At 34.9% G+C, this 71,061-nt stretch overlaps 9 protein-coding genes across 9 annotated transcripts; 4 read left to right on the forward strand and 5 right to left on the reverse strand.

The window, feature by feature from the left end:
• Window positions 1-401: 401 nt before the first annotated feature.
• Window positions 402-1,909, forward strand: LOC133329158 (histone-lysine N-trimethyltransferase SMYD5). The gene is made up of 6 exons (XM_061537652.1): window positions 402-455; window positions 514-890; window positions 952-1,189; window positions 1,248-1,425; window positions 1,494-1,708; window positions 1,770-1,909. Exons 1-6 carry the CDS (start codon window positions 420-422, stop codon window positions 1,905-1,907), a joined length of 1,182 nt encoding a protein of 393 aa, XP_061393636.1. The 5' UTR covers window positions 402-419; the 3' UTR covers window positions 1,908-1,909.
• Window positions 1,910-2,148: 239 nt separating this feature from the next.
• LOC133329160 (DDRGK domain-containing protein 1) lies at window positions 2,149-3,125 on the reverse strand. The gene is made up of 2 exons (XM_061537654.1): window positions 3,035-3,125; window positions 2,149-2,948 (listed from the first exon to the last, which is right to left on the reverse strand). Exons 1-2 carry the CDS (start codon window positions 3,123-3,125, stop codon window positions 2,149-2,151), a joined length of 891 nt encoding a protein of 296 aa, XP_061393638.1.
• Window positions 3,126-3,760: 635 nt separating this feature from the next.
• On the forward strand, window positions 3,761-4,504 carry LOC133329163 (transmembrane emp24 domain-containing protein eca). The gene is made up of 2 exons (XM_061537656.1): window positions 3,761-3,905; window positions 3,977-4,504. The coding sequence occupies exons 1-2, from the start codon at window positions 3,773-3,775 to the stop codon at window positions 4,492-4,494; spliced, it is 651 nt and encodes a 216-aa protein (XP_061393640.1). The 5' UTR covers window positions 3,761-3,772; the 3' UTR covers window positions 4,495-4,504.
• Window positions 4,505-8,708: 4,204 nt separating this feature from the next.
• LOC133329154 (peptide transporter family 1) lies at window positions 8,709-14,729 on the forward strand. Its single transcript, XM_061537648.1, has 8 exons — window positions 8,709-8,754; window positions 8,947-9,156; window positions 10,682-10,910; window positions 12,615-12,889; window positions 12,947-13,152; window positions 13,323-13,631; window positions 13,701-13,811; window positions 14,388-14,729. The coding sequence occupies exons 1-8, from the start codon at window positions 8,721-8,723 to the stop codon at window positions 14,727-14,729; spliced, it is 1,716 nt and encodes a 571-aa protein (XP_061393632.1). The 5' UTR covers window positions 8,709-8,720.
• Window positions 14,730-14,903: 174 nt separating this feature from the next.
• On the reverse strand, window positions 14,904-16,761 carry LOC133329155 (nucleoside diphosphate kinase 7). Its single transcript, XM_061537649.1, has 7 exons — window positions 16,654-16,761; window positions 16,426-16,592; window positions 16,199-16,357; window positions 15,925-16,129; window positions 15,633-15,866; window positions 15,108-15,221; window positions 14,904-15,043 (listed from the first exon to the last, which is right to left on the reverse strand). The coding sequence occupies exons 1-7, from the start codon at window positions 16,759-16,761 to the stop codon at window positions 14,906-14,908; spliced, it is 1,125 nt and encodes a 374-aa protein (XP_061393633.1). The 3' UTR covers window positions 14,904-14,905.
• A 3,545-nt stretch (window positions 16,762-20,306) lies between these two features.
• Window positions 20,307-23,370, reverse strand: LOC133329159 (uncharacterized protein CG16817). The gene is made up of 4 exons (XM_061537653.1): window positions 23,206-23,370; window positions 21,010-21,096; window positions 20,681-20,937; window positions 20,307-20,605 (listed from the first exon to the last, which is right to left on the reverse strand). The coding sequence occupies exons 1-4, from the start codon at window positions 23,220-23,222 to the stop codon at window positions 20,424-20,426; spliced, it is 543 nt and encodes a 180-aa protein (XP_061393637.1). The 5' UTR covers window positions 23,223-23,370; the 3' UTR covers window positions 20,307-20,423.
• A 1,913-nt stretch (window positions 23,371-25,283) lies between these two features.
• LOC133329162 (cytochrome c oxidase subunit 5A, mitochondrial) lies at window positions 25,284-25,900 on the forward strand. Its single transcript, XM_061537655.1, has 2 exons — window positions 25,284-25,360; window positions 25,453-25,900. Exon 2 carries the CDS (start codon window positions 25,454-25,456, stop codon window positions 25,895-25,897), a length of 444 nt encoding a protein of 147 aa, XP_061393639.1. The 5' UTR covers window positions 25,284-25,360; window position 25,453; the 3' UTR covers window positions 25,898-25,900.
• Window positions 25,901-28,369: 2,469 nt separating this feature from the next.
• On the reverse strand, window positions 28,370-31,763 carry LOC133329156 (kynurenine aminotransferase). The gene is made up of 6 exons (XM_061537650.1): window positions 31,576-31,763; window positions 31,370-31,520; window positions 29,384-29,620; window positions 28,727-29,324; window positions 28,577-28,662; window positions 28,370-28,510 (listed from the first exon to the last, which is right to left on the reverse strand). Exons 1-6 carry the CDS (start codon window positions 31,761-31,763, stop codon window positions 28,376-28,378), a joined length of 1,395 nt encoding a protein of 464 aa, XP_061393634.1. The 3' UTR covers window positions 28,370-28,375.
• Window positions 31,764-42,735: 10,972 nt separating this feature from the next.
• Window positions 42,736-44,036, reverse strand: LOC133329157 (toll-like receptor 5). The gene has a single exon (XM_061537651.1). The coding sequence runs from the start codon at window positions 44,034-44,036 to the stop codon at window positions 42,738-42,740; it is 1,299 nt and encodes a 432-aa protein (XP_061393635.1). The 3' UTR covers window positions 42,736-42,737.
• Window positions 44,037-71,061: the final 27,025 nt, after the last annotated feature.

Below are 71,061 nucleotides of genomic sequence, written 5' to 3' on the forward strand. Positions count from 1 at the left end.
TTGATGCCATACGTTATCAGTCCAAAGTGAATAAAAAATTAAAGTCTTTATCAGTCAGACAAATAACAGCTTTTTGGAAAAAAATAAAGGCTAAATTGTAAAAAATTATTTATTAGAAGACAATAACAAATAAATATGTTGAAAAACTGAATTTTAAAGGAAAGCTATATCATCATGACACTGCCTTTGACAATCCATATTAAACTGTCAAATACAATCAATGCAATGATTCCCAAGAATTGCAAATAATTTAAATATGTAACAACACTTATGTCACACACTGTACTAAAAATTCTAACATCACAGTGTTGCATAAAAAAGTTCTAAAATACAAAATCACCCTTGGGAAAGTTGAGCACATGCAAGACCGCACCAACAAAATCAAAACAATTGTGGTGGTCCAGGAACAATAATCGAATATGAATTCCTTTGAGATAAAAGATATACCAGGGAAGGTAAAACTACCCATTATAACAATGAAAATACATTTTGCTAATAACATTCCATTTACAGGGTCGTGCTATGGTTGCGGCAAAACTTATCAATGCTGGTGATACCATATTCGAAGAAGAACCATTTGTTTCCTGTCAATTTTCATGGAATGCTGCATATGGTTATGCTGCCTGTGATCATTGTATGCGACCACTGGAGACGGTGACAGAAAATGTACGTCGCTTGGCCAGCAACCAAACACTTGTGGTACCTCTGACAGAGCATGATCCCACCAAGCAATGGCTGGAACAATTTACCGTCTGCCCTAACTGTAAGATACGTTATTGTTCGGAAGATTGCCGTGTTGAAGCGTTGAAGAAATATCATCGTGTCGGCTGTATGGGTAATTTCCGACAAGATGATTCGCATCCCATAAATCGTTTGAATGAAATATGGAAGTAGGTTACATATTTAATATTTTATAAGGAAATCTATTTAAACATTTTATTTATTTTTCAGAAAAATGCATTATCCCCCAGAGACTGGTACCATAATGTTGTTGGTACGCCTTATGGCAATGTATCAACAGTCTTCAAACAAACCTGAGTTCTTGGAATCACTGCAATCATTCCAGGCTTTGATTGTTAACAAAGAACAACAAATTTACCACAAAATGTTGGGTGAAAATTTCGAACAACAAATGGAGCAATTATATGCGGCCTTTTGTGTGGCTTTTCAGGGTGATGACTTTCAAATGGTAAGAATCATAGATAATTTGAATTTTGCCTTAGAATATTAATTTATTTTATTTACAGTTCACAACCCCCGAAGCTTTCAAAACTCTAATGGGTTTGGTAGGTACAAACAGTCAAGGTGTAGCCACAAGTGTCTTAGCAGAATGGGTAAAAAAGGTATCCGATTTACCTATGCCCGAAGAGGATAAAGCCAAATTGGATGAATATATTGATGATCTTTACAATAAAGTATCAGAATGTAAGTGCGACAAGTATTCCCCATTAAATGGCTTTTAATATAACATTAACTTTTTATCGTTCATCTAGTCGCTGGCGAATTCTTAAACAATGAAGGCTCTGGACTTTATCTATTACAAAGTAAAATAAATCATAGTTGTGTACCCAATGCTCAATCAACATTTCCCTATTCCAATGATATTGTGGTAATGAAGGCCACCCGGGATATACAGCCCGGCGAGGAAATATGTATTTCATATTTAGATGAATGTCAGCTGGAGAGAAGTAGACATTCCCGGCAAAAGGTGGGTAGCAAAGGCACGATTACAAATATCTAAATAATTGCCAATATTCATTTTCATTTAGATTCTCAAAGAAAATTACATTTTTGTGTGCAACTGTCCCAAATGTCAATTGCAAAGCAATGATCCCGACGAGACCAGTGAAGATGAAGACGAAGATGATATGGACATGGAAGATGATTACGATGATATGGATGACTAAATAATTTTGTTAGCCAAATTGTGGGTACTTTTGATTTCGATTTCCTAAAGTGTATTTTATTTTTGTTCATATATATACACTAACAAAAATACATTTGTTTTAATATATGATATATAGATATATATATTTTTATATAACAACTGTAATAAAAACCAAAACATTAACTATCCATACAAACTATTACACATTTTTATTTCTTTTTTACAATATTACCCTTAATTGCAAGTCGAGTGCAGCGAGCTTAACTGGTAGCAACAGGTGTCAAATTTATCAATTTATTACTACTCTCGGCCAATTCTTGTATCGAAACTCTACCTCTTTGCCTAATGAATTTGGCCACCGATTCAAGTTCTTCCTCGGAGATATAAATGAACTTACCACGATCGTCAATGACACCAGTTATGGTGCCATTTGCCTGTAATTCTTGTATGCGTTCAATAGTCTGTTGGGTCTTCAGTTTGAATTCTGTAGCTAGATCTTCTAAAACCACAACTTTGTTGTCTTTAATGTATTTAATGAAATCGGCCAGTAGATTTTCCTTTTCCTCATCGTCTTCTTCGAAACCTTCCTCTTCCACACTAAAGGCTGCCTTCATTTTCAGATATTCTTCATGTTCACGACGTTCCTGCTCTTCGCGGGCCAAACGTTCAGCTTCTTCTTTTTTACGTTCCAATTCGGCTTCTTGTTCCTCCAGCTTTTTACGTTCCTCTTCCAATTTGGCATCCTTGGCCTTCTTCTCTTCACGCATTTTCATTTCTTGTTCACGCATCTGACGCTTAGCCTCCTTGGCTTCCATTTTTGCACGTTTCTTTGCGCCCATCTTTTCATCCAAAACAGCACCTTGGGGAATTTCTCCTTGGTCATTGTCATCATCGCTGTCATTGTTTTGAGCTCCAGCATTGTCTTGGGCAGCAGCAGGTGCGGCTGCATTTTGTCGCAAACGATTACGTTGATTGCGTACAATTTGTGCCCTCCTGGGTACACCTTCCTGGGCTCGTTGTGGTACACCACGTTGTTGTTGTTGCTGTGGTTTTGCTTCTCCTAGAAAACCATGACAAAATTAAGAAATAGCTAAGTTGGCAATAACATTGTTGTTGTTATTGCTGTATTCACAACAAACCACCTACCTTGAGGTTGCCTTTTCTTTTGCAAATATAGCAGAGTCAGGAGTATAACAAACACTGCCGTAGCACAGCCAATTAAAAATGTCAGTGACATATTGGAAAATTAAACTATTTTAAGTAGTTATTATTAAAATAAATAACTTGTTCAAGTGGTTCACTACTACAGTATCCTATCGACCAATATGTCAAATACGTCAACAAAATATGTTTTGACAGCAGCAGCTGCATATATCACAGGGCAATTCAAAGTGAATTTTAAACACAGGGTAATTCAAAGTAAATTACTCTTTGGTATATGCAGCTGCTGCTACCTAATTACAGTTCTTCTTTATATTTCTCCTATCAAATATTACAACAATACTCACATATGGACAGAACAGGGAAGAAACAATTTTTTATGCTTTATTATTATTACAACTATTGGTATGTTCCTGTTCTGCACGACTAGTTTTTATGCCGTTTTAAGCTCCACAATAAAAAAAAAAATAAAACCACTGGGTGGTTCACCAAATTCAGTTAAATATAAGTGTACTAAAACATTCATATAAAACGATGTATTTAATTTTTGAGTTGAATCCTACGCGTACGCTTGCATTTAGGTACGTGCCTCATACATACAAACGACGTTGTCATATATCTTTGACAATTCTTCTTCTTCTTCTAGAATTGTATTTTTTCATGACGTGTCGAGTAAAATTGTTTTAGAAAAATACCGAAATTTACAAATAATACAACGATAAAATGTTTAAACAATTTATAGCCTTGTTGTTGCTAATTAGCGCTTGTAATAGCGTATTTGGTTTATACTTCCACATTGCCGAAACAGAACGTAAATGCTTCATCGAAGAGGTACCCGATGAGACCACTGTCATAGGTAATTATTCCAGAAATAGCAACGAAGACATAATTCAATAATCTAATACTATCTCGAATTTCTACTTACAGTCAATTACAAAGTGGAGCTGTATGATCCCCGTTCCAATGGTTTTATGCCCTCATCGCCTGGTATTGGCATGCATGTCGAAGTACGCGACAGCGATGACAAAATTATTTTATCTCGTGTCTACAGTTCAGAAGGCCGCATCTCTTTCACATCCCACACACCCGGTGAACATGTCATCTGTATGTACTCGAACAGTACATCATGGTTCAGTGGTGCCCAGCTACGTGTCCATTTGGACATTCAAGTTGGTGAACATGCCATCGATTATGCCAGCGTAGCACAAAAAGAAAAGCTAACCGAATTGCAGTTGCGTATCCGCCAGCTGTTGGATCAAGTTGACCAAATCACAAAGGAACAGAATTATCAACGTTATCGTGAAGAACGTTTCCGTCAGACAAGTGAAAGTACCAACTCGCGTGTGTTGTGGTGGTCTGTTGCCCAAACTGTTGTCCTTGTCTGTATGGGCTTCTGGCAAATGAGACATTTGAAGAGTTTCTTTGAGGCCAAGAAATTGGTGTAAAATTTCTTCTGTAGAGACAGATATGTTTGTAAGGTTATTTCATTTTTGTTTGGGGTTTCGATTAAATTATTTCTAAAGAGACAAACAAACAATACCACCACCCCCTTCCTTGTTCTCATTTGTAACGTCTTCTCAGTTGAATGAACCTTTGTTCAATTATGGATATCCAATCTCCAGGTACTAATGTTTCAATAACATTTTATTTTCTTCATTCCCTCATAAGCGTGCATCACGAAAACGATTTAATTTCATTAAAGTATGTCATCAGTATAATAAATTTATGATTTATGAAATGAGAGAGAATACCCTATTGCAAATATTTTAGTTTAAATAAATGATTTTTTAAAATATACACAAAAGTGATGTTGTTATTTTATTTTTGATGTAAGGGTTTATAGATTTTATTTAAAGATTTTTACCGAAATAATTTAATGGATCTTTGTAGTACTGTTAGTTAAAAAAAATTATTCAATTTTACATATAACCCAACGTGACGACGACCAAGGATAAAATATATACGATATTTAACACTACGTTTACGCTTTTGATCGTAATTAGGTATATACATAGAATATATATAAAAATTCAATGCGAACAGAGCAGAATCCGTCATATACATTGGGTTTACTTTGTGGCTATAACAACATATTACCAGTACAGACGTTATGGCAGTATTTCCTTATTGCAGCACCAGTTACAATTTAGGTTCTCAACAGTCTCCCCCTCTTTTTAGTTTTTCGAACAATGGTCAGTCAATGTATGCATGTTTAAGACGATTTGCTTTGACCAGAGGCTACCACCATTTAATAAATAAATACAGGAAAATTCATTTTCTTTATTATTCATTGGGATGTCAACTGTAATCATGAAGGCATTACCGCATGTCATGTGACTTTGGATCAATGATGTTCATGTCCTTATCAGCAAACACACCAAGAAAACTTTACCAGACGGCACAAAAAGATGATTTATTTATTTACATGTATTTGATTATCTTTCCAGTCACATGTCAATGCAAGGCAAACAAGAAAAAGCCGGGTTCGGAAAGAAATATTAAAAAAAAGAAAAATATTTAATAACAATTGATAGCTAGGAATACCTATAAATGTGATATATTTGTTGTGGGTAATTTTGAGAAAATATGGATATTCCAAAATATCGGTTTTAATATCATTTGGAATATCCACTTCAGTTCGATTATAATTAAGCCAATCGGCAAACTAAATCTGTAAAATAATCTAACCCATATAATGGTACCCCCAATTTTCGGTTTTATAATCTTTTAATATAATCTCTATAATAATATTAAAAAAATCCCTACTTATGGATCCGTTAGGTCCTGAATAATTTTTTTTTTAAAAAATATGTACCTATAGTTCTCTTTGGATACAATCACACCAGGGTGGTGTAGTCTACTTTTGCAGATTTTTCGAAAACTAGCAGAAAATTTTCCCATTCAGTCGAAGGTAAACACAAAAGAAAGGTTATCTCATAATGGAAATATTTTTCGTATCACGTTTGTAATAAAAATAAGAATGAAATAAAGAAGATCTTGGAATATTTTGAGTTGATTACATTTTTACAGCAAATTATTTCAATAACGTACAAATTTCCCATCTGTCAAGGACATGCGTTCACATTTCCTGACACACATATTTTGAAAACTATATTATTTGTGAATGTGAATCTCTCTATAACCCAGATAAGGCCAGCGATTTTTCCTTTAAAATAACCGTGGCGCCAAATTAGATAATACATGTTATTTTTTCTCCAATTTTCAAATCTTAAAAAATATTTTATATTACTCAATAACAAAAACACTTTCGCTATATGCCTCAATATGACCGCCTAATAAACACTTCTAAAATGACAAAATGCTTGACATTTGTGGTAAATTATTAACAACAAAATAGCATTTCTTTATTCCAGAAATAAAATACTACAATCAATGACAATTTTCACCTATACATATTACAAACCCCTTACTTTTATCTACCTTTACAAAAAAAAAAAAAAAAAAAAAACAGAAAACATTTTATCTTAGAATTATTTTTTTTTTTTTTTTGTAATTGGATTACCTGGTCACAGTTGTGGTGCTCAAACATACAAACACATGTGCTTGCTAAAATGTATGTCTGTATGTATGTATGTATATTTGCATAACATATTTTCTTTAACTTTGTTAAATAAATAAATTCTTACAGAGATGCAAGCTCAGACAATAGAGCTACATGCAAATACAAATTCGTATCAACAAAAATGAAAGTAATGCGAATATGAGACATCAAACGAGTAAAGACCACGAGCGAGATAACTTCAAATAACACAGATAACACACCGAACAGTAATCGTGGGAATAATGAGAGTAGCTAAGGGATCGTATAAACGGTTTTGTAAAAGCTATGAATTGAGTATGCATTTCTCATATGAGGGGTGTTGGGAAATTGTGGTAGGACTTCAAGTTGCATCTATAGGCTTTTAATTGTATTTATGTAGGTAGTGTTCAATTTATCATTTTTGGGAAGAAGTTTTTTATTCACCAGGAATCAGGGACGCCAAATTATAGCCATTTCGAAATTGAAAATATGGTTAAGCCTTCAAAATCCTGAAAATGGGACCCTATGTGGTGGATTATATCCAAGATTTTTACAAATAAGATTTTCGTCTTCCAAGAGCCTTAAATGTTGGGTGTTTAAAAAAATATTCTTTAACAATCTACATTTCTGTTGGGTGTTGAAAAAACATTCTTAATTAAATCTACGTCTCTGGTGGAAAAAATATTCTGGTTTTTGAAAAAATATTTTAAAACAAATTCTTAAGAAAATCTACGATTCGATTATGCTTTGAGATTTGAGAAGTTCTAAAAATAATTTCTTTAAAAAATTTACACTTCTGTTGGGTGCTGAAAATACTTTCTTCAAAAAAATCCACTCTTGGTGGGTTAAAAAAGGTATTCTTAAAAAATTCACTTATTTTATTTTATTTATTTTTATTTTATTTAATTATTCAGTAATACAAAAGCCTTCATGGCCAAAAAATATATTACACAGTTAATAAACCTGAAATAAATTTAACATTTTCCTATTGTTGGCTCCCCAGCCTTTATTTACATTCAACAATTTTTCAAACAGATATACAATATAAAAATTAATTAATTGGCAAAAACATTACCCAATGTTACATATAGATGCTTCGGACTAAAAACAGTAATTTAAGCAATTTTTCGTTATTGGCTAATATTAAATAATACTACGAAGACAAGTACATTCTAAGTTTTAAACGGAATGCATTGTTCGAGTGTGAGAATATGCGCAATTCTATAGGTAAATAGTTCCAGCATCGAGCAACCCGAACAACAAAACATCTTTCGAAACACTGATTATGTATATGTGGTATTATTAACTGGGTATTTCTACTCGAGTGAGAGAAAGTACAAAAATATGTGGTCTTTAAAAATTAATATCAACATTTGATCAATTGATAATTTAAAATTTGAAAAAAAAAATATTCAGATTTGTTTCCTTAAAACAAAATTTATTAACTTGCCTTATTTTCCCCCCAACTGTTACATTCTAACATATTTCTCAAAATGAACGACGAATGAAAGTCGCCAACATCCGAGTCAGAACCGAGAAGAGATACTAACAGATTATCTGGTCAGGCAGGCAGGCAGTACGACAAAATCAGTGAAAAGTAAAAAACCATCAAATTAGTAGGGCGCGAGTGCTGGAGCCATACACAAAAAGATGCGGTGCAATAACAGCGGGACAAAAAGAAACGAACGCTTTGATTTGAATTGAAAAACAATAAATACGATTGTTTTATATACAAAGAATATAAAAAACTATTAACATATAAAAGAATCACATCATAAACGGAAAAGAATTTATGAAAAGTGTTTTCCATTCCTTGAAAAAAATTCTAATAAAAATATACTATAGTAAAAATTAAAAACATTTTGAAATTGGATACCAAATAGTAAAATAAAAACAACAACAATTGTGGGGGCAACCAAGCATTAAAAGCAAATCACCATTATTACATTTGTGGTTGACAGCATTTGCTTTATAACATTTAGACAAGTGGTTATATTTCGAATAGAATTGAAAAAACCCATACGGAAGGTCTATCCGTCTAAACATTGTACGTGTATGTGTGTTTGTTTTATTTACTTTACGTCCAAATAAAACATTTTATTTGTTTCGTCGTTTTTGGAGACAACTATAATGTTTCGGGCCTCCCAATTGGCAAGTGAGGAGAGTAAGTAGTAGAGTGTTGACCCAGAAATGATAACAGAACAAAATCTGTTTTATTTTGATAATCATCACAGATAAGACAAAATGAAAATTTAAATATTTATAATTATTTTCCTTATATTGTCTGTATGTTTTCGTTTTATCTTCGTCTATCATCTATTGCTTAAAAAAAAAAAAAAAAAAAAAAAACGTTAAGCTTTGCCTGCTTTGGGTTTGCTAACAATAAAAGATGACAATGAACCTGATATAACATCACAGCTAAATTTGAAAACCGGAAAACTTAAACCCGGCGGTTATGGCCTTGTCACAGTGTTACGCTCACACCGGCGACCCAAATATCCAATTGCCATTGTATTTATCTTGATGACCAAATTGTTTGAGGCCTTTGCTGCAAATGGTATTCGAAGTAAGTAATTAATTATGCAAAAATATATTATAGATTTGGTATTTTAGAAAATAGTATTAAAAAATCTACGCTTTCTTGACCGTTTAACATTTGTCTATAAAAATCTGCCCTCAATTGTTTAAAAAATGTACGCTCTTTTGGTTCTTTAGAAAATATTCTTTCAAAAATCTATGCTTTTTTGGTCCTTTATAACATTTTCTTTAAAAAATCTACGCTCTTGTTGTCCTTTAGAAAATAGTCTTTAAATATACGGCCTCTTGGTCCTTTATAAAATGTTCTTTAAAAAATCTACGCTCTTTTGAACCCTTCAAAAAATATTTCTCAAAAAATCTACGAACTTGGGCCTTTAAAAAATATTCTTCAAAAAATCTACGACCTTTTGGTCCTTTTAAAAATATTTTTAAAAAAATCTTAGAGCTTTTGGTCTTTTAAAAAATGTTCCTCAAAAAATCTACGCTCGTTTGGTGCTTTAAAAAAATCTACGCATACGCTCTTTTGAAAAATATTCTTTTAAAAATCTACTATCTTTTGGTCCTTTAGAAAATTTTTCTTAACAAATCTACGCTCTTTTGGTCCTTTAGAAAATAGTCTTTAAAAATCTACGCGTTTTTTTGGTACTTAAAAAATATTGGTATTTTAAAAAATATTATTAAAAAAATCTACAATCTTTTATATAAAATAACATATTTGTTAAAAAATCTACGCTCGTTTGACCTATTAGACATCGATGTCAATGAAATTGCTATTGGCTCCCCCAATTGTGTCACCAAGATCTTTTGGATCATTTTAAAGCTGAAGCATGGCTAAAATTGTGGTAGGAAATTAAGAACAAAGAAGCTAACAATTACATTGCAATTATTATCATTTCCCTTTATTTTACTATGTACTACATTTTACACTTCCCAGAAAACTATAACAAACAACCTCTTTAAAATCGAAATTCTACAAAATCAAATTAGCAGACATTCTGACGTCACATGTCTATTTGCAATGTTTTTGCATTGATCGATACCATGAACATTATCAGTTGCTCTTGTTGTTGTTTTTTTTTTAAGACAAACATGTATCATGCATTTTGAACTGTAGATCATCTGGGGAAATGAAAAAAATAATAGTTGTAAAAGATGTTCCTTTTTAAAATAAATATTTAAAAATAAAAACATTACCTACTAACTCGTGCATATCCAAGACCTACTTACAATTATCTCACTCAAACCCAAAACAACAATTATTAAAGTATAGGTAATATATTTCCAGATCGCATGAGAAAATTGACTGGGACGCATATTACCTTATCTGTGTAATTTGCAACAATTCATCTTTATAATATTTGCATTATAGGTCAACAAATAAAGGAATAATTTTTCTGGAACAAAATATTATCAGTTTGCTGATGATGAATTATATTTTTGTTTCATAAAATTGTAAAATCCAAAAATCTACTTTATAAGAAGTTCACTGACATTTTTTTACGAAATTTGTTTATAATTTGCATATTTGTTTATTTTTTCTGTTTTGTTTTCAGCAATATTGGCATTGTATTTGCGCGATGATTTATACTTCAGCGAAAGTCTGTCCACCGTACTACTGCATGTCTTTAATTTCTTTGGCCAATTTTGTCCCATCTTTGGAGCTATACTTGCGGATAGTTATATTGGTAATATAAGGACTATAAATGGATTTTATATCATTTATGCCTTTGGTTGGATTCTGTTGGTGTTTACATCACTGCCATATGCTGGAGTTTCATTGATGTAAGTATATATTTATTTTTATTTATTTACTCAATACAAATAATGATATGACATATAGCGTATTTAATAATCTCGTCAGTAAATACTTCCCTAAGTTGGTCTATACACAGCCAAAAATTTTTGCAAGTGCTCAATACCAGATTTTTTTCGGAATTGTCTAAAGTTTTTTTCCCGATATATTCCGAGTAATCTGCAAATACTGTGGAGGGAAATTTAATAGTGTTTATTTAAAAAACACAGAAACATTTCAGAAGAGAGTTGACTATATATTTTCAATATTGTCTACTGTTTCTCCGATCAATTTTCGAGTCATCGGCACATACTCCAAAAGGAAAATTGAAAAAAAAAGAAATTTGATTTTTGGCAGTCTAATACCATAGACAGACGACGGCCTTAATTTGCATTAAAAAGTTCTTAATTTGAATTAATATTTACCCCTGACAGACGAGAGTTTCTGCATTTACGAAACAGTTTTTTGCTTCAAAACAATTGTTTGTCTGTGTGTAGGATGACATTTTTTTACACTTGCTCCGATATTTTTCGGGATTTCATCTTTAGGAAATTGATACATGACATAAAGGAGGAATAGCAACTATGATTTTAGCAAAACAGCTCCCAATTTACAAAATGGTTAAAATTTGCCTTCATTTCTTATTTTTATTTTCAGAAATACAAATAAATTTGACAAGAAACAATTAATTTTCGACAGCATTGCCATATTGAAATTGCCTAATTCAGTATAAATTCAGTTTGATTTTGTGCATTAACAACACCTAAAAATGAGGATAATGTACAAGTTAATTTGAATTAAGGCTGTTAATGCAAATTAAGGCTGTCGTCTGTCTAGGCTATAAGGGACTATAAACACCGATAATATTCCGATTTTTAGAATTTCCGAAAAATTATCCCAAAACGCTCCTATTTTCGAATATTCCTTCAGAGTTTTGTCCAAATTTGTACAGAAAATCGAAATTCCTTTTAAAATGTCCCTTTATTTCACCCGAGTTCCTTTACGAATACTCAAATGTTCATTCCGATTTTTTTTTTCGACAAAACTTTCCGAATTTGTGGGCACATCCACACAATTTTGTTCCTATTTCGGTACAAATTCGGCATTAGAATTGGAATAGTATCATTCCAAATTTGGAACAAATTGTTAGCTGGGTAAAGACTCCTTTAGGTCGTCTATAAGGGTTCTCTTCAGCTCGTCTATAAAGACTCTCTTCAGCTCGTCTATAAAGACACTCTTCAGCTCGTCTATAAAGACTCTCTTCAGCTCGTCTATAAAGACTCTCTTCAGCTCGTCTATAAAGACTCTCTTCAGCTCGTCTATAAAGACTCTCTTCAGCTCGTCTATAAAGACTCTCTTCAGCTCGTCTATAAAGACTCTCTTCAGCTCGTCTATAAATACTCTCTTCAGCTCGTCTAAAAAGACTCTCTTCAGCTCGTCTATAAAGACTCCCTTCAGCTTGTCTATTAAAACTCCCTGCTTCATCTCTTCTGTAAAGGCTCCCTGATTCAGCTCGTCTGTAAAGACTCACTGCTTAAGCTCGTCTGTAAAGACTCCCTGCTTCAGCTCGTATGTAAAGACTCCATTCAGCTCGTCTATAAAGACCCCCTTCAGTTCGTCCCTAAAGACTCACTTCAGGTCGTATAAAAATGCCCAATTTTTTAATCTCTCACACTTTTCTACCCTTTTTCTAGATTTTTAGTATCCGTCTCCTTGCTGCTGATAGCCATAGGAAATGGTTCGACTCGTGCATGTGTTACATCCTTGGGTGCTATACAATTTCAACTGCCCGATCAAGCTAAACAATTAGCCGAATATTTTTCTCTATACTATTTAATCTATTATATTGGAATATTTTTGAGTAAAATAATACCGCCAATGATACGAGCCAATACCTATTGCTATAATAAAAATGAATGTTATCCAGCGGTGTTTGGTACATTGGGTTCGTCGTTTTTTATGGCATGGAGTAAGTACTTAAAAAATATCAATTTTATATTATGAATATTGTTAATTCTCGATTCAGTAACATTTAGCTTGGGCAGATTGTATTATAAAAGCGAAAAGTTGGCCGAAGAGAGTATTTTAATAAAATTCTATGGCTGTATTAAGCATGCATTGCGTAAACGTTGGAATCGCAAAGCCGATGATAAGAAACCTTCATATTGGTTGCATTATGCCGTGGGACGTTACGAGGAATCATTTGTAAGCGACGTGGCTAAAGTATTGAAGGTAAGGAGAAGGAAAAATTAAAATTTGGAAAGGGAATCTAAATTAGTATTATTAAAGCAATATGTCGGCGAACTACTATTTACACTTCGTTACTATTTTCCAAATAATCACACAATTCTATATTATATTTAATTATTTTTAAAACGTACCCGGCTTTCATATCATTCCAGCTAGTCAAACTATTTCTTCCACTGCCAATTTACTTTGCATTATTGGCTCAACAAGATTCCAGTTGGACATTTCAAGCATCGCTGATGAACACCACCATTGTTGATGGTCTAACAATTCAGCCCGACCAAGCCAAAGCAATGGGACCAATATTTCTCTTCATTTTAATACCCCTGTGGCAATATGTTGTACGACCTTTACTGAAATTTCTATTTAAATATGAATTGAAACCATTGCACAGTGTTACGGTAGGTGGAGTATTTTCAGCGCTCTCATTTATATCAGCCGGTATTTTACAACGTTATATATTTGTGAGTATGTTTAAGGTCTACAATTAAATATTTATTAACCGAATGATTTCTTATTTTGTTTTTCTATAGTCAATGCCCTATAAATCGGTAAATGTTATGTGGCAAGTACCCCAGTTTATTTGCATAATGTTGGGAGAGCTGTTGTTATCTATACCGGGATTGCAGTTTGCTTTTACACAGGTTAGTTGATTATTTAATAATAAAAGGTGTTACTGATTACTATAAAGATTTTTTTCTTTCTCCCATATGTAAAGACTCCCTTCAGTTCGCCTATAAAGACTCCCTTCAGCTCGCCTATAAAAACTCCCTTCAGCTCGTCTATAAAGACTCTCTTCAGCTCGTCTATAAGGACTCTCTTCAGCTCGTCTATAAAGACTCTCTTCAGCTCGTCTATAAAGACTCCCTTCAGCTCGTCTATAAAGACTCTCTTCAGCTCGTCTATAAAGACTCTCTTCAGCTCGTCTATAAAGACTCCCTTCAGCTCGTCTATAAAGACTCCCCTCAGCTCGTCTATAAAGACTCCATTCAGCTCGTCTATAAAGACTCCCTTCAGCTCGTCTATAAAGACTCCCTTCAGCTCGTCTATAAAGACTTCCTTCAGCTCGTCTATAAAGACTTCCTTCATCTCGTCTATAAAGACTTCCTTCAGCTCGTCTCCCTTCAGTTATCTCTTCTATAAAGAATCTCTTTAGCTATTCTATAAAGACTCCCTTTAGCTTATCTCAATAATTAAAAATTAACATTTCCTCTTTCTAGGCCCCCGCCTCAATGAAATCCGTTGTGACCGCAGCATGGTTCCTCAACAATGCATTTGGTAATTTAATTGTTGTCATTATTACCGAACTGCATATGTTTCGGACGCAAAGTGATGAATTTTTCTTCTATGCTGTCATGATGGTGGTATCAATTGTCCTCTACACCTATCTCGCCTATGATTATGAACTACGACAATATGAACAAAGTGATTATCAAGTGTCAATGGAAGTTGTTGTTGCTGCAGAGAAAATACCTCTCATAAATGGAAAACAACAAACCCGAGAAATGGTACAAAGTGATGATACACCCAGCACAAGTAAAAGTACACTTATTAAATTATAATTAAAAAAAACAGGTATTATAAGTTAGGTGTTTTATAATAACATAAAAAATATATATTTGTGTTTTTATTTAATTTATTGTAGATAGATATTTCTTTAATAAAATATATATTATATACTAAAATTTGTTTTCTATGGTGGGCGTAGTTCGTTGGATGTGTTGTTTTGGTTTATAATTTAGCTAAGTATTTTAAAAAGATATTGCAGCTCCAAAACTGTATCGTCTGGTAAATCGGTACAGTGCACGGCATTTAAAGTTTTACTGGAACCAAATTTCGCTCGAAGTGTATGAGGTCTGAGTAACTTGGCAATTTCCTAGAAAAATATAGAGTCAATAAAAATAAATTAATAATATAATTGAAATATAAAATGTACTTACCGGATCCATTGGTCCACAAAATTTACGAAATTCTTCATAACTGCATTTGCTGGTATCATTACACATAATCTCTAATGCCACACAAGTTCCACTTGCCAATTGAGATACCATTGGCTATTTTTTTAAAAAAATATAGATTATTTTATGTTTAGAAAGTTATCGATTATTTTTTAAATAAAAGAAACTATTTTCTGAAAACACTCCAGTATAAATGGAAGATCTGAGAAACTTTTTGGTATCAAAAGAAGATTTAAAAAAATTGAGAGAGGTCCTCAACAATCAGGGGTAATCAGTGCGTCTACATGTTCATGAAAGATGACCTTCATACTCGGTTATAAAAAGTCCCTTCAGCTAGTCTATTAAGATTCCCTATCACTACTCTATAAATACTGTTTTTATTTATTTTATAAGGACTACCATCAACTCCGGCTCTCAGTTTGAGAAAATCCTACATTTAGTTAAACAGTTTAAACAAAAAGTCATTCCGAACGTGTAATAAAGTTTAACCTGTTTCATAGTACTTACAATATAATCCGGCAAAACACCTCTATAGACTTCATAAAATTCCGCACAATTTACCCGTTCCAAAAGATGCATTTTCAGTGCAGTTATTTTAAAATTATTCGCAGTCATTTCCGTAATAATTTTACCCAAATTTCCTTCCTTAATGGCATGAGGTTTTATAATACACAATGTGGAATTATTCAATTGTACTGTATTCTGTAGATCGAAATCGTTTTCGAAAAAGAAATGTGTATCCTGAAAGAAAAAAACAATTAATTAAAAACAAAACTGATTTCAAACTGCGTTCTCTTACCCGAACAACTTCTTCATCGGATTGAGAACAATATATTCCATTACGCATATCCTCTCTATCGAATAGCGAGCGTAATGAACGTGGTATATTTTCGTTCATGCATTCCCTAGTCTGTTGTTGGCAATTTTTTATTTTCTCCACAGCATTGTCGGCAATTAATTCCAGGCCTATGGCGGGACCAGACAATAATTGGCTCATGAGGATACTGAAATATATAAAATATACAAATATATTATTTAACATCTAGGATAACAACAAATATAGGAACACTTACGACGACTGCACATCATCCTTGCCCTTCAAGAATGCCTTGATCTGATCCGCTGTAAATTGTACCATCATGGCCTTACTAATATTGAAATCACTTTCAATTAATGAACACAATATTCTGCCCAAATGTTGCACCACACTATTCTTGAGTATGATAAAAGTTCTAAAAAAAAAAATATTTAAAAAATCTAATTTATTATATCCAAATTAAATTCATTTGATATATTTTACCTTTTACGATATTTGGCCAAAATATTTTTCGTAGCCTCATCCGCATAATCCACAATATCAAATTGTCGTCCGAATATATTAATTTTCGAGCCAACAAAGAAGTCTTTCTCTGTTAGTTCAGGCATTTTGGTTCGACGTAAAAACATTTTCTTTGTCTTTGGGTCATACTGTAAAAAAATAAATTATATTTTTAAATCTGCAAAACAGTATTAATAACTGTTGACTTACCACTTCCAATGCATTGCCATCGACATAATACCATAGTGTGAAGGTTTTATTTATGGCAGCCTCTTCCTGATACCATTCGGCGACAAATGCCAAGCGACGAGACTGCATGAAAAAGGTACATATTGGTAAGTTTTAAAATATATAAATGAGAGATTTTAAAAATGAAATAATTAACTCTTTAGGAAAACGTAATAACCATTTATAACCATTCATATATGTACAAAATGTAGGTTTAAGGTGTCATTCCTCTCAACTAATTAAAAATATACAAATTACTATAGGCAGCTAAGGGTTTAAATGCTATTCATGTTTACTTTATTAGTGGGAACATTATCCGGCAATAAAAACAGGGAAATATCCTTCCGTAGTTAAGGTGGTAAATTTAAGGTCTCTATTTTCGATCATTGGACTACCATTTATTCGAACCTTAATTTTTATAGTGTTAGGCTACCTCTTCACTCTCAAAAGAGATTACATTTTTTAAATTATTTTCAATAAAATATATATTAAAAATTCTTACCATTCTCTGTGAAAATTTATTTTACTGTTGACAAGAAACATCGACCGGCAAAATCAAATTTATATGACAGGTTGTTATGGTAACTGTATTGCCAATACTAACAAATGGTTACTACGAAAGTATTTTCAACCGATTAGACAAACGTAAATGCAAGGTAAACAGAACGTAATATTGAATATTACAATAGTGGGGAAAAGAAAAATTACTACAAAGACGACAAATTGACTAGTGTCGTTATTGGCAAGCTGAAGCACGGTGTCTTTATAGACGAGCTGTAGGGAGCCTTTATCGCCAAGCTGTAGGGAGTCTTTATAGACGAGCTGTAGGGAGTCATTATAGACGAGCTGTAGGGAGCCTTTATCGCCAAGCTGTAGGGAGTCTTTATAGACGAGCTGTAGGGAATCTTTATAGACGAGCTGTAGGGAGTCTTTATAGACGAGCTGTAGGGAGTCATTATATACGAGATGTAGGTAACCTTTATCGCCTAGCTGTAGGGAGCCTTTATCGCCGAGCTGTAGGGAGTCTTTATAGACGAGCTGTAGGGAATCTTTATAGACGAGCTGTAGGGAGTCTTTATAACGAGCTGTAGGGAGTCTTTATAAACGAGCTGTAGAGAGTCTTTATAGACGAGCTGTAGGTAGTCTTTATAGATGGTCCGAAGGAGTATTTTTGGACGAGCAGAACCAGGTAATCATTATAGACGAGCCGAATTAGGGAGCCATTATAGACAAGCTGATGCAGGTAATCATTACAGACGAACTGAAACTGTGTGTCTTTATAGACGATCTGAGAGTCTTTATAGACCAGCTGAAGCAAGGGTTATTTTTATGAATTGAAACAGCGACTATATATAGGAAAGACGGCGTTTTTTGAAGACACAATGAAGTCCAAGATGTGTTTCTTGGCTATCTAAAAGTCAATGAGTCTTTATCGGCTGAAGGAATATGGAAGTTGTTGTAGAATAACGGTATAGAGTCTATGTAGACCAGCGGAAGGGAACTGTCTTTATAGATGAGCCGACGACTTTCTATAGACGAGCTAAGGTAGGGTTTCGTTGTCGAGTGTTTAGGCAGGGATTATTTATTTACAAAAGATCTGAAGCAGGTAGTGTGTTTTATAGAAAAGCCGGAGGCTTCAGAAACGTCCACAGGCGTGTATAAACAAGGATACGATCTCAAGCAGGATATCCTTACAGTCGTACGGAATCTGAGTTTGAGTCTTCCAAAAATAAGTTCAATCAGAAGAGCGATATTCATATCAATCGTGCATCGTTTACTCGAAAATCACGTTTTTTGAGTAGCTTCTATAACTCCTATAGACAGAAGATCTTCCATAGGTTTTCTATTGATTGAAGTTGTAAGAGTACTTTTAGATTCTGAGGACTTACCGGATGTCCACTCTAGACAGACGAGTTTTCAGAGTCCTTTATACACAGAAGAGGTTCAAGAATCTTTCGGTAAAATGATAAAGTTCTAAAATTCGAATATATACAGCTTCTGGAATTCCTATAGACCGAAGACCTTTAATGAACGTAAGGCTTCGTAACAGATATCTCATATTTAGAAAACTTCAGGGGACATTGCATTCTATAGTTAGATGTCCTCTCTAGAAAATTTATATTCCTAAGTCCATGAATAAGGGCAAAATATCTATATTTATAGGACTTTCCAATAGACATAAGTACATATAGGGGTATACTATATAGAGGTCTTCTGGAGTTCTTCCACAGATAGGATTATTAGATGTCTTCTATTTATATTGTCCATAGTTGCAAATATCTTCTATAGACAGAATAACATCCACAGAACTTCTACAAAGATAATACCTTCTTCTCTCCACATTTGTCTATAAACTGAAGGCCTTTATGAGTCTGTCTTCTGACAGAAGAGCTTTTATACACATACAAAGAACACCCTAAAGTTTTTAATGGAAGAACACCTTGCCTGTATACAGAAGTTCTTCTTAGGTTAGAATACCTTCCAAAGATCAAATATTTTTCTATACAAAGAAATCCTTGCATATGTACTATATATACTGAAGAAATTTCTAGATAAAAGACCTTTATACACATTTAAGTATACTCTATCGGTTGGCAACCTTGTATAGGTATTCTATGGGCAGTATATGTATTTTCAAAGGTCTTCTATAGTTGGAATCCTTCCAATGGACTTCTCCAGTTAGAATTCCCACCAAAGATCTTCTATATTTAGAACACCTTTTACATGTAGTATTTGAAAGAGTTTTTTTAGAAGGAATTTTTTGAAACGTCTTTTATCAACAGAAGAATTGTCAGTCTTCAATATATCTACGTCAATTAACCAAATTGTTTCTAAACAATTACAACAAATAACCATAATGAATGCATTGTATTATGTTATTTAACATTTCTCATTTTTTATTTTATTGATGAAATTTTCCATTATTAAAACACTTATGTTTTAATCGATTTATTTTCTTTCTTTTTATACTTAACAGTGAAGGCTCATATATTCTCTGTTCTGTTAAATCATCATATCGTTTTTACTACTATTATTCTCCGAACCAAAACGAAATGTTATTTGGCGGCAATTTAAAAAGAAAATGTATTCCTTTATTTACAGGAAATGCACATAAAATTTTAAACGGAATCAAAGTTCTATGAAAAGAAACAAAATGAAAAAAGAGCAACGTTTTTAAAAATATTTGAAATTAAGTAACTAGAAATGAAACTAAGTGGGAAAATGAAAGGAATATACCGAAATCGGTATGAAATGACAATGAAACAAAACTACAATGAATTGTACAAGAATTTTGCAAAAATGATGTAATGATTGTTGTGTTTGGTTTTTTGTTGTTGTTAATTTTATATGTGGTGTTTTGTTTTTGCTGTTGTTCGAACAATGCTTAAGCATTTTATCTTAGTTACGAGATTAATTTTAAATATAAATATCTGGGTTTTTTCTGTTTTGTTTTAATTTATATTAAATATATATATAGAAGAGAGATTGGTATGTTTTTTTTCTTGTTTTTAAGAAATGTATGTGTATTTGTTCTTTTTTTATGTTTTGAGTTTATCTTTCTGTAGTCAACATATGTATGTGTATTTTGTATTTTTCCCGAATTGAAAAATTCCCGAAATAAATCAAAAAATTAATTTAAAAGCAATTAATGTTCATGCTATTAATATTAATAGAAGTTGTTGTTGTGGTTTTTTATGTATATATAAAGTGTTTAGATTATTAGGCGTTTAACATTCATTGTTGCTGTTAAACTATTTCTCTTCATCCTTCTTTTCCGCATCCTTATTGTCTTCGTCATCTTCGTCATTCTGTGATAGACTGGGAATATTATCGTCTGAGTCATCATCATCATCGACATTGAAGTCATCAAATCTGTTGGCCATATCACCGCCTTTAAGCATGTCATTGAACATAAAGTTGTCACCGCCAACATCTGAATTAAAAAAAGAAAAACATATTTATTAATATATTTTTTTAGGCATTGTAAGTAATTTTTGTCAAAACCCACCATCTTCATCATCAGATTCATTTTTCCATTTGGTAAAGTTAGCTTTGAGGAAGTGCAATTTGGTTTTGTCATTGGTTAGTGATTTCCAGTAGGGACCCGATTCTTTTTTGTAAATTGTAAATTCGACGCATCGGCCAATATTTTTACTCGTCACTTTTTCGGGATTAACGGGATGTAAAAAGTTCAATGTGACTTCGTATTTTTTATCGGTTTCCAAAGCATTGGTGCCCTTGAATGTAAAACTATTCTCCGTAACACTAAAAAAGAAAATTAAAAAAGGACACAAATTAGACATTTTGTAAAAAACGGATTTTTTTTAAATAAATTACCTGTGCTCAATGTCTTTGCATTCTACATCGATAATGACATAGAGCAAATCAGCTCTTTGGGCCCAAGAAACTGGTGGGGGTACTGTACTGTAATTGGAAAGAAAATAGAAGAATATTAATAATGTTTGAGAAATAATAAATTTATTTTCAGGGTTCTACATTAGGATTTTTTAAACAATATATAGGAAGAAGAATAGTAAATGTATGTTGCTAGGTTCCCATTCGTTGTAAAAATAAATTGAACTTGAAAATGCCGTATTTATAGGACCATATGCCCTCCTATGGTGAGATCCTAAATTAACGTCCATTAAAATATTCTTTAAAACCCTACGATCCTGATGGACCAAAAAATATCCTTAAAAAACTGACTATCCCGATGGCAATTTTTTTTTAATCTACTCTATGGATGGATCCAAATGTCAAAAATATTTTTAAGAAACATGTTAAAGATGGACCAACAATATGGCCCTTAAAATATTTTTGAAACACCTATGTCCTCCTACTATGGTTAGATCCTAAATAAACGTCCATTAAAATTTTCGTGATGGACCCAAAAATATTCTTTAAAAAATGACTCTCCGGATGACCAAACAATTTTTTTGATAAAAATCTACACTATGGATGGACTCAAAAAGCATTAAGAAACATACGTTTCGGATGGACCCGAAATTCGAATTCAGATGGTGCAAAAAATATTAAGAACATAATATTTGCTCGTCTACTAGGCGCAATCAGCTACAGATTCCCGTTGTACACCATCGCATGAATGATTCGTTTTTAGTTCGTGTAGCGCGGCTGTACAACGCTTTACCCATTGAATTAAAAAAAATCAGTATTACCCCGATCACATTTTATAAAAGGCTTGTTCATCACCTTGTATGATAATTTTTTTCCAAATTGCACATTTGTATGGCGAGTCTGGGCATGTCTGAATTGTCACTTTGTTGGAGTAGTTAATTCATATTGTTAACCCTAATGTATCATCATAAGCTGAAAGCTTTGTATACATGTTTTTGTTGAATAAAAATTAAAGACTCTGGATGACCCAAATAAAATATTTTTCTTTTAAATCTAGGCTCCGGATGACCCATGAAAAAGTAATATTTTAAAAATTTTTTTTAACCAGGATCCGGATGACCCAAGATAAAGTATTCTTTTAAAAATCCAGGCTTCAGACCCATAAAAAATTTTCTTTTAAAAATCCAGGCCTCAGACCTATAAAAAAATATTCTTTTAAAAATGCAGTCTCCGAATGACCCATAAACAATATTTTTTTTTTAAATCCAGTCTCCCGAATGACCCATGAAAGAGTATTCTTTTAAAAATCCAGTCTTCAGTTGTTCCATATATAATATTTTTTAAAAAATCCACGATTCATGTGGGTCATCACGAATATTCTTTAAAAAATTACTTCTTAAAATTCAAAAAGCAAATAAAAATACTTTTTGTTTAAAAATGTGCCCCCTAAAATACGTAAACAAACAAGTACTTTTTTAAATTATTTGATATCATCACCATGGCAACACTGAATAACAACAAAACCAAATAGCGGCACAACACCAAACAACCAAAAAAAGCAAAGAAGACACACTAATGAATAGCACACATCAAAATGGCATTCGAGAATATGCCAAATGACTCAAACATAACCTCAATTTAGTTAATTTATTTTGGATTTAATTTTTTTATTGTTGCTATCAATTGCAAGTGTTAAAAACAACAATAATTTAAGTAACAATTTTCTACTACAACTTAAAATAAATTAACACATTTTACTCCATAACAACAACGTGTATACTACACACAATCATTGTCTTTTGTCAGTAAAGAAGAAAAGTAACGAGAAAAAAAGAGCAAAATCAATAAAAAAGAAGCCGGGGGAAAAACACGCGTTCATTGTAACTACATAAGGAACCAAGAAAATAATGTCATTCCAAAGGTTTCCTTTATTAAAAACTCATGTAAAAAAGCATTATAATTTCATTTTAATTAATTCATCGACATCGACGAAGTGGTGTAGATTAACCGGACAACAAGCACAAAGTTTAGTAACCTACCGCCCTGATTAATTTTGTATGTGCATTTCCCAATCAATTACCCACCAACAGCCAACCAATCATACCTCATGCAGAGCCGAAATTGAAATTCACTTGTAAACTTGTTTTTAATTATTTTTTTTAATGTGGAAATACATACCCTGCAGTAGGAGCCATTTTTTATTATAAAATATTTATTTTTGGTTTTGTTCTTAAAGAATTTTCAACGTCTTGTTTTCCAAAAAACTAACAAAAAACTCCCTTTTTTGTTGAAATGAGTAGAATGAATTTTGCACCCCGACACAGTTAGTGTTACCAGTACTATGAAAATGTGTGGGACAGAGTTGCCAGTTAGTTTGTTTTCGGTAGAAGAAAATGACAATCAAAATGAAATGTGTTAAATGAGAAAATACAGGGTGCTTCATGTTTGCCTTGTAAAATATAAGAGACGAGGAAATGGTATTTATTTTGTGGTTATTATATAAAATAAGATTATTTATAGGTAAAAAAAAATTTATTGTCATGTTTAAAGGATAAAATAGGAGAATTTTCTGTTCACAACAAATGATTTTTTAGTAAAAGGTGTCATTTAAATTCCGGCTCACTAAAAAGGGCTAATAAAAAATTTAGAGTTTACATATGGCATTTTGTCTATGAATACAACTCTGATTTAATAATACACTTTAAATTGTCGTCTACAAAAAAATAGTTTTCAAGAAAAAAGAAGTCTTTTAAGCATAGAAGACCATGCGACGACCTTTCGAAAACAGAACATCTTAAGGAGGCTTCAATTTTTGAAAACATCGAGAGAAGGCATCGAGAAGGTCATTTGTCTACACAGAATAAGTTTTAGAAGGAAGGTTAAGTTTGCTTATAGTAGACATGGAGAACCCCTGTAGTATATAGAATATTTATAGAAGGCTCTAGAATTCTTCATCTTTGAAAGATTTTCAGGTCATAGTACACCGATGCACGGTTGCCTGTCAATAAAATACATTTTAATGTGTGTATTTTTGGAAGGTCTTTGTAGAAGCTTCTCTGTCAGAAGACGAACTCTGAAAGGCCTTCAGTTTATAGACAACTATGGAAGGTATTCTCTGTGTAGAAGATCTGTGGAAGTTATTCTGTCTATAGAAAACATTTGGAACTATGGATATTGTAGATAGAAGACGTAGACAAATTCTGTCTCTGAAGGAACTCTAGATGACCTTCATTCCATTCTTCTTCATTCTTCTTTGAAAGTCTTCTGTCCATAAAACACCTATGCATTTGTTGACCTTCTCCGAATTTCAAACCTGATGGCGGTACCGAGACTGATGAAATCTCTTATTACCTCAAAGCTGAAGTTATAAAGTTCCACAGTTGGTCCGATTCTACTGGACGTATTGCGCGTTGATACCGTCAGCTTGGTCTTCGCGCCATTTACAGTCAGGTCCACTTTGTTCAAAATCGGCTGTTACCGCTCGCAATGTTCTACTCATTATGTCGATGTCATCGGCGTGCCATATCTATTTATCTTTGCCTCTCATATAAATTTTTCCAGCAGGATGTTAAAAAGGTCACGCGAGAGGCTGTCACCTTGTTTGAACCATCGTTCGGTATTGAAGGGCTCCGAGAGGTCCTTTCCTGTAAACATTACAATTTGACAGGTTATGATCAAAATAGAGTAAGGAATACCGTGGCACAATAAATAGGTAGTCCATTAAGCGCAGCTGATGTCTCGACTAACTGTCAAAGTGGGTAATTTCTACTTTCGATGTGCAATGTTGTCAACCATGTGAAATATTATAAGACAAGTTTGACAGATGGTCGAGACAAAAACAAAGGGGGAATACCACGAAAAATGTGTTTTCTTCCAAACGAATGCTGTAAAAATGGTTTTCATTCAATTACATGCCATTATATTTCCATTTGATTTAGTATTCAAAACAATATACACATATACGCAAAATATGGATTTTAATGAATACATAATTTCTAATGTTAAATCAAAATTAAAATATTATTTTCGTTAGTCACCTACCACATATTATTATATTCCTTTTCTTTTATTAAAATTGTTGATATATTTAAATGTAAAATTAAATTTGTTGTGTGTGAACGACATATAACCAATAACTCTTAGCATTTGTAAAAGAATCAACCTGTATAGTGTTTGCTTGTCAATCATACTTCCGTTATAAGTAAAGTAACACCCATCCATTACCATTCTACTACGTTTTGTGCCAACCATTCAACGGGTATTCAGTGTTGCAACTGACAGTGTATTCATTTTGACAGTAGATTTTTCTCAACGCGAACTATCAGACTCTCAGGTGCGAATGATTACTTAACCAAATATTTTTGCAATTTTCCATACATAATTTCAAATAAAATTATAATTTGTTTCCTTATTCCAATTCGACAGAATGTTCCGCCTTGCTGCTAGCCAAATCGCTAACATTGCTCGTAGCTCCATCGGCGTAACCAGCCGTGTTGGTGTTGTCCGTGCTGCCCATCATGAAATTCCTGCCGAGGAATTCGACAAACAGTATGAAGATTACTTCAGCCGTGCCGATATCGATGGCTGGGAGGTGCGCAAGGGCATGAACGATTTGTTGGGTATGGATTTGGTTCCAGCTCCCAAAATTGTCGATGCTGGCTTGAAGGCATGCCGTAAGGTTAACGACATTGCTTTGGCCATCAGATGGTTGGAAGGTGTCAAGGATAAGTGCGGTGACAAGACCGATGAAATCTATCCCTACATCATCAACCACGTTCGTCCCACCCTCACTGAATTGGGCATTCCCACACCCGAAGAAATCAACTACGACAAACCAGAATTGGCCCTTAAGTCTGTGTTCGATATGTAAGGACGGGGTGAAGAATCTTTGTTTCTAATGTATTTAGTTTAATTTAAAAAAAGAACTTGTGATTGGGGACGCCAATAATGGAAATGTATTAACATGAATTCGCTGAAAACCCATTTTTCCTGGATGAAGAACAAAATAAAGCGTCCGATTTGTTAAAAACATATCCGATTTGTGTCGCTTCACTTATGTAATCGTGGTGTTGTGTGTCGGTGGGTATTAGTGTTTGTGTGTTTTTCTTTCGATAAAGGTGGTCGTCTGCTCTGTTAGTAGAATGAAGAAGAAAGAAAAAGTGGGGTTATGTTTCAGTTAGTTACCAATAAATACAGGAGTTGAGTGATTTGGATGAAATGGAATATTTCAAAATCAATTTTGGTAATTTTGTAAAATGCCGATTGGCCTTGAATAATGTAATTTGTTTTTATTTTTTTGTGGTAGTTGAAATAAAAACAAATGTTTTTTTCTGTTTAGGGTTGCCAATGTTGTATGAAATGATATAAAAATTCTGAGTTTAAAAAAAATAGGAACAAGTATCTTTATCGTACCCAAAGGGACAATTTAATTGTATACAAACATTTTTGGAAGTTGGATATGGGCTTAACTTGAGTTGAAGACCTGGCCACGAATAGTTTTGAAATTTATTATTAAAATAAATACAAGGGTCGCAAGGAACTTTGGAGGTCCATATGTCGGGAATTATAATAAGGTTATCTGACTTGGAAGACCTCCATATATTATTCTTTCCCAAAAGGACTTTTGTGTATGGGAGACGTATAGAATGTCTTTGGAAAACTTCCAAACAAAGGTCTCCAGAAGGGCTGTAGATCCTGCCTGTGAAAGATCTAATGTTTATAAATAGAGTACCCCCAGAAGGTGTTCCCAATTTATAAGCATTCTGGAAGTCCTTCTGCCAGTGGAAAACCTCAGGAAGGACTTATGTTTTTGATAACCCCCCAATGGAATTATACATATGAAAGTCTTCAAGAAGGCTTTTCGTCTGTAGAAGTCCTTCGGAATGCATTCTTCCTGGATAAGTTCTTCTGACCTCTAAAAGGTATTTTGCCTTTTGAAAGTTATAGAAAACCTCTAGATGACCTAGAATACGTCTAGAAGTTGTAACATCTATAAAATGTTCTATAGAAGAACTATAGAATAGAATAAATATTGTCATATATGAATATCCTTTATATCAGACCCATAGAGTAATATAATCATCGATAAAATAAACAATTAATTTTTGTTATCAATAAATATTTCAATAATCTATTTGAAAATATAGAGGACTTTATATATGGAAAAGGGCTCTATGTACCACCATTCATAAAAGGTGTCCCTCTTCAGAAGGTCTTCTGCCTAAAAAGGACTTTTATAATGTATTCTGCACACAAAAAAATAACTTCCAGGAGGTATTCTGTCTATATATAAGTCTTCTAAACGATCATTGGTCCATAAAAGACCCTTGGAAGGTATTCTTATTTTAGAAGACCACGAAAAGGTCACTTATAGAATATAATATATAATACTTCTCGAAGTTCTTTGCCCAATAGAACATTTCCTAATGATATACTCTCTATAGAATAGCAGAATATGGTGTTTATAAAAGAAGGCGAAAAGGTGTACCTTTAGATAATCTCAAAAGGGTATTCTTTCTGAAGACCTACTGACCTAGATTACCTAAAGCAAGTATTCTGTTCTCTGGCTTTTGTCATCTGCTAATAGAATATCTTTTATAGATAGAAGGTCTATAGATTATCTTTGAAATATTCCAATTTTATAGGATATCTTCGAGCTGTAAAATACTTCTAGAAGGTCTCATGTTCATAAAAGAAAAACTGCTTGTCAAAAGCATCCTATAGAAGACTTACAGAAATATAAGCCTGTATAAGATTTCAAGAATGTATTCTGCCTAAACTACTCTGAATGATTAAAAGGTGTTACTTATTAAAAAATCACAAAAGGACAACCAGGTCAGCAGGCACGAATTTTAAAACAATTTTCCAAAGGTCCTAACCCGATCTGCGGATGTGATTTTTTAAAGAAGTTTCAAAAGATCATAACGTAATCTACAGGCGTTGATTTTTAAAGAAATTTAATAGGTCATAACCAGTTCTATAGGCTTGGATTTTTAAAGATATTTTAATGTGCCTTTGTCAGCTCTACCTTTATTTTTTATGAATTTTTAAATTATACAACTCTGTTGGCATGGATTTTAAAGAAATTTTAAAGACCATAACCTGTTTAGAGGTATACATTTTTAGGAATTTCAGAAGTTCATAACCAGCAGAAGATCTGTATTAAGAAGAGTAGCAGATCTAATGTAGATCATCTAATTATTTTGCAGTTAAATCCCATAATTTTTTCTAGTCGGCATATTTATTTTACACAATAATATACATATAAACACATATATAAATATATTTTTATTTTGATCTAATGATCTTCAACAAAATAGTAACCTTCATACACCCTTATGGTATATTTTTAATTATTTTTTAATTTTTCCAATAATTCAGAAGCCTTTTCCAAATTGGCCTGTTTCTTGATGAAGCAATAGCGTACAAAATCCTCGCCCAAATGTTTGTGTTCATCGCTGTAAAAGGCACTGGGGGGAATGCCCTGGAAATTAGAAAAAATAATAATAATAAACAATGAAACAAAAAAGAGCTCCACAAAGCCACTAACCTGCAAACCCATATTTTTGGTCATCCATTTGGTGAATTTATAATCACGATATTGATCTGGTTCCGAGTTGATGTTGATTTTCTTTTCTGTAATAAATAAATAACAAATTAATTAAATTATTGAAAAGTAATACATTGAATACAAACTTACCCAAATTAGTCCAATCGGCCAACATGAAATAACCACCCTCAGGTATAGTTGGTTTCATACCAGCATCTTGCAAAAACTTCGCCATAAAATCACGTTTAACCTGCAACTCCCTTGGCAGGCTATTGAAGAAACAATCAGGGCTATCCAAACGTGTCATTTCCAATTCAAAACCACGAGCAACTGCTTCTTGCAGAGGCGTTGCACAAGTATACACAGAATTTTGATGTACCATTTGGAGATTACGTATTAAATTTGCTGGACCATATGCCCAGCCGGTTTTCCAACCCGTCACAGAAAATGTCTTACCAGCCGAACCAATTGTTATCGTACGCTCCCACATATCGGGTAATGTACAAATGCGAATATGTTTATTACCATCAAATACCATCCATTCGTAGACTTCATCCGACAGACAAAGTACATTCCATTTTTTACACAAATCAGCAATGAGTTCTAATTCCTTTTGGTTGAATACCTTGCCAATGGGATTATGTGGGGTATTTAAGATAATCATTTTTGTTTTGGAGTTAAACATTTTCTTGAGCTCCTCTTCGTCGAGTACCCAATCGGCTGAGGAAATTGTGCCCTCGGTTTTGGTCTGGAAATAGAAAAAATATTTCAATATGATAATGGAATTGGAATTGGAGGGCAACTTACCGGTTTCAAAGGTATAAATCTGGATACACCACCAGCCATTTTCACCATGGGATGGTAGCAGTCGAAGAATGGTTCAATAATTATAACCTCATCGCCAACATCAACATGGCCCATAATGGCCGAATATAGAGCCTCATAAGCACCAGCAGTAATCAAGACTTCATTCAAAGGATTTATTTCACGTTGCAACAGCTTGGAATACAATTTTGCAATGGCTTGTACCAAACGCATGTGGCCCTGTGGAGATGAAAAATGGAGAGAAAAAAAATTTATAAAGATGATATTAAAGTAGGAAGTAGATGAAACTATGGAAGGCCAAATGATATTGTGTTCTAGACCGAAAGATATTCATTAATAGAAAATCTGATAAGGACGATTATATATAAAATACCACAAGGTATTTTGTCCAGACTACTAGAAGGATTTATTCTAAAAAATATCTAAAAGAAGGTATTTTTGTGTAGATTTTTAAATAATTTCGAAGAGGCCGCTTTAAAGGCGTGGATTTTTAAAGAATATTTCGAAGAGCCATAGACGCTTTAAAGGCCGCCTTAAAGGCGTGGATGTTTAAAGAATATTTCGAAGAGCCATAGACGCTTTAAAGGCCGCCTTAAAGGCGTGGATTTTTAAAGAATATTTCGAAGAGCCATAGACGCTTTAAAGGCCGCCTTAAAGGCGTAGATTTTTAAAGAATATTTCGAAGAGCCATAGCCGCCTTAAAGCGTGGATTTTTAAAGAATATTTCGAAGAGCCATAGACGCTTTAAAGGCCGCTTTAAAGACGTGGATTTTTAAAGAATATTTTTAAAAGCCATAACCAGCTCTAAAGGCGTGGATTATGAAAGAATATTTTTAAAAGCCATAACCAGCTCTTAAGGCGTGGATTTTGAAAGAACATTTCGAAGGACCATAACCGCCTTAAAGGCGTGGATTATGAAAGAATAATTTAAAAGCCATAACCAGCTCTAAAGGCGTGGATTTTTTAATGACTTTTCAAATGGCCAAAATTGTTCTCTAAATCTATAAAAAAAAACAAATTCAATTGTTGTTGTTGTAATAAATCTCTAGTTATAAAAAAAACAACTCCTCAACATCATAATAATGTGGGCCAGTTATCGTATTCTAATACATATTTAAATTGAGATCCCATATGGAATATGAAGTAAGGTTTCCCATTACAAATACGCTACACGCTTCTATTTATAGAATATATAATTTTAATCGATACCACTAATAGGTCTTCTGTAGAAAGAACGCTATTTATAGGGCTTCCATGTATACACAAGGATTTGTGGACCACCTACAGATGGGAGTGCATTCCAAAAACGATCTGTATATCTATAAACAAATTTAATTTCTCATTAAACTTTTTAGTAGTAAATTTTTATCTATACATTCCACAAAATACCTCCCTCAATTCCATTATACATATATATTTCTAATAGAGATTCAATTTGAGAACCCATATGGAACATAAAATAAGGTCCAGTGGCCTCTATAATATATATAATTTTATGGATAGGCCTTTTGCAGAAAGAGGATAATTTAGAGGGATTCTTCTAAATGGCTTATAGATCTTCTGTAAAAAAATAAAATGAATTAAATTTATAACAATTTTTAATAGCAAATCTTTATCTATATCGTTCAAAAAAATACCCCTTTCACTTCATAAATGCTGTGTATCAATTTTTGTTATTCTAATCCATATGGAATATAAACTAAGGTTTCCCATTACAAATACACGGAACAATTCCAACATGTTCTAAAACCCTGCTCTCTCTCTATAAACCACCATATGTTTATAGCTTGCTTTTAAGCAGCGTGTCTCACATTCATTCCACTAACAACAATTTGTCAAGTTATTTAAATTTTTTCTAATAACTAATAAAACAATCTACTTGTCTGTTGGTGTTTCTTTCCGCTCTCTCGTTTTCTAGCTTATCATCTGAAAACGCCAAAAATGATGTAATTAAATATGTAGACTTACAAAACCGCGGGTATATTGCTGCAACAAAGGATTCTCGTCTTTGGCAATTTCTGCCAAAGCTTTAGTGACATATTCCGGTGCGGCATCATCAGGAAAACCTTGACCCAAATTCAAGGGTTTATATTCCATGGCCAGGGCAATGTATTCATTCCTATAAGAAGTGGGAATTATTAAAGGACCTTTAAAATTTCCAAAATTATACTTACCAAACACTTGGAGCACTACCCTGTAATCTTTGTGGCAAATCAAATTTCTCCATTATCGCGGAAGAGCTGCTATATTCCCTTTTATTTGTAACTTGTTTGGTCTGCTGTTCAAATGAGACTAACTGATACAATTGTCGCTGTGGCAGACGTGTTTTATTTAACAACAAACGTAAACTATTCTGAAGCATCTAAAAAAAGTTAGAATATAGAAAAGCAACAACAAGAAAACATAAATATTTAAAAACTTAGAGAAGCCAGCTGATTCTGTATCGTTGATGACAAAAATAATGCGTGTGTGTGTTTAAAGGGTGAAATACTAAAAAAACTATTGATAAGATCACCTCTACGTTTTGCAAAATGATAAGACCACACACAACAATACATTGATTATGACTTACATTTTAATCTATTATTTCCTAATTATTTGCTTTAACTAAACTAATATCACAATTTTACTTAAATGCACTTCGTTGCTGTTCGATGGCTGCACAAAATCTAATGTTACAAATGGTTTATTTAATTAAAATAGTTGCATAACACACACATACACATCAACATACACAAACGTACGTTGTCGTCTGGGCATCAACGTTTTGTTTTTTTATTTTTTTTAATAAAAATAAATACATTTATTCAACAAGTATTTTTAAATAAATACATTTGACTTGCAAAATATATTAATTTATGAAACACCCTGTTTTGTCTATTTAATAAACACCTGTTTTTTATGATTATAATAAAGATTCTAATTTTAATAAATTCGTTTTATTTTTTATTTATAAGTTTACTTTATGTTTTTTATTCACAACACTAACAACAATGCTAATTTTTTTGTTTTTGTTTATTTGTTGCAAAACGTTAGCGGCGATAACAGCTGATTTGTAGGGAGATTCTTAAAATTTTGCTGTGTGGCACTTTTAGCGATATGGTGAATGAAACGGACAATCAATGACATCAAACACAAAATAGAAGACAAATTAATTGTGTGTTTTTGGTATATATATATATATATAATATATATTATACTGTTTTTTATATATCATAGCTTTGATAAATAATAAACAGCTATAATGACAACCGTTAATATGAACGTACTTGACATACATGGCTAGATATGTGTAATTACCGGGTAAATGCCGTTTTGCGGGTATTTATTTGGGTATTTGTAATATTTTTAACTGTCAATACAACATCATAAAGCGGGTTTACATATAACATTTGATCATGATTTAAAGGACGAATCAGTATTTATTTTGTTAATCAGGCTTAATTTACCATGATTTATTATACAAATTAAAATCATCGTGCGGCAGGGTTTATTTTAAATCGTGAACGAAATCATGATACTAATGAGACGCAACGCGTCAAATATAATCCACTGGATTTGTGAACAGGATTAACGTGACGTATACGCAATGGAATTGATATTTGAGATCGAGTGGATTTCGTAAAACTAAACGTACCTATAGGGTGTATTTCTGGATTTCGTTAATCGAGTCAATTTAAAATCGTATATCTAAATTTACTTTTATACCACTTGACGAACGCACTTAGACGAAGCGCGTTTTAGACTACTAATCACTCACTTCCAAATGTCAATTCCATAGAGTATACGTCAGCTTGATCATGTTCACAAATTGACTGTATTGTATTCGACGTATATTTGACATTTTAAATCGAGTAGATTTCCTAAATCTGAACGCACTTCACAAATTGCTAAATTTCTTTTATATAACATAGGTTTATAAATATTTTGTCAGTAGGGAATAACATTTTAGAATTTCCACAAATCATTTCCGCTAAATTTTTAAACATCGGTTAAGTTTTCGCTGAGTTATATGCATTTGAATTCAACGATGTTCCGAAATATACTTACTGTGGACGCCTATTTCCATGGCATAATTATACAAGGTAGTCTCATGCAGTCATATGTTTCCAATTTCTTTCATAAAATTGTTTAACTACCAAAGCCTATAAATAAGGTCACCCAGGGAGACCAATTGGATATCTGTTGCCTCTCAAGTTTGTTGTCAAAATCCATTATTATGAATTGACTTCCATAGTAAAAACGTAAAAAAGTCCACATTTTTGACTTCAGAAAAACAGTTGATTTTCCCTAGCTGGGTGACCTTTTGTTTATTAATAGATCTTCTTGATAACATTCAGCTTTCAAAATTTAAATGGAAATACCTTCCTTTGAAATATACGCACAGCATTATGGCATCATGCAGTCATATTTTTCCAATTTTTCATAAATTTGTCTTTGACAGTATGTATTCAAATTTCAAAATTTAAATGAAAATATCTTTCTTCGAAATGTACGCATATCATGTGTTTAGTTGCAAAAAATACTAAATAATTTATATTTATAGATATTTTTAAGTTCCCTGCCTCTTAAATTTAAAAATATGAGTTGTGGTGCTAAAGTTAATTTTCTATTAACATGGGAACTCTGTCAAACAATTCAAGTAGAAATTGCGCACTTTGACAGCTAATCGAGTCATCAGCCGCTCTAAATGGACTACCTATTTATTGTAACATGCCAAGGCCTATTAATAAGGTTATCCAGGGAAATCAGCTGTATATCAGCTGATTATCAAGTTTCCTGTCAAAATCTTTTATTGTGAATTGACTTCCGTTATCAAAACGTAAACGAAGCCAGAATTTTTGACATTAAACTTCAGAAAAAACAGTTGGCTTTCGCTTGCTGGGTGACATTTTTTATAGATATTGGTTGATACTGTCGGATAGTGTATGTTCTAAGCTATTTATTGGAATTATTTCTGTATCATTACGCATTCAAAAGTTATGAAGAATCTAAAATACCGATGAGTTTCTGTAAATTTGGCAGAATTATTGGTAAACACTTGTCGTCAGCGCCATCTATTGAATGGGTAGATACAAAACATGATTATGAAAAATTCTTCTTTTAACTTTTGACCTACAATTGGTAAGTTTAAAAAGTTGGTGTCTATGCAATGTATAATTTCATACTTTCTTGAAAAATAACAATAATTTTAATACCTTTATTTTTGATTATAAAATATAGTATTAAATTTGCCTATAATTTCCCACATTTTGTGTTATACGTTTCGGGTAGTAAAGTAGATTATTTACTTTTTCGTATGACACCTGTTTCGTAGAGATTCGATTATGCGTTCAAAAGTTATACGCTTTGTGAGCACGCCCACTAATAGATGGCGCTGGCGACAGGGGTTATAAAAATTACACATCTCATTTATTATGGCCATAACTTTTTCGTTCTGCAAATATTAAAATGAAATTAGTGTCATATGAAAGGTAGAATCGTATACATTCTAGTGAAATAAATAAAACATCGAAATTAGTTTAATATTGATAAGAAATTTGTTACATTACATTGTGTGACAGGTACCAGAGTGGACCGATGCGATTGAAAGAAATATTAAGATGTGCGTATTTTGTATCAAATCGGTAGAGTTGGGTAGTTCCGGAACGAACTAGTTCATTGGAACTATTCCGAGAAAGGAATGATCGGAACTAATTAATATAGTTCCTTCTTCTGATCTCGTTCCTTTTTTTTCTGATCTCGTTCAAAGGAACTATTTGCCCCATAAATGAACTATATGGTGTAAAGGAACTACATTAAGGAACTAGTTCCTTTTAAAAAAGGAACGAGAAAGATCGATCTGCCAGGTGAACTAGATTGCCCAACTCTACAAATCGGACATTCCATACGATAATTATTGTTCGGTATAACCGATATAAATAATTTCGACTGTACTAAAATTCCTGGTACAATTTACAAGGTAGAGTATTTTTTTTTCAATAAAGAAAAAAACACCTCTAACTTGTGGCCTATAATGTCAGAATAATTAAACAAATGCAAGTCATTCTGTTCATTTTACATATTTTTAACATTTTAGTAAAAAATGCGAAAAATTAATGGAATGTCGGGTTTTCATTTCAAAATATTATATACAAAGTCACACATTTTGTATTATACTTTGACATAGCAAGCCACAATATGAAAACATTATCAGACTGTTTATGTATTTCGAAAGAAAGGTTTCTTTCGCTTTCAATGCGAATGAAAATCAATTTTGGTTCATATAAAAACTTTTTACAGACAAAAGATGTCGAACGATAATCAACTCGAAAGAAAACGTAAACGTATATTTTTTCTTTACAAATTGGGTTTATGTATGACGAAACAGCTGTCATCATGCGAACGAGAATGTGAAATTCACTCACTTGCTTTATAGCTTTCGAATGAATTGCAAAATCGCGAACTATCGCCCATGTGACATGTTCCGAGAGTTTTTGAATTCCCATACTTTTTTTAAATTCCCATGTTGTGCAAAATGGTGTGCTCAATTTCGAGCGAATGTGCGGCTCCAAAGCATAGCTGTGTTCAATATGTTACGAAATGTGTTCAATAAAAAAACATATGTTTCATTGGAATTTGCAATTTGTTTAACAATAAAATTAAGAAAAAATATGCCTGCTGGCTTATTAATTGCCCTGGTTTCTAGCAGAAAAAGTCTAATGATACTGGAAGGTGTTAAAATAAGCATTTATGGATATTTTGAGAGAAGTTGGTCCTTTCATACACAAGGGTACCATTCCCGAAAGCCTGCAGTTAGCAGCAAAGATTTCTGGCTGTTGGTGGGTTTCAGAGGGTAGTGGCAAATTATTCAAATATAAGTGTTGATCGCACAACAATGTGTAAAATATTGTGGAGAGTAATGAAAGTCCTGGAAGACAAAGTGTGTGCAAGCTGTGGACAGCTGCAGACCAGGATCCAGCCATGATGCTTTTATTTGACATATGAGTGCAGCTAGGCAGCATTAACAAAAGGGGAAATGGTATGCAAAATAGTTGGCTTCTAGGAGACTGTGGTTACGCTTTAGAAACATTTTTGATGACGCCCTATAAACAAGTGGAGCATGGAACTTGTCAACATCGATATAATAAAGGGCACACATCTGCAAGAAACTTTATTAAAAGTATTGTTACGTTCTTGGACTTCACTTATTCCCGTGTAGACGTTGTTTTATTTCCCGATACAGTTCGTACCAAATAAAACGCGGGTTCGTTCAGATTACGATTATTATAATGACATTATTCACACAACTTTACTTTGCACTTTACTTTACACGACGGTTTCAATTCGCGATCTGATTCACAACTGACTCACTGCCTTTCCATTCCCTCTATTTATATGAGCCCTGCCTGTCGCTACAGAAGTTTCTAGACAATCTGGTAACACCTAGATCACGAACAATCTACCAATGCAACAAACACATTGAGTAACAATAACAACAACAAACTTACTGAGTGAACAATAACAACAACAAACTTGAGTAAACAAACTTACAATAACAACAACACATATACAGGCGAGAGAGTAACAAAGAAAGATGAATTAAGCGATCATCAATGATGACGTTTAACAAGAATTATACGACAATAACAAAATAGAAAATTAAAGAGGAAATGGAAGGATGTAGAAAAATCTATACAGTAGTTGTTGTTGTGAAGTTATTCAACTAAACTGCGTAGTAGAAATTTACGTTACAATTCAAATACTTAAATTAACGGAATTAACTTAAATCTAAAGTTATATTCGTAACAGTATTATTGGAAATCTTAAAAGTAGATTTTTTATAGATTCTATTTTTATTTTGATCATATGGTGGTTGAGTTTCCAGATTGATCTCAAAAATGTTACGCGCTGTTTTTGATAAAATGAGCCCTTTTTTATTTTCTTTAATTTTACTATAAAAATTAATGTAAATAATATATTTAAATAAATATTGTAAAAACACGCTAAATATTACTTCAGCGTTCTTTTTTAACTTGTACGTGCTCAGAAAAACACGTACGATCTCATTTCGTTTTCAATCCACAAGGCTATATGTGTTCGAATTATATTCCCAATATTTTTTGGGAATTCGGAATGGAGCACACCAAATTTGGGAAAATGTTTCACATTCGAGCAAACTCGAAATGCAGCACATGGGCGTATGTACCAAAATTAGAAACACTTTCACACAACACAATCTATATACAAAATAAAAATTTTTGGAACATGTTTTATAGGTATCGCTTGGATTTTTCATTCATGTTTTTAGAAAATAAAATTGTACAAAATTGTTAAAAATATTGAAAATTTCCATTTGACACTTTTTTATATTCAAATGTGTGATTGTATTTGCGTACTTCGTTCTCATTTCCCATTTGACTCTCATTTATTGAACATTGTTGTAAAACTTTACATTTAATTTAGCAGTTTTTCGAATGGTATACGTAACGGCAAACGAACGATAGCTTTCGAAATACATGAACGCTTTTTTAAACGAAAGTGAGTGAGTTACTTTCTTTCGCATTGATTTTCGTTCGAAATAGAAAAACAGGCTGTATATTTAAGTTGCTATAGACTATCTTGAATAATCGTACAATGGAGTCTATTAAGATCCTACGATTCCTTTTCTTAAAGTGCAAAAAAGTGTTTAATTCTTTATTGTTATTGCCCCTCACATCCTTACCTTTAAACTGCATCGCAAAATAATAAAAAAACAAATATTTTTTTCTTTTTTCGTCTTTTGTTTGCTTTATTGATATTTTTTTCAATTCTTATCAAAATAATTGTTTTACAACTAACAACAGTTTTTTGTTACAATAAAATAAAATGTATATAAAGATTCAAATTTAAAGAATTAGTACCGAAATTAGGTTAAATCCGTTGGTAATATTAAGAAATAAATTATAAAACGTAAAGAATAATAGTAAAAAACGAACAAAATATAAAATAATTCAGTTGAGGACGATATGGATGGATTGATTTGCTTAAAACATTTCTTTGAGTTTAAATTTTCTTGTAAAATAAATGTGTATTTTAAAGGACTTTTGTCAAATGTAAGAATACGTTATAATAAAATAATTCAAATGACACTTAAATATTTTTATTTTAGTGTATGGTAAATCATAGATATGCCACGATAGCAGCTGATATTGGTTAACATGTAATAAATCAATTTTAAATTATAGTGTAAACATTGTTTTAATTTCATTGTTGTTATGGATATGTCCAGAAGAAAACAGCTGATACTGGTAAACAGCTGACACCGCTAAACAGCTGTTATTTACGCTATGACAAATGAAAATAGTGTCAAATGACTTTTAATGAGCAACAAATATCAAATTAAAGGTACAATTACGATTTTAAACACGATATAACGATAATTTTGATTAAAACATTGGACGAAATTAATGGTTACAAGAAAAAAATGCTCATCTCATATTTTTTTGTTAATAACTTAAATCACAGTTTTATCTAAGGTTAATTCAAAGTTATTATTTGAAATCATGTTCGCATCCATGTTATTATTGTTTTGTTTGTTTCTATATATATAGAGGGGGAGAGTAAGAGAGTGTGACATTTGATATGTGGTTATATGTAGTTTAATGCGGATTTTTTTTTCATATTTAATTACACTGTTTCTTCAAAAATATAACTGCCATATGTCTATATATTTGATAGGTTATGTTTATATGTATGTGTGTAATAAGTACATTGTGTGTTATTAATAAAAAGAGAGAAAAATTAACATTTTGTATCATATAAAATATATTATTAATTAGATTAATACAAATTATGGCCTAATGACGTTTTTTAATTATAATTGTTAATAACAGTTTTTTGTTGTTGTTTTTTAAATTGTCTTAATTTTGTTTAATTATAAATGCAGTTGTGGTCTTTTGTCATTGAAAGAAATTTAAAAATAATATAATTGACAGAAAAAAATACAGTGAATATTTTTTCAAAACTTTAGAAAAAAAATCAGGATTTATACAGTGGTAGCGAACGTTCGAATTGAGTTGTGCCTTCGATATTAACTGATAAGAGGGCGTTTAGACTACAAATTCCACTCGATTTGAAATGTGAATTCCATGATGCAATAATAAGGTGATGTATCACAACAACAACCTTTGTTTTTGTCTCGACCATCTGTCAAATTTTTTCATATAATATTTCACACGGTTGGCAACACTGCACATCGAATTCAAGTAGAAATTACGCACAAGACGTCAGCTGAGCTAAGTGGACCACTTATTTATTGTGCCATGGTGAATTTCATAGCGAATACTGGGTGAGATGAAAAAACTGCAACCAACTTCAGACTGCTGTCATTTCTAAGCCGCTCGCCCAAAAGCTGTTAAAAGTAATCCTGCAGTTCTTCTTCGGACGGCTCACAAGAAAGACGGATTTAAAGAGTTAATGACGCATACGGGCTTAAAAAACTGCAAAATGGCGCTGTGTTAAGCGAACTAAATTAGAAATACATATAAGAAAATCTCGTTTATATTGTGTATGATCCTATACCTTCTATTCTAATAGAAAGTGGACTATTTGGAGGAGAACCTGCCTCCAGTTTTTAAAGAGAGAAAAAAAGTAACCCTGGAAATCCACAAGTGGTAAAGTACTCGAGCATTTAAATGTGAATAAATCTTTTGTGTCTCGTACCATCGCTCGTTACCGTGATACTGGTAGCGTAGCCCGACGTCAAGAGAGCGGACGAAAGAAAACAGCAATACTAGGAGAAATGATTCGAAAAGTAAAGAAGCGACTTGATCGAAACCCGCGTCCTTATGGCCGAAAAATGGCTCGTGAGCTGAACATATCGCAATATTCCATTCGACAAATATTGAAAAATGAGCTCGGGGTAAAGCCATTGAAATTCCAAAAAGTGCAAGAACTTACACCGCAGCAGAAAGAAAATGGACTCAAAAGAGGTAAAGAGTTGCTTCGCTTGGCCGAAAGTAATGAACTGCCGAATTTTGTTTTGTCCGATGCGAAAACATTCGTTGTCCAGCAGTTTGTAAATAAACAAAATGATCGTGCTTACTTGCCAAAGTGATCAGCTGAAGATGTGCACCTTCGGTTGGCCACCATAACAGCCGATTATCGCTCTTCGCTCGTATTAATCGACCGTGGCATTAGAATAAATGCCGAATATTATCGCGAAAATATTCTGGAGGGTGTATTAAAGCCTTGGGCACGGAAACATTTTGGCCGCAGACCTTGGACATTCCAACAGGACTCAGCATCATCGCACTCAGTACGCGCCACCCAAGAGTGGTTACAAAAAGAGGTTCTTCGCTTTCTTTTCCAGCGCACAATGGCCACCAAAATCTCCGGATACCAATCGGTTGGAAAGTTGGCACTAAAAAATACCAAAGTGTCGATCACCTCAAACCAGCGCTTCGGCGGGAATTGGCTAAAATACCGCAAGCAACATTCGGGCTGCGTGTGGCGGTTTCATTGGCCGTTTGAAGGTCATAACTCGTGCCAAAGGTGACCAATTCGAACAAATCTAAACTTATGCGATTTTCATTCAATAAAATTAAAAAAAATGTAAAAATTATGGCAATTGACTTTGTTGAGGTTTTTTTTTATCTCATCCTGTAAATGAAGGAATTTTTCTTCTGATTTATCTTTAAATTTGCATTTGACGACAACATTTCGATATTGAGTCGTATAACCCCAAATTTCATTAATCGGGGTTATTCCAATTGGTTCGATAAAAGAAAGTTTTATTAATTGGGCGCCATTGATAACTTATATTTTCTATTTGACGGTATAGAAAATGTAACAGGTATGCTAGCTTCTGTCTGGTTTTTGTGGTCATTTCTATTTGAATTTATGTTGTCATTGTTATAATATTCATGTAATTCTATTAAGATCAGCTGTTTCTGAAGTTTGCTGTCAAAATGATTTATTGTGAATTATATTCACAGTATGAAAGTATTAAAACAACCAATCCAAGGTCTATTAATAAGGTCAACCAATAGACTTCCATAACGAAAATTTAAACAATGTCCACTTTTTGACGTTAGACTCGAGAATTTTGAATTTTGACAGAAACTTACGAACAGCTGATCTTCTTGGAAGTGCAAGTTCGTTCAGGAAGATCAGCTGTTCTTAAGTTTGTTGTCAAAATTCATAGGCCTTGGCTTGGTTTAAGATCTATTAATAAGGCCACCCAGCAAGTGAAAGTCAGCTGTCTCGCCCCCTAGTTTTTTACCTATTTCAAATATAAACAGTAATGTATTTTGATAGTAAATTGAAGAAACAGCTGATCATATTTTCCCACCTACATTACCGAAAGGAATTTAAAATTTAAACCCACTGGGTTAACCAAATCCGGTTCAATGTAAACGACCTTTTAAACTGCATATATGTATTAGTTTTTTTTCGTTTTTGTCGGATTCTCTCCTCTATGAGAATTTATTTGCCATACATGCAATGGAATTGACAATTTAAATCCACTAAATTTACTAAATCCAATACAATGTAAACATGATGCAATAATAAGGTGATGTATCAAAACAAAAACCTTTGTTTTTGTCTCGATTATCTGTCAAATTGTTCCATATAATATTTCAAATGGTTGGCAACACTGCACACTGCACGAATTCAAGTAGAAATTACCCACTTTGACAGTTAATCAAGACATCAGCTGTGCTAAATGTACTACCTATTCATTGTGCCATGAATGTGAATATACTATTACGACCTATTACAAATACGGGGAAAAGCACATATTAAGGCTGCTCTAGACGATGTGATCGTAATGTGTTAAAGTGCTCAAACCAGTCGTTCGCATTTATACCACTGTATAAACAACAAAAAATATATATATTTAAAGAAAAAAAATTAGTTATTTTTTGTTAATGGCACAGGTTAATTTCTTCTTATTTTGTTTATTAGGTTACTCTCTGTTTTTTATATATAATAATTTTCTTTTAAAACAACAAAAATTATTTATAATTTGTTTTGATTTTCTTTTATGTTTTGTTTTTTCTTCTTCTTCTTCTTATTAAGTGTAAATGGCGCGTTGGTTTCATTATTTGTTTGTTTTTGTTATGGATGACTATTATCTATTTTCGGGAGTTTTTTAAGGTTAGTTTTTTTTTTGTTTTTATAATATTTAATATATATTTATAATTATTTAATTATTATACACTTATCTTTGATTTACTTTCGATTATATTTTAATTTTTAATTTTGTTTTGTTTTTCTAAATCTACGAAAAGAAAATTAATTCGAAAAGAAAACAAAATCTGAAATGAAAATGAAACCCATTTTGAAATCAAACCGAAAAAAGGAAACCTCTCTAAACATGGACCTCAGGACAATCTTCATCTTTTATGGAGGTGTATTGAACCTTTTTGGCAACATTATCGAAGACGGGCGTAATCATAAATTTCAATTTGTCACGGCTGACATAGACCAGGGCAATCACCAGACCCAACAGAATCATGCTGAGAACAATTAGCAAAAATATCAGAGTGGCAGTGTGTTGGGCCAAACCGGAATTTTCATGAGCGCCAGCAGCACCACCACCATAATGATTATCGGTGGCGGTGTTAAACATAATGGTGGCTGCAGCAATTGCGGCACTACACTGGGACATATCAATTTCGAGTATGGGCAGAGGATTGACCTCATCATGGAAACACATTAGGCTCTCCTTGTTGCGCACGGTGACATTGGTGGAATGGATCCAGGTGCGGAAGGAGCTGATTTTGCAATCACAGGTAAAGGGATTTAAGTTGAAATCCACGATTAGATTTGTGGTGCGATCAGGACGGGCTTCCAATTGATTTAACACCATCAGATCATGGGTCTTGACATATTCGAATTTGTTGCGTTCCAAATCAAGGAATCGTAGATTCTTCAAACAAGACACATCAAAATTGATATCCTTTAGGAAATTATCACCCAAATGCAGATCTCGCAGACTGGGTAAATCACAGAACACCTTGCGATCCTTGAAATGGGTGATTTCATTTTGTTCCAAATGCAATTTCTGCAGCTTCGTCAACTCACTGTTCATGAAAATGTCATGCAAATCCTCGCTGAGCTGTGGTGAACTGTTATCATCGAAGGCATCAGTCAAGTGCAGACTTTGTAAGTTGAGGAAATTCGAAAATACCCTGGGATGGTGATGATTCACCTCATCATCGTCACGCGATATGCTCAAGTTATTATGATTCAATATCAAACGTTCCACATTCTGTACATGATGATAGGATTTGCCACGGATCTCTCGAATATGATTATTACTCATATCGACGATGCGTAGATTTTTGTAATTATTAATCGAACCGAAAACATTCCACGGCAGTTCGGGTATAAAATTCCCTGTGAAGATTAGTATCTCAACATCTTGTGGCATAAATTCCAGAACACTGGTATTACGCAGTCCAGCATTGGTACAATTGACAATATATTGCATCGAACCCTCATACATTTCACGTCCACAAAAGCAGGTGGCGGGAAAATTGGGACCACAACTGGGACTGACACTGGTAAAGGCCAAGGTATATTTGGTGTTCAGCAGCACGGAAAGTGTGGCCAGCCATAGGGAGAGGTTTAGATGTTTTTGTAGTTTTTCGCTGATTGAAAACATTTTGTTGTGGTTATTTTACGTCCAGGGTTAATTAATGATCCGATAGAGATTCCAAAAAATCTGCAAAAGAAAAGAGGGAAACACAAAAAGGAATTAGTAAAGATGCAAGAAAATATTCAAAATTTGATGCTAATATTTTTGATTATAAAAAAAAAGAAAACCGAGCACTTTTATTTTCTCTTATTTTTTAAGTTGGGACTAGTAGTTTCATCATTATTTGATGTTGGGCGCCATATTCTACTTTGCCGAAGTAGTCGATTATCGGCCTAAATTCCCTCTCCATAGTTATCTCTTAACTCATTGCTAGTCCCAGACCTTATCTAGAAACAATATTTTTCAGCTAATTGGGCGCCATTTACAAAGAACATTACAATTACTTAGACAAGTTAAAATCTAAATATTTTTTGGTTCTGGGCATGACATGCTCCCAGAACCAGATCCCCGATTAGCCAGATCCCCGATAGATAGATCCAAGCTTTTAGCCAGAATTCTATTTGTTTTTAGAACAATCTTAATTCTCAAAGCGAGGTTTTGATGATTGGGCGCCATTTACAAAAAAACTTTACAACTGAGTGCCCTGAACGCATGGATCTTTCGAATTCTCGATTACTATAAGTTGCTATAGGTAAGCTTCTTGGTTCGTAGCAACGTCTAAACTGATATGTACATTCTAGCTTTTAGACAGCAACTTGTTTGTATCTCAGACCAGTATTAATTATCAAAGCGATGTTTAGTTAATTGGGCGCCATTTACAAATAACTTTACAATCAATGAATGAGCGATTTCAGCGACTGATTTCTTTCGAATTCTCGGTAACTGTTAATAGTGAGCTAACGTTTTCCGTCCTGGGGTTAGCATGCTACTAACTAGGGATACGTAGTCGAGCTCAAAAGTCGACTTTTCGATTTTTGCCTCTGACCAAAAAGTCGACTTTTCGATCTTTCGATTTTGTCAAACCTGTTCAAAATCGATTTTCGACTTTTACCAACTAAAGCAAAATCGACTAAAAATTTTATTTCTTATAAGAATCGTTGTCAACAGATGAAAAAAGTTCTGCAATGTGTAATTTTTGGACAATTTCGGCTTTGTGATAATAAATCAAGGATTTTTAAAGAAAATCGAAAGTCGATCTTGAAAAGTCGACTGTGCGATCTTCTCAAAGGTCAAAAGTCGACTTCGACTTTTAGACTTTTCAATACAAAAAGTCGATTAATCGATTCGTCGAAAGTCGATTTACTTATCCCTACTACTAACTCTGAGACAGATCATCGTTCCTTATATTAGAGATCTTCTGAAAGCTAGCTCCAAGATTTTACCTAGCAAACCGTTCGTTCTTCAGAACAATATTAATTCTTATAGATACTTTTTTAATTGGGCGCCATTTTTCAAGATTTTTACAATTGCCTAGGTAAGTGGCGTGAACACATGGTTTGTTCGAATTGTCGGTTACTGGTCATAGTCAGAAACGTTTTTGGTCCTGTGGTTAGCTCCCAGATTTTAGTCAGATCCCCGATATAGGTCAGTTTCCGGCACATATTAACCTCACTATACTGATAGGTAGCTCCCAGCATTTAGGCAGCAATCTGTTTGTTTCTAAGAACAATTTTAATTCTTAAAGCGATGTTTTGTTAATTGGGCGCCATTTACAATTTTTCGGTAACAGATGATAGTTAGAAACGTTTTTAGTCCTTTGGTGAGCTCCCAGTTCTTAGTCAAATCCCTGATATAGGGAATTTCTCTGCTCATAACAAGCTCTAATATGACAGCTAGCTGGCAGTTTTTAGCCAGTGGCCTATTTCTATCGCAGACCAGTATTAAGTCTCAATGTGATGTGATTTTTAATTGGGCGCCATTTAGAGATATTTTGATAGATATGAGAGCAGGACCAGGAATATTGAATCCAAACATTAAAAGGCGTTGATGTCGGCCGCTAAATTCTGTGAAGTGAACAGTCGATTAATTGGGCGCCATTTCCAATTTATTATTTGGCAAGGCAACCGAAACGTTGGGCGCCATTAAAAATATGATTTGTATAAACCCTTTATATACAACATATACACGCCTATTTTAAGGTCATGAAGAAATATTTAAAAAAAACCACGCCTATTTTTTTAAAAACATTGCATTAAAAACATTGCAAAAACACCGCTATGCCAAATTTCGTGCAAATCGTAAGATATTTAAGAACCTTGGCGCACCATTTACCTAAAATCGGACGAAAATATGAATGGGAGCTATATCGAAATCTGAACCGATTTTCACGAAACTTAGCACACATCATTTTAGACTTATTTTATTCCGTTAAGCAAAATTTCGTGCAAATCCAAAGATATTTAGGGACATTGGCGCACCATTTACCATAAATCGGACGAAAATATATATGGGAGCTATATTTCACGTACGTCATTCTAGGCTTAATTCAGTACGCTAGGCCAAATTTCGTGCAAATCGAAAGTTATATAGGGACTTTGGTGTACCATTTACAAAAAATCGGACGATATTATATATGGGAGCTATGTCTAAATCTGAACCGATTTTTCCCAGTTTCAATAGGGTTCGTCCTTAGGCCAAATAAATGAGCTGTGCCAAATTTCATCCAAATCGGATGCGACCTGTACTTTGTTTACAATTTAACATCAACAGACGGACGAACGGACATGCATAAATCGACTCAGCAAGTGATTCTATGCATATTCTCAAAAGGAACCATGGGTCTATTACGTTTCCTTTTGCCTCTTACAAACATATGCACTAAGACATAATACCCTGTACCACAGTGTGGTGAAGGGTATATAATCCACGCCTAAATGAAGGCTTGATTTTTTTTTTTAAATTCACGCCTATATTAAAGGTCTCAAAAAAAAAAAAATAAATAATTATAAATAATTTAAAAAATAATAATAAATAATTTAAAGCCTTGAAAAAATATTTTTAAAAATTCCACTCCTTTGGAGGGCATATTTACGTTGGGCGCCATTTCTATTTAAACGTTCTCAAGTGCTAAGAACTCCTCCAGACTTTAGTTGACCTTTAAATTTCTCATCATTTTCGTTGTTGTTGTTATTTAACATTACCTCATTTTATGGACATTTTCAAATTTGCATTAGGTTATTTTTTTGTTGTTGGTGTTGTTGCTGCTGCTGCTGTTGCCTGCTACATAACCTCTATATAAGCATTGGGATTTTTCGCAAAACATTTATGGACTTTATGGTCCAAAGCCACAAAACCATGGTTAGTAGCTACAGTTGTAAATATTTATGTTGTAGTGGAACGAGAACAAACAGCTCGTACCATGTACTCTCACTACCCTCCCTCCTCCTCCCCACCTCCATCTGCGGACACACAAAATCTCTCTGTTAGCCAAAAAACAAGAAGAAAAAAAACTGAAATGCAATTTATGATTATGCGAATGTTTCTTCCTCTAACGATGATTACATTTCGAAGATGTATGTTTTGAGGCCGACCAGCAGTAGAGCAGCAGCAGCAGTAACGGAGGATAAAACTACTTTAGTGGCATCAGTGTGAAGAAGAGAATGAAGAAGAAGCAACTGAAGCCAAAAGCGAGTAATAAAAGGACCATTCCAAATGAAGAAGAAGAAAAAGAAAACGAAACTCTAAAATAACTTTGGTAAGTGAAAAAGTTTCCATTTTCAGTGTTCGTTTGGATTTTTTCTTGGCCATATCGAAACGTGATATGGTCGTAAAGTACGGGGGATGGAAGGGAGAAGATAAAACAAAAAATACCGAACGTCTAAAGAGCAATGGTTAAAGGTATTCACTTTCAAATAAGGCCAAGACTAAACGCAAAACGTTTGTAAAAGATGAAGGTAGTTTTGATATAGAATGGGAATTTTTCTGTTTTTTTTTTCGCTTGGCAAAGAAAAGAGAAATGTACAAATGCTGTGTAAAGGATATTCAGAAGTCAAGGACAGTGAGTTTGGGAATGGGAAATTAAAGATTTGTTTGAATCTCGCTTCGACGAGAATTATAGCAATACAAATCAAACAACACAAACGTTGGGCGCCACCAAAAAAATCCGAAATCAAAAATTCGAAAATATTTTTAAGATCTTAAAATAGGCCTGGATTAAAAGAAAATTTGTTTCAAAATATATTTTTTCAAGGCCTTCAAATAGGCGTTAACATGCTCTAATATGACTGGTAGCTCTTAGTTATTAGTTATTGACCTGATTCTATCGCAGATCAGTAATATGCTTAAAGTGATGATTTTTTGATAATTGGGCGCCATTTGATATGAAGGTATGATTGTAGGAATACGGAGTCGAAATATTGATATTGGATGTGTTTCTCATGCAATTTTGAAAAAAAAATATAACGCATGAAATGTTGGGCGCCATTCAAAATTTTAATTTGATATAAATCTAGAAACAAGTAAAGATTGAGTCGAATAATACCAAAAATATTTAATGTTGGGCGCCAATTTCAAAAAAAATGTATAATTAAAGTTCCATATGTTAGTCGTCACTGTAATGTTGGGCGCCACTTTCATAAACATGTAAATTATGGTTTAATAAAGTCCTAAGAGGATATCCACACTTTGGATTTTTAAAAAAAAATATTTTTCAAGGCGTGGATTTTTTTAAAAAATATTTTTTGAGGCCTTCAAATAGACGTGGATTTTTTTAATATTTTTTCAATGCCTTTAAATCGCGTGGATTTTTTAAAATATAACGCACGAAATGTTGGGCGCCATTCAAAATTTTAATTTGATATAAATCTAGAAACAAGTAAGGATTGAGTCCAATAATACCAACACTATTTTAATGTTGGGCGCCAATTTCAAAAAAAGTGTATAATTAAAGTTCCATATTGTTCCATATGTTAGTCGTCACTGTAATGTTGGGCGCCACTTTCATAAACATGTAACATTATGGTTTTTGGTTTAATAAAGTCCTTAGAGGATATCCACACTTCGGATTTTTTTTTAAATATTTTTTCAAGGCCTTTAAATAGGCGTGGATTTTTTAAAAAAATATTTTTTCAAGGCGTGGATTTTTTTAAAAAAATATTTTTTCCAAGCGTAGATTTTTTTAAAAAAATATTTTTTCAAGTAGGCGTGGATTTTTTTAAAAAAATATTTTTTCAAGTAGGCGTGGATTTTTTAACAATATTTTTTCAAGGCTTGGATTTTTTTGAAAAATATTTTTTCAAGGCTTGGATTTTTTTTAAGTATTTTTTCAAGGCGTGGATTTGTTTAAAAAATATTTTTTCAAGGCGTAGATTTTTTTAAAAAATATTTTTTCAGGTCGTGGATTTTTTTAACAATATTTTTTCAAGGCTTGAATTTTTTTAAAAAAATATTTTTTCAAGGCGTGGATTTTTTTAAAAAAATTTTCAACAACAACTACAATAGCATATTTTTTCAAGGCGTGGGTTTTTTTTTAAATATTTTTTCAAGGCGTGGATTTTTTTAAAAAAAATTTCAACAACAACTACAATAGCATATTTTTTCAAGGCGTGGGTTTTTTTAAAAAAATATTTTTTCAAGGCGTGGATTTTTTTAAAAAAATATTTTTTCAAGGCGTGGATTTTTTTAAAAAAATATTTTTTCAAGGCGTGGATTTTTTTAAAAAAATATTTTTTCAAGGCGTGGATTTTTTTAAAAAATATTTTTCAAGGCGTGGATTTTTTTAAAGAAATATTTTTTCAAGGCGTGGATTTTTTTAAAAAAATATTTTTTCAAGGCGTGGATTTTTTTAAAAAATATTTTTTCAAGGCATGGATTTTTTAAAAATATTTTTTCCAGGCGTGGATTTAAAAAAAAAAATTTTTTTCAAGGCGTGGATTTAAAAAAAAAATATTTTTTCAAGGCGTGGATTTTTTTAAAAAATATTTTTTCAAGGCATGGATATTTATAAAAATATTTTTTCAAGGCGTGGATTTTTTTAAAAAATTTTTTTCAAGGCGTGGATTTAAAAAAAAAAAATTCAAGGCGTGGATTTTTTTAATATTTTTTCAAGGCCTTCAAATAGGCGTGGATTTTTTTAAAAAATATTTTTTCAAGGCGTGGATATTTAAAAAAAATATGTTTTCAAGGCGTGGATATTTAAAAAAAAATATTTTTTCAAGGCTTGAATTTTTTTTAAAAAAATATTTTTTCAAGGCGTGGATTTTTTTTTAAAGTTTTTTTAAGGCGTGGATTTTTTTAAAAAATATTTTTTCAAGGCGTGAATTGTTTTAAAAAAATATTTTTTCAAGGCGTGGATTATTTTTTTCAACAATATCTTTTCTAGGCATAATTTTTTTAAGAAATATTTTTTCAAGGCGTGGATTTTCTTTAAAAAATATTTTTCAAGGCGCTGATTTAAAAAAAAAAAATCAAGGCGCTGATTTTTAAAAAAAAAAATTTCAAGGCGTGGATTTTTTTAAAAAATATTTTTTCAAATCGTGGATTTTTAAAAAAAAATATTTTTTTCAAGGCGTTGATTTTTTTTTAAAATATATTTTCAAGGCGTGGATTTTTATAAAAATATTTATTCAAAGCCTTCAAATAGGCGTGGATTTTTTTTAAAAAAAATATTTTTTTCAAGGTCTTCAAATAGGCGTGGATTTTTTTAAAAAATATTTTTTCAAGGCCTTCAAGTAGGCGTGGATTTTTTTAAAAAATATTTTTTCAAGGCCTTCACAAATAGGCGTGGATTTTTTTTAAATATTTTTTTAAGGACTTTCCAAGGTTCACTATTTGTTTTCCTGAAGCCACTGTCCTTTTTTGGATAGCCATTAAAATTGTTCTCCAACTTACAAAGTTAGCCGTTAATAAGTTTTTGTAATCATATCAAAACGATAGTTTGCCCAGACACTTCATTAAAAATGAGCAACAACAACAACAACAAAAATTACAACAACAACTACAACATCATTACTTGAAAGTAATAAATTTTAATGAATATCAATTTGAAGTTAAGATGAGCAAAAATTGGATTTCTTCTTCGGCGTCTTCTTCTTCTTAAAGGTTAAGTATTTGCTTTAGGGAGGCTAAAGGGGTGGTGACTTAGGTTTGAACGTAAGGCAAGATTTTTTCTTGTGTTTCGTTTTGTTGCTTCCAGCATCTTTTGTCTTATGTTTATGGCGTAATAACATTTTGTTGACATTTTCTTTTGTGATTTTTTGGTACATTGATTTTCCAATGGGAAATAATTCGATTTTTTTTCGAAACACAGTAGAACTTGAATAAGAGGAATGCAACAAATATTTGTAAAACATTCACGCCCAGTGTTCGCTTTGGCGGATGTACAAAGCCGATATTATTCCCTTACAGGAAATGTGATGAAACGGAACTGGCGTAAGTAAATCAGATGATTACGCCCTGTATTATAGCTACCATGAAACGAGACGTGAATTTGGCTGCGGATTTATGGTTAACAGGAGAATAAAAGACCTCGTCTTCAGATTCACTCCAGTAGATGAGCGAATTGCTACAATCCGTATAAAAGCGAAGTTCTTCTACATCAGTCTCATTTGCGCCCATGCTCCGACCGAAGATAAAGATGAACAGAACAAAGGCATATTTTACGAGCGCCTCGAAATAGCATATGACCGTTGCCCTGGCCATGACATAAAAATTCTGCTAGGAGATTTCAATGCAAAAATCGGAAGGGAAAATATTTTTGGCCCCACCTTCGGAAAATTCAGCCTCCATGAAAAAACATCAGACAACGGCATGAGGTTGATTGACTTTGCGGCAGCAAAAAACATGGTAGTTAGCAGCACCAGATTCAATCATCTCGATATACACAAGGCCACCTGGATTTGTCCTGATCAAGCAACGAAAAATCAAATTGACCATGTTTTGATAGACGGAAGGTATTCGTCCAGTGTTTTAGACGTTCGATCGATACGAGGAGCGAATATCGATTCAGACCATTAACTTGTCGCAGCCAAGGTTCGCACCTGTCATAATGTAGCAGCAAAGGTACGATCTAATGCAACACGAAAACTCGACATCGAAAAGCTGCAAACACAACAGGTAGCCGAGGCCTACTCCGCTCAACTTACCCACCAGCTTGACGAAAGCACTTCTTGTCCCGATAATAGTATAGAAGCACAATGGCAAAGAATTGCCCACTCCCTTACAAACTGCGGCAAAATTAACACTTGGGTACCAAAAACCACCACCAAGAAACCCATGGTACGATCAAGAGTGTCGTAATGCTAACGATGTGAAAAAACGCAGCGTATAGGGCAACCCTGCAGACAGTAGCAACACGTAATGCGATGGAGAATTATTGGGAGAAAGGAGAGAGAGAGGAAACGTGTTTTCAGAAAGAAGAAGAAGAAAGAGCAAGAAAAACATGAGCGTGAGGAAATCGAGATGTACAGGAGTCAGAATGAAGTCCGAAAATTTTACCAACGAGTAAAACACCACACCGAAGGTTTTGGTACAGGCACATTCTCCTGTAGCGATGAAGAAGGAAACCTGGTGACAGATAAATACAGCGTGCTGAGGATGTGGATGGAGCATTTTGAAAAACTTCTGGTATCAAATAGTGGCGGTGAAGAGGATATCCCAGAACCAATAAGAGATGATGGTATAGAGTGTATACCACGTAGCGAAGATGAGGTCAGAATAGCAATCAATCGGCTGAAGAATGATAAAGTAGCAGGTGCTGATGGGTTACAAGCCGAGCTTTTCAAGACTGGTGGTCAGATGCTGGTAAGGAGCATGTACCAGCTGATTAGTACAATTTGGCTAGAAGAATACATGCCCAATGATTGGAACCTCAGCATCCTGTGTCCCGTGCAAAAAAAGAAGACATGACGATATGTGCCAACTGTAGGAGAAATAAGTCTCCGTCCCATCGCATATAAAGTGCTATCCAGCGTGCTGTGTGAACGACTGAAACCAATGGTCAATGACATTATTGGAACATACTCAATGCGGCTTCAGACCTGGTAAATCCACCATTGGCCAGATTTTCACTCTGTGCCAAATCCTGAAAAAAAAACCCACGAAAAACACATTGACACATACCATTTAAAGTCGGAAAGGACCTATCGGAGCCCTTTAATACCGAACGAGGATTCAGACAAGGGGACAGTTTGTCGTGTGACCTTTTTAACATCCTGCTGGAAAAGGTCATACGAGACGCAAAGATGAATAGAAATGGCACTGTGTACACCAAACATCACATGTTACTCGCCTACGCCGATGACATCGATATAATGGGTCGTAAACGGCGAGAAGACCAAGCTGATGGTATCAACGTGCAAGACGCCCAGATTTGACCAGATTTTCACTCTGCGCCAAATCCTGGAAAAAACCCACGAAAAACACATCGACACATACCACCTTTTCGTCGACTATAAAGCCGCATTCGACAGCCCTACCCGTTCAGAGGTTTTTAAAGCCATGTCTGCGTTTGGCATTCCTGCAAAATTAATATGGCTATGCAGGATAACATTAACTGGCACAAGATCAGCAGTTAAAGTCGGAAAGGACCTATCGGAGCCCTTTAATACCGAACGAGGATTCAGACAAGGTGACAGTTTGTCGTGTGACCTTTTTGCGGCATCCTGCTGGAAAAGGTCATACGCGAGGCAAAAGTAAACAGAAATGGCACTCTGTACACCAAACAACACGTGTTACTCGCCTACGCCCATGACATCGACATAATGGGTCGAACACTGAGAGCGGTAACAGTCACCTTTGAACAAATTGAGAAGGAGTCTGCCAATGTGGGTCTGGTAGTAAACGGCGAGAAGACCAAGCTGATGGTATCAACGCGCAAGACGTCCAGTAGACTCGGACCAACTGTGGAATTTGAGAGCTACACCTTCGAAGTAGTCAAAGATTTTATATACCTTGGTACCGCCATAAATAAAACGAATGACATCAGTTTTGACATTCAGAGAAGGATGGTGATGACCAACAGAAGCTACTATGGTGTGAGTAAGCAACTCAAAAGCAAGGCCACCTCCCGCCACACCAAATTCACACTCTACAAGACGCTGATACTACCCGCGGACACATGTTACTCGCCTACGCCGATGACATCGATATAATGGGTCGAACATTGCGAGCGGTAACAGCCACCTTTCAACAAATTGAAAAGGAGTCTGCCAAAGTGGGTCTGGCAGTAAACGGCGAGAAGACCAAGCTGATGATATCAAAGCGCAAGACGTCCAGTAGACTCGGACCAACTGTGGAATTTGAGAACTAAAGCTTCGAAGTAGTCAAAGATTTTATATACCTTGGTACCGTCATAAATAAAACGAATGACATAAGTTTTGAAATTCAGAGAAGGATAGTGATGGCCAACAGATGCAATTATGGTCTGAGTTAGCAACTTAAAAGCAAGGCCACCTCCCGCCAAACCAAACTCACACTCTACAAAACGCGGATATTACCCGTGCTATTATATGGATCTGAAGCATGGGTACTTGAGCAAGCAAATGAGGCAGCTCTTGCAGTGTTTGAGAGAAAATTCTCCGTAAAATCTATGAGCCGATCTGCGTTGACGGTGAATATCGTCGTCGAATGAACCATGAGCTGTAGCAGCTATTATCGGACATCGACATTGTTAGACGCATGGACGCACGCAGGGGGGCGGGCCCCCCGTAAATTTATGTTTATGTTTGCCACAGCGATGTTTATGTTTCTCCAACAGCGATTTTTATCATTTTGTACTACCGGCCCCCCCCCCCCCCGAAATGAAATCCTGTGTACGTTGCTGGTTAGACGTATTGAGCTGCAGCGACTACGTTGGCTAGGTCATGTTGTGAAAATGGATCAAGACGCCCCTGACCAAATGGCATATAAAAGTGAACCAGCTGATGGCTCACGCAGAAGGGAAAGGCCACGAATATGATGGAAAGATCAAGTGGAAGACAACATTGCCGAATATGACCTTTCAAACTGGAAAACCTGCCCAAAAGACTGACGCACCGGGAATTCTTTTTTAAGGCTCGGCTTATGGAACGAAAGTTCTGTCACAAGCCAGCTAAGTAAGTAAGTATGTGAGGACCTTGAAAGAATATTTTTAAAAAAATTCACGACTATGTGAGGACATCGAAAAAATATTTTATGAAATCTACGCCCATTTTAAGGCTTTGCAAAATATTTTTAAAAAATCCACGACTTGGGTAGGGACCTGAAAAAATATTTTAAGGGTTTGAAAAAATATTTTTAAAACCAGTAAGGAAAGTAGTAAAGTCGGACTGGGCCGACTATATGATACACTTCACCACTTTGGGCATATTCTACATATGTATCCTAAAAGACGTCGCCTTTTCGAAGGAACATTGTGGTCTGAAGGATTTTCAGGGACTTTGGTGCCCTATTTACCTAAAATATATATGAGAGCTATATCTAAATCTGCACCGATTTTCATGAAGCAGAGCAGACATCATTCAATTCAGTACGCTATGCCAAAATTCGTGCAAATCTAATGATTTTCAGTGACTTTGGTTTACCATGTACTTAAAATCGGACGAAACTATATATGGGAGCTACATCTAAATCTGAACCGATTTTCACGAAACTTAGCACACGTCATTCTAGACTTAATTTAGTACACTATGCCAAAATTAGTGCAAATCCAAATATTTGCAGGGACTTTGATATAACATTTACCAAAAATCGGGAGAAACTATATATGGGAGCTATGTCTAAATCTGAACCGATTTTCACGAAACTTAGCACACGCCATTGTAGACTTAATTTAGTACGCTATGCCAAAATTCGTGCAAATCTAATGGTTTTCAGGGACTTTGGTGCACCATTTACCTAAAATTGGGCGATATTATATATGGGAGCTATATCTAACTCTGAACCGATTTTCACGAAATTTAGCACACATCATTGTACACGTAATTCAGTACGCTATGCCAAAATTCGTGCAAATCGAATGATTTTCAGGGACTTTGGTGCACCATTTACCTAAAATCGGATGAAAATATATATATATATATATATATATATGTGGGAGCTATATCTAAATCTGAACCGATTTTCTCCAATTTCAATAGGGTTCGTCCTTGGGCCAAACAAATGGACTGTGCAAAATTTCTCCCAATTTGGATCATAAATGCGACCTGTACTTTGCTCACAGAAATACATGGACGGACATGCAGAAATCGACTCAGAAAGTGATTCTATGCATATTCTCAAAAGGAACCATGGGTCTATTTCGATTCGTTTTGCCTGTTACAAAAATATGTACATAGGCACAGTGCGGTGAAGGGTATAAAAATCTCTGTCTATGAGAAGTCCTTATTATTTGGTTATACTGTATATTTTTGTTTTCCTTGCCCATTGATCCTCTCTAGCCACCTCCGAACAAAAATTATTACTCTCCAGAGCCCTTTGGGTTAAAACATTATTTTCGGTTCTCCCAAAAAACTCAAGTAACTCCCATCCATAACTCAATGATTCGGAATGTTTGTATTTGTAAAGGACAAATCGTTTAAGTGTTCGACTTTTGTTAGTGTATTTGCTGCTGGTTCAATATTTGTCGCATCCTCTCAACGACAAATATTTCTTCAATCCATCCCACCCCCAGAAAAAAAATCGAATAAGCAAACAAATGGAAATACAACATCGACACACACACTCACACACAAAAATTCGGAATCATCCGAAAATGTTCTTCAATGTCGTTTCAAATGTTTTACTTTCTCCGGAGGATCTGAAAGGAAAACAAAATCGAACAACAACAACGAGAACATCATGAAACTGCTCATCAATATGGCCATTGGCATTAAAATGGCAATAGACTCGGAATCAGTTGTACGACTCATAGTTCCAAAAAAATCGAATAACAACTTTCAGGATAACAACAATTCAACTTTTTTTAGTTGTTGTTATTACTACTGTTGTTGCTGTTTTAGTTTCTCTGTCATGTTCAGTGTTTTGATTCTCTGCCATTGAATGTTTAGCCAACAAAACGACAGACAGACAACCAATCCGCCAGTATTGAAAAGTTGAGAACCAATATCCACACACCCACACAGAGACACACAGTCACATGTATAGTCACTCATACAGTCATATATAAAAATAATATCCATTGAGATAAGGATAACATGAATGGACATGTTGTGTAGGTGGTGCTGGTAGTTGCCAAATAAAAAACCAGTAAGGAAAGTAGTAAAGTCGGACGGGGCCGACTATATGATACCCTTCACCACTATGGGTATATTAAACAAGACTATTAAAAATTGATGAAATAAAATATGTGATATTTATCTAAATATGAATCTACCTAGATCTATCCATAAAGTATGTAAATCGACTTCAAACAAATATAAATAGGTCATCCGTTGGGCTATGTCTGTACTTCTAGAAAACGCAACTACGTAATTCTATGTTCAATTTTTTAAGTTGTGCAAACATTGATGTCAATCTGACTAACATGAGGAGTTTGATGCCCAATTTACTTGAAATCGGGCGAAAATATGTATGGAAGCTCTATTCAAATATTAAGCGATTTCAAACAAACTTATCACAGGTTAGGTTATACTAATTTCAGAACGTTGTGTTCCTATCAGCTTATTGGATCCTTGCTGCGTCAATTACTTATAATCAATCTATAATAAAAGGGAGCTATATCTAAATCTGGACCGATTTTCAGTACGTTATGCCAAATTTCGTGCAAATCGAAAGATATATAGAGACTTTGGTGAACCATTTACATGAAATCGGACGAAACTATATATGGGAGCTATATAGAAATCTGGACCGATTTGCTCGAAACTTGGCAGACATCTTTCTAGGCTCAATTCAGTACGTTATGCCAAATTTCGTGCAAATCGAAAGATATATAGGGACTTTGGTGCACCATTTACATGAAATCGGACGAAACTATACATCGAGCTATATCTAAATCTGGACCGATTTTCTCGAAACTTGGCAGACATCATTCTAGGCTCAATTCAGTACGTTATGCCAAATTTCGTGCAAATCGAAAGATATATAGCGACTTTGGTGCATCATTTACATGAAATCGGACGAAACTATATATGGGAGCTATATAGAAATCTGAACCGATTTTCTCGAAACTTGGCAGACATCTTTCTAGGCTCAATTCAGTACGTTATGCCAAATTTCGTGCAAATCGAAAGATATATAGCGACTTTGGTGCACCATTTACTTGAAATCGGACGAAACTATATATGGGAGCTATATCTAAATCTGGACCGATTTTCACGAAACTTGGCACACATCATTCTAGACCTAAATGATTAGGCTGTACCAAATTTCGTGCAAATCCAAAGATATATAGGGACCGTTTACATTAAATCGGTTAAATATATATATATGGGAGCTATATCTAAATCTGAACCGATTTTTCCCAATTTCAATAGGGTTCGTCCTTGGGCCAAATAAGTGACCTGTGCCAAATTTCATTCAAATCGGATCATAAATGCGACCTGTACTTTGTTTACAATTTAACATCTACAGACGGACGGACGGACAGACGGACGGACGGACGGACATGCATAAATCGACTCAGAAAGTGATTCTATGCATATTCTCAAAAGGAACCATGTGTCTATCTCGTTTCCTTTTGCCTGTTACAAACATATGCACAAAGACATAATACCCTGTACCACAGAGTGGTGAAGGGTATAAAAACTTGTTCATGTCCCTCAGAGTTGAGATAAAACCAGAAGCAGGAAAAAAAACTTCATCTATGTCAACTTCGAGTCGAGTCCTACCACAATAATGGAACATGCTATTTGTAGGTTATGTATCACAGAGATTGGATGGAGAATGATTGGCACACACATAAACGCATATGTGGGGAAAAGGTAGCAACTAGAACAAAAATGTGGGATAGGTAAGGTTCAATAGGAAGATAGTAAGGTTCGACGTAAAATTCCCGACATTCCAATTGAAAGTACAACAATATTGGACCCAGAAGTTTGAAAACTCCCAAATTCGGATTAAAACATCCCTTTGAATTCCATGAGCCATGAACATATTTTTTTGGATTTCATCGAAGGGGATATTCAGAGGTGGTCGAGAGGTATCATCTCCTGCCTCTACATCCCAACCAACTTGGAATCTCATCTGGGATACGTAATGTGGTCCTGCTTATTTTTAATGTCACCATCAAATAACAAAAGTCACTTCCATTTTATTCCTTTATATCATTTTTGTGTAGTAAATGTGTATGGATGAGTGTCCGCTCGTGTGTGTCTGTAGTTGTATGTCCTTCTATATATTAAATAAACATGGATTCAAATAAAACGAAAAATTATTATCATAGAATTATCACGAAGATTAGAACTAAACACGAGAGCAAATCATGTCATAACATAATGTGATAAGTGGATTTTCAAGGATTCAGTTATAAAAAAAATATTTTTAAAAAATCCGGGGGATAGCTGCGCTTTCATTCTGGGGCACAAAGGCGGAAATTGGTCAGAATGAACCGGATGAAAAAAAAGAGCGAGATACAGGCAGAGGCTCAAAAGGATAAGCCTGACCTTCCCTCCACTTCGGCGGAAGCGGCGAAGAGTATAAGGTCTCCGGATGAGCAGGCGACTGTTAAATTCGCCGAAAAGAAAAACAGTTTCCCGTCAACCGATAATAAGAGAAAGCTGAGTCAAACCAGCGTCAAACGAGACTGTCACGAGATTCCACTGACGAGGGCGGACGAAGCTGGCTCTGATGTCAGGAAGACGAGTGCTGAGTCGGAATCTAACGCAAAGACCGGGAATCCCAAAAGGACCAACCGGAAGTTGCGAAAGAGGAAGATGACAGCAACATATGGTAAGGAGCCGCCGTCTTATGCCAAGGTTGCCAGGAAGCGCTATCAAGACCAACTCTGCTATGCAGTGATCGACGGGAATAGCGCGTCCGGTAAGCTAAAGAAGGAGACCCATAAGGAAGTGTTAAATGCACTCAACACCAAGATGGAGTACCTATGGAGTGCCTACGACAAAGAGGGGACTCTATTGAACTCGATAGCTTCGCCTTCAAAGTGGACTATTTAATGCGCGAATATGAAAATCCAAAAAGCATAGATGCTCTGAGAAAGGTAGTGGCAAGCATTGGATCCATAGATGGAACAATGAAATTCAAGCTGGTGAGGAAAAAGGACATTCCTCAACTACAAAAGGCTACACTCTTCATTAAAGGTTGGGGCAGCGACTTCGACACGGAACGCATGCTCGAGGTATTCAGCCTACAAAACAAGACACTGCACGTAAAGAAATGGGAAGTCTTCCACAGGGAGGAGAATGAGGAATATACTCTCCTTGTGTTAGACTCCCAAGAAATCCGGTTACTGGAGGACAACTGATAGAAGTCATCCAGATTAACATCCATCGGAGCGAGACGGCAACCCTTGCCCTGATGGAAAAAATTATAAAAGGCAAAGTACACATCGGATTGATCCAGGAACCTTGGACAATTAAAAACACGGTCTCTGGATTAAGCCTCGTCCGAGACAAAAATTGAAGCTTCTCCCAGAGTTGTCACCTGGCTTCAGTGTGTCTCCCGTTTGACTCGCCGATACCCCACTAACGGCGGAGCTGCAGCGACTGGTGAAGAAAGCAAAGGAAACAGGTAATGAAGTACTAATTGGTAGTGATGCTAACTCACATCATATTGCGTGGAGCAGTATAAATACTAACAAAAGGGGCCAGGCCCTTCTAGATTATTTGAATAGTAACGATCTGATAACCCTTAACATAGGCAATAAACCTTTATTAACAGAATTAGAGAGGAGGTACTAGATATAACAATATGTTCAGCAAATTTAATAGATGTGGTCCAGGAGTGGAGAGTCTCAGAAGAATACTGCTTTTCGGCCACTTTCGAAACAAGTCCAAAACTAACTGGATAAAGTTTGGGAGACTAGTCAAGGAGGGTTTAGGGCAACCAAATTATGAATGCCTAGGCACGAATGACATAGACAGGAACGTCAAGAAATTAACGGAAGTAATTGTAAAGTCTTTCGAAGAAAATTGTCCTCTTTGAGAAAGGAGGTCTGCCTTTGAAAACATATGGATGATAGGGGAGATTCGAACAAAGGAAAACAGGTCCGAAAGTTTATCAACAGAGCACGCCGAAAAAAATCTGCACTATTCTGGGACAACTTCCATGATAAATGGAAAGAATACAATAAATTGACAAGAACCTCCAAACGCAACTCCTGAAAGGTAGATAGCGTCAACGACGTTTCAAAAATCAAGAAATTTCTATCCAAGACACACACCTAACACTCAGAATAGCCGTAGGCTCTAAATGGGGTTTCAATCCAAAGATGATACACTGGATCTATAAGAGCGTTATTAGACCAATTCTAACATACGCGTCTGTTGTCTGGTGGACAGCAATGGATACAAAATGTAACGTAAAAACGTTGCAGAAAGTTCAAAGAACGTGTTGCCTAGGAATATGGGGATCAATGCGTACAACACCAACTAAGGCCTTGGAGACAATATTATATATACATTCAATAGGCATCCAAATAAAATATGAAGGGGCATCTGCAGCTTTAAGACTTAAAGTAATGGACGAGTGGATAGACGAATTATTTGGGTGCCGAGTCACCAAGGAATCATAGGCAACGAGATAGCAAATCAACTAGCCAGGAGTGCCACTGCACGACCCACAATAGATGTGAATACCGCCAAACGCTTTAGCGAAACACGCCAAGAAATCCGAGAATGGGCGAATGAGACCCACAAAACCCTTTGGGATAATGAGGGGACAGGAAAAATCACCAAAATCTTATGGGGGCGACCCAAGTGAAGACAAAACTAAGCAAATCCTAACGCTAAACAAAAAAAAAAACCGACTGACGGGTATTCTGACTGGACGCCTCGGCCTGAAGGCACCTCTACTCAAGATTGGATGCGAAGGTAGTGGCATGTGTAGAGCGTGTGGGGAAGACAGTGAAACATTTCCTGTGCCATTGGCCTTCGGAGACAATTCTTGGGAAATTATACTCTTTACGGACTAAGCGTTCTGAGGGGGTGTGGTAATGGAGAAGATTGAAGGATTTCGCAAAAAAACCGGAATTTCTAGATTCATAGGGGAATCAAACCCAAAAGTTTTTATACCCTACACAACTATGTTGTCAGGGTATTATAGCTTTGTTCAGCCCCAAGAGTTTATAACGCCGCGAAATATTGGTCCTAGACCCACCTTTAAGTATACCGATCGTCATATCTCGACTAGCTGAGTCGATCTAGACATGTGTGTCCGTCCGTCTGTCCATTATATTTTTTAAACACGATACAGGCCACAGTTATGGACCAATCTTCACGAAATTTTGCATTTAGGATGGGTTCTGGCCAATGAAGACCCCTATTGTTTTTGGGATAGATCGATTCATATTTAGGGGATGGAATGGACCAAATACTAAATTTTTGTCGGTTTTTCTGGTCGCTCCAGAGGCCGCAATTATGGCCCGAACATCGTGAAATTTTGCATGGAGAAGGGGATCGGGACAAATAATAAGCATGCCTGTTTTGATAAAGATCGGTCAATATATGTATATTATTTAGTAATCCATTATCACTCTAGAGAGCGGTGATGATCAGATAATAATATTGGGATAAAGTGGACGAAAACTTAATTTTTTGTGTTTTTTTCGAGTCGATCTATAGGCCACAAGTAAGCCGAACTTCACCATATAACCCACAGTGAAGGGAACCTGGACAAGTAATTAGAAGGGCTGTACTGAATATTAGTAATATTCGGAATATATGTCAGTGTAAGGAAGAGGTGCTGTTGACCTCTAATCGGGCAAGAGGGTGCAAATATCACGAAATATTGCCCAGGCTCAGAATAAACATCCACAGAAAGTTAGAGTTCCGTGGTAGTTGTGTGTATGGTCGGCCGACTATACTTCTCCGCTCACTGGTTTAAAAATATTTTTTCAAGCTACGAAAATATTCGTAGAATTTTTTAAAATATGTGTAATGTAGGTGAGGTTTTTTTATATTTTTCAAGGCCTTAGGCGAGGATTTTTTAATAGCTACAACAATAGACGTGGTTTTTTATACCCTTTACCACACTGTGGTACAGGGTATTATGTCTTTGTGCATATGTTTGTAACAGGCAAAAGGAAACGAGATAGACACATGGTTCCTTTTGCGAATATGCATAGAATCACTTTCTGAGTCGATTTACGCATGTCCGTCTGTCCGTCCGTCCATGTATTTTTGAGAACAAAGTACAGGTCGCATTTATGATCCGATTTGGATGAAATTTGGCATAGGTCACTTATTTGGCCCAAGGACGAACCCTATTGAAATTGGGAAAATCGGTTTAGATTTAGATATAGCTCCCATATATATTTTCGTCCGATTTAATGTAAATGGTGCACCAAAGTCCCTATATATTTTTCGATTTGCACGAAATTTGGCACAGAGTAATGAATTAGACCTAGAATGATGTGTGCTGAGTTTCATGAAAATCGGTTCAGATTTAGATATAGCTCCCATATATAGTTTCGTCCGATTTTATGTGAATGGTGCACCAAAGTTTCTATATATCTTTCGATTTGCACGAAATTTGACAGAGCGTTCTGTATTAAGTGCAGAATGATATGTGCTGAGTTTGGTGAAAATCGGTTCCGATTTAGATATAGCTCCCATATATATTTTCGTCCAATTTAAGGTAAATGATGTACCAAAGTCCCTTAATATCTTTCGGTTTGTACGAAATTTGGCACAGTTTAATGATTTAGGTCTAGAATGATGTGTGTTAAATTTCCTGAAATCGGTTCAGATTTAGATATAGCTTCTGTATCTGACCAAATGAAAAAAATAGTATAGGTTGCAGAATAGCATGTTTATGGAACCAATTTCATTTTGCTGGTCCTTTAAAAATGCGACGTCTATTTAGATTCATCTATTGAGTATGCCCAAAGGGGTGAAGGGTATCATATAGTCGGCCCCGTCCGACTTTACTACTTTCCTTACTGGTTTTAATATAATTTACAAACATTGCTTCCATTGTGCGTATACTTATTATTCCTGCATTCATCCATCAGTCATACGCCCTATAATACATTTTTCTTTTAAATTTATGGAAGGTATTATTGAAGTTCTCAAAATTTCAGTTCTGAAATCCATAAACAAAACCTCGAATTAATTTGTTTGTTGTGATTTTTTTCTATTGTAATTGAGGGACAATCACTTAATCCCTCTCTCACACCCTCTCTTTTGTTTTAAATGGTCTTACTATTTTCTATGCGAGCTTTAACAATAAAATGTTCTTCGTTTTGGAAATTAAGTATATTGTGTACAATTTTCATAGAATTGCATTCCCATAAACAAGAGCAACAACAACCATAGCAATAACACTTGAACACTTCTTCACCTCCTCCTCCTCCTCCGTCCCCTTCATCACCATCTTCGTCGTCGTATTGCTTATTTGATTGACAAACAAATGAAAAACTGCTTTGAGGAGGATACAAAACAATATCCTTTAATGAGATTTCTTACAAGCACTTCATGCAAACAAATAAACAAAAACAAAGCACACACACAATACAATAACAACAACAAAAACAACGACAACAACAACATAGAAAGAGAAGCAATTGCAATATATTACAATGTTATTGGGGGTAAGAATAATAAATGGCAAGGGTATGAATTGAGTGGAATTTGGGGATATGATCAGATCTGGGTTATCTTAGGTCAAAAAGCAGACGTTCAGATCTTCGGAATATTATCTATGGGTTTTTTCCGAAGTGTTACTGACTCAATACCATACCCTGAATTTTCTCATTACTATGTTGTCTGACAACTATGTTGTCAGGGTATTATAGCTTTGTGCAGCCCCAAGTGTTTGTAACACCGAGAAATATTGGTCCTAGACCCACCTTTATGTATACCGATCGTCATATCTCAACTAGCTGAATCGATCTGGACATGTGTGTCCGTCCGTCTGTCCATTATAATTTGTAAACACGATACAGGCCACAGTTATGGACCAATCTTCACGAAATTTTGCATGTAGGATGGGTTCTGGCCAATGAAGTGTATATTGGGTATATGATCAGATCTGGGTTATCTAAGGACAAAATACAGACGTTCAGATCTTCGGAATATTATCTACGGGTTTTCCCAAAGTCGTACTGACTCAATACTATACCCTGAATTTTCTCATTATACCCTACACAACTATGTTGTCAGGGTATTATAGCTTTGTGCAGCCCCAAGAGTTTGTAACGCCGCGAAATATTGGTCCCACCTTTAAGTATACCGATCGTCATATCTCGACAAGCTGAATCGATCTAGACATGTGTGTCCGTCCGTCCGTCTGTCCATTATAAATTGTTAACACGATACAGGCCACAGTTATGGACCAATCTTCACGAAATTTTGCATGTAGGATGGGTTCTGGCCAATGGAGACCCCTATTGTTTTTGGTAAAGATCGGTTAATATTTAGGAGATGAAATGGACCAAATACTTTATTTTTGTTGGTTTTTCTGGTCGCTCCAGAGGCCGCAATTATGGCCCAAACATCGCGAATTTTTGCATGGAGAAGGGGATCCGGCCAAAGAATAAGCATGCCTGTTTTGATAAAGATCGGTCAATATTTAGCGGGTCAAATGGACCCTGACTTTTGTGTGAGAAATGACAAAATTTGTATTCTATGGCGTATATATTTACTCCTGGAGGACATAGACCCGATAAGTTCATAGCATACCCAAGAGGAGTGGTTGACCTTTAAATTGATTCCATATATATGGTCGTATATACTCAGATGTAGGAGTTACACTTAAATATTTACAGGTACATACGTACTGAGATATTATTTAGTAACCCATTACCACACTAGAGAGCGGAAATATAGCACTGATCGCTTTGAAATGTTCCATAAGGTTCCAGTTATGGTCAAGTACAATGCCTATAATTTTCGGTGATGATCAGAAACTAATTTTGGAATGAAGTGGACCGAATACTTATTTTTTGTGTTTTTTTTCGAGTCGATCTATATGCCACATTGAAAACAGAACATCACAACACAACTCACGCGGCAAGGAATCTGGACAAGTAATTAGAAGTGCTGTACTGAATATTACAAATATTTGTTGACCTCTAGTCGGTCAAGAGGGTAAAAAATAACGCGAAATATTGCCCAAGCTCAGAATATAGAACTATACAAAGTTCGATTTTCGTGGAAGTTGTGTAGGGTATCATATGATCGGCCCCGTCCGACTATACTGCTCCGCCTACTGGTTTATTTTATGGCGTACAAATTCACTTCAAGAAAAAAAAATGGAAAATATGCCAGGGTTAGAAAGTGGAGCTGTTGACCTATAATCGATCAAGAGGGTGCAAATATCACGAAATATAGAACCAGTTTCAGAATATAGAACCGCAGAAAGTTAGAGTTCCGTGGTAGTTGTGTAGGGTATCATATGATCGGCCCCGTCCGACTATACAGCTCCACTCACTGGTTAAGTATGAAAAATTCAAGTATCGGTATATGTCCCAGCTAGCCGGTCGTGTAAATTTCCGCAACATTCCATATTGAATTTCGTCGATAGCAACTAGGATTTATTTCAATATTTCTGATATTTTTTATTCATTCTTGTGATAAGGCGCATTTTTCCTACCCCCAATATTGAAAACTATTACATACACACACGCACCCACACAATGGTGTACATGCGAGAATTTCGGTTACTCGTTTTGTAACCAAAGCATCTTACAGAAATCTATTTTTGCGAAAACAAAAGAATTTCCCCATTTTAGAATTTCCATTATTGGAACGTTCAATGAATTTCTATGAATGAATGAATTGTGGAGGAGGCAGCAGGACAGGGTAGGGCAGGCAGGCAGTCAGCCAAAATTTTTTTTGTTTTTCGGTCTTTAGGAAAATAGAAATCCAATTGAAAACTCAATGAAGTCCAAAATAACAAAGCAAAGAATGGTAAACAGGGATGGCGGTTTAGGTGGCCTTGGCTTAACCCTAGAAAATATTAAAAAAACTGAACGACTATGGGATATGTTTAGGAAAGCCACACATCTGGGGAACCACGAAAAAAAAAAAACGTTTTTAAGAAATTCAAGACTCTGAAGAGACTTCAAAAAATATTTTTATAAAATCCACGCCTTTGGAGAGACTTAAAAAAATATTTTTATAAAATCGACGTCTATTTTTAGGCTTCAAACAAAATTTTTTTAAACCAGTGAGCGGAGCAGTATAGTCGGACGGGGCCAACCATATTATACCCTACACAAATACCACGGAACTCTAACTTTCTGCGGTTCTATATTCTGAAACTTGGAAATATTTCGCGATATTTGCACCCTCTTGACTGACTAGAGGTCAGCAAATATTACAAATATTTAGTACAGCTCTTCTAATTCCTTGTTCAGATTCCCTTCAACGTGGGTTGTGTTGTGATGTTCAGCTTTCAATTGTGGCCTATAGATCGACTCAAAAAAAAAAAAAAAAACACAAAACCAGTGAGTGCAGTAGTATAGTCGGACGGGGCCGACCATACGATACCCTACACAGCTAACACATAACTCTAACTTTCTTTGGATGTTTATTCCGAGCCTGGGCAATATTTCGTGATATTTGCACCCGCTTGCCCGAATAGAGGTCAACAGCACCTCTTCCTAACACTGACATATATTCCGAATATTACTAATATTCAGTACAGCCCTTCGAATTTCTTGGTCATATTCCCTTCACCGTGGGCCGTGTTGCGATGTTCGGCTTTCAATTGTGGCCTATACATCGACTCAAAATAATACAAAAAATTAAGTTCTCGGTCCAGTTCATTACAAAATTATTATCTGATCATTACCGAAGATTATAGGCGTTGTCCTTGACCATAACTGGAACCTCATGCAAAATTTCAAAGTGATCAGCGCTATATTTCCGACCTCTAGTGTGGTTATGGGTTACTAAATAATATCTGAATACGCAAGCTCCTGTAAATATTTAAGTGTAACTTCCACATCCGAGAACATACGACAATATAATTGGTATCAATTTAAAGGTCAGCCATTCTTCTTGAATATACTATCAACTTCTCGGGTCTCTGTCCTTTAGGAGTAAATATATACGCTATAGAATACAAATTTTGTCATTTTCACACACAAGTCAGGGCCCATTTGACCCGCTAAATATTGACCGATCTTTATCAAAACAGGCATGCCTTTTCTTTGGCCCGAACCCCTTCTCCATGTAAAATTTCACGATGTTCGGGCCATTATTGCGGCCTCTGGAGCGACCAGGAAAACCGACAAAAATTAGTTTTTGGTCCATTTCATCCCCTAAATATTAATCGATCTTTCCCAAAAACAATAGGGGTCTTCATTGGGCCGAACCCATCCTACACGCAAGATTGGTCCATAACTGTAACCTGTATCGTGTTTACAAATTATAATGGACAGACGGACGGACGGACACACATGTCTAGATCGACTCAGCTAGTCGAGATATGAAGATCGATATACTTAAAAGTTCGTCTAGGACCAATATTTCGCGGCGTTACAAACTCTTGGGGCTGCACAAAGCTATAATACCCTGACAACATAGTTGTGTAGGGTATAAAAAATCCACACCCCATAGGGGTCTTTTAAAAGTATATTTTTTAAGTTCTTGGGAGAATATGAAAAAAATATTGCAAAAATCCATTGGAGGCCTCTGGAGAGCATGGAAAAAATGTTTAAGGAAGCCACGCCTATAGAAAGCCTTGCAATAATATTCTTAGGAACGCCACGCTACTTACTTACTTAGCTGGCTTGTGACAGAACTTTCGTTCCATAAGCCGAGCTTAAATAAGATTTCCAGGGGCATTGGTCTTTTGCGCAGTTTTTCCAGCTTGAAAGATCATATTCGGCAATGTCGTCTTCAACTTGATCTTCCCATTTTATTCGTGGCCTTCCCCTTCTGCGTGAATCATCAGTTGTTTCGCTTTCATATGCCTTTTGGGCTGGGGCATCTTCATCCATTATCACAACATGACCTAGCCAACATAGTCGCAGCAGCTCAATACGTCTAACAATGCCGATGTCATGGTTCATTCGAAGGCGATATTCACCGTCAATGCAGATCGGCCCATACATCTTTTGGAGAATTTTTTTTTTTTAAACTCCAAGAGCTGCCTCATCTGCTTGCGCAAGTACCCATGCTTCAGATCCATATAATAGCACGGGTTGTATCAGCGTCTTGTAGAGTGTGAGTTAGGTCTGGCGGCAGGTGGCCCTGCTTTTGAGTTGCTTACTCAGACCATCTGTTGGCCATCACTATCCCTCTCCGAATCTCTAAACTGATGTCATTCGTTTTATTTATAGCGGTACCAAGGTATATAAAATCTTTGACTATCTCGAAGCTGTTGTTCTCAAGTTCCACAGTTGGTCCGAGTCTACTGGACGTCTTGCGCATTGATACCATCAACTTGGTCTTCTCGCCGTTTACTGCCAGAACCACTTTGGCAGACTCCTTCATAATTTGTTCAAAGGTGGCTGTTACCGCTCTCAATGTTCGGCCCATTATGTCGATGTCATCGGCGTAGGCGAGTACCATATGTTGTTTGGTGTAAAGACTGCCATTTCTGTTCACCTTTGCCTCTCGTATGACCTTTTCCATCAGGATGTTAAAAAGGTCACACGACAAAGTGTCACTTTGTCTGAATCCTCGTTCGGTATTAAAGGGCTCCGAGAGATCCTTTCCGACTTTAACTGCTGACCTTGTGCCACTTAAAGTTATCCTGCATAGCCGTATTAATTTTGCAGGAATGCCAAACGCAGACATGGCTTTAAACACCTCTGAACGGATAGGGCTGTCGAATGCGGCTTTATAGTCGACGATTAGGTGGTATGTGTCGATGTGTATTTAGTGGGGTTTTTCTAGGATTTGGCGCAGAGTGAAAATCTGGTCAATGGTGGATTTGCCAGGTCTGAAGCCGCATTGGTATGGTCCAATAATGTCATTGACCATTGGCTTCAGTCGTTCACACAGCACGCTGGATAGCACTTTATATGCGATGGGAAGGAGACTTATTCCTCTATAGTTTGCACATATCGTCTTGTCTACTTTTTTGTGCTCGGGACACAGGGTGCTGAGGTTACAATCATTCGACATGCATTCCTCTAGCCAAATTGTACTAATCAGCTGGCGCATGCTCACTACCAGCATCTGACCACCAGTCTTGAATAGTTCGGCTTGTAGCCCATCGGCACCTGATGCTTTATTATTCTTCAGCCGATTGATTGCTATTCTGACCGCATCTTGGCTGGATGGTAAACACTCTATACCCTCATCTATTATTGTTTCTGGGGTATCCTCTTCGCCGCTACTATTTGATACCAGAAGTTTTCCGAAATGCTCCTTCCAGATCCTCAGCACGCTGTATGTATCTGTCACCAGGTTTCCTTCTTCATCTCTACAGGAGAATGTGTCTGCAACAAAGACTTCGGTTTGATGTTTTACTCGTTGATAAAATTTTCGGACTTCATTCTGACTCCTGTACATCTCGATTTGTTCACGCTCACGTTTTTCTTGTTCTTTCTTCTTTTTTCTGAAAACACGTTTCTCCTCTCTCATTTTCTCCCGGTAATTCTCTCTCGCGTTACGTGTTGCTACTGTCCGCAAGGGTTGCCCTATACGCTGCGTTTTTCATATCAGTAACATTACGACACTCCTGATCGTGCCACGGATTTCTTGATGGTGGTCTTTGGTACCCAAGTGTTGCTTTTGCTGCAATTTTTAGGGAGTGGGCAATTCTCTGCCATTGTGCTTCTATATTATTATTGGGACAAGGGTTGCTTTCGTCAAGCAGGTGGGTTGTGTTTTCAGCTTTTCGACGTCAAATTTCCGTGTTATATTAGATCGCACCTTTGCTGCTACATTAAGACGGGTGCGTACCATGGCTGCCACAAGGTAGTGGTCTGAATCAATATTCGCTCCTCGGATCGATCGAACGTCTAATACACTGGATGAATGCCTTCCGTCTATCACAACATGATCGATTTGATTTCTCGTTGTTCGATCGGGAGAAATCCAAGTGATCTTGTGTATATCAATATGCTTGAATCTGGTGCTGCTAATTACAATGTTTT

This window comes from Musca vetustissima, unplaced genomic scaffold (genome assembly GCF_032173495.1).
Source record: "Musca vetustissima isolate MV318-11 ecotype Yass unplaced genomic scaffold, APGP_CSIRO_Mvet_v1 utg11440, whole genome shotgun sequence".
NCBI lineage: Eukaryota > Metazoa > Arthropoda > Insecta > Diptera > Muscidae > Musca > Musca vetustissima.

Excerpts from the sequence above, each read along its gene's own strand:
- LOC133329158 (XM_061537652.1), top strand. The coding sequence starts at position 420 with ATGAATTCCTTTGAGATAAAAGATATACCAGGGAAG. Across the intron at positions 1,190-1,247 it reads AGGGTGATGACTTTCAAATG|TTCACAACCCCCGAAGCTTT; the intron begins GTAAGAATCATA and ends TTTTATTTACAG. Across the intron at positions 1,426-1,493 it reads TTACAATAAAGTATCAGAAT|TCGCTGGCGAATTCTTAAAC; the intron begins GTAAGTGCGACA and ends TCGTTCATCTAG.
- LOC133329160 (XM_061537654.1), bottom strand. The coding sequence starts at position 3,125 with ATGTCACTGACATTTTTAATTGGCTGTGCTACGGCAGTGTTTGTTATA. Across the intron at positions 2,949-3,034 it reads AAAGAAAAGGCAACCTCAAG|GAGAAGCAAAACCACAGCAA; the intron begins GTAGGTGGTTTG and ends ATGGTTTTCTAG.
- LOC133329163 (XM_061537656.1), top strand. The coding sequence starts at position 3,773 with ATGTTTAAACAATTTATAGCCTTGTTGTTGCTAATTAGCGCTTGTAAT. Across the intron at positions 3,906-3,976 it reads CGATGAGACCACTGTCATAG|TCAATTACAAAGTGGAGCTG; the intron begins GTAATTATTCCA and ends TTCTACTTACAG.
- LOC133329154 (XM_061537648.1), top strand. The coding sequence starts at position 8,721 with ATGTTTCGGGCCTCCCAATTGGCAAGTGAGGAGA. Across the intron at positions 10,911-12,614 it reads TATGCTGGAGTTTCATTGAT|ATTTTTAGTATCCGTCTCCT; the intron begins GTAAGTATATAT and ends CCCTTTTTCTAG. Across the intron at positions 12,890-12,946 it reads GTCGTTTTTTATGGCATGGA|TAACATTTAGCTTGGGCAGA; the intron begins GTAAGTACTTAA and ends TTCTCGATTCAG.
- LOC133329155 (XM_061537649.1), bottom strand. The coding sequence starts at position 16,761 with ATGCAGTCTCGTCGCTTGGCATTTGTCGCCGAATGGTATCAGGAAGAG. Across the intron at positions 16,358-16,425 it reads TTGGCCAAATATCGTAAAAG|AACTTTTATCATACTCAAGA; the intron begins GTAAAATATATC and ends TTTTTTTTTTAG. Across the intron at positions 15,222-15,632 it reads GTGTTTTGCCGGATTATATT|CCAATGGTATCTCAATTGGC; the intron begins GTAAGTACTATG and ends TTAAAAAAATAG.
- LOC133329159 (XM_061537653.1), bottom strand. Across the intron at positions 20,938-21,009 it reads TGCAAAGACATTGAGCACAG|TGTTACGGAGAATAGTTTTA; the intron begins GTAATTTATTTA and ends TTTCTTTTTTAG. Across the intron at positions 20,606-20,680 it reads TGAATCTGATGATGAAGATG|ATGTTGGCGGTGACAACTTT; the intron begins GTGGGTTTTGAC and ends TTTTTAATTCAG.
- LOC133329162 (XM_061537655.1), top strand. The coding sequence starts at position 25,454 with ATGTTCCGCCTTGCTGCTAGCCAAATCGCTAACATTGCTCGTAGCTCC.
- LOC133329156 (XM_061537650.1), bottom strand. The coding sequence starts at position 31,763 with ATGCTTCAGAATAGTTTACGTTTGTTGTTAAATAAAACACGTCTGCCA. Across the intron at positions 31,521-31,575 it reads GGTAGTGCTCCAAGTGTTTG|GAATGAATACATTGCCCTGG; the intron begins GTAAGTATAATT and ends CACTTCTTATAG. Across the intron at positions 29,325-29,383 it reads GATTTATACCTTTGAAACCG|ACCAAAACCGAGGGCACAAT; the intron begins GTAAGTTGCCCT and ends TTCTATTTCCAG.
- LOC133329157 (XM_061537651.1), bottom strand. The coding sequence starts at position 44,036 with ATGTTTTCAATCAGCGAAAAACTACAAAAACATCTAAACCTCTCCCTA.